General features: G+C 38.8%; 1 protein-coding gene across 1 annotated transcript; it reads left to right on the top strand.

Annotated features, from left to right (window-relative positions):
• The first annotated feature begins 12,496 nt into the window (after nt 1–12,496).
• Nucleotides 12,497–28,996, top strand: Nbdy (negative regulator of P-body association). The gene is made up of 3 exons (XM_034485436.2): nt 12,497–12,858; nt 14,699–14,840; nt 28,771–28,996. Exon 1 carries the CDS (start codon nt 12,621–12,623, stop codon nt 12,825–12,827), a length of 207 nt encoding a protein of 68 aa, XP_034341327.1. The 5' UTR covers nt 12,497–12,620; the 3' UTR covers nt 12,828–12,858; nt 14,699–14,840; nt 28,771–28,996.
• The last annotated feature ends 43,093 nt before the right edge of the window (nt 28,997–72,089 follow it).

Genomic DNA, 72,089 nt, shown 5'->3' with positions numbered 1-72,089 from the left:
TTTCCTGATTCCTGGAAGACACGTTTGCAGAGGAGAAAGGGAAAAGGCTACTTTCTCTTAGAACTTAAGCACAATTTGCTGCTCTTTTAGCATCTTCGTTTGAAGTATCTATAAGAGCTATGGAAAAGGAAACTGTCTCTGTGTCAACCACCTTCCTGGTACATGTTAACTGTGATGAACTCCTTTCTTCTAGTGAGAGGAGTGAACAAACTCCAATGTGAGAAGCTACTTTTCTCCTGTTTTCTAAATTTTTCTTGTCTATCTGACGTTTTACAGTACAAGACCACAAGAATGAGAATTTTCGTTTGTTTGTTTGTTTTCGAGACAGGGTTTCTCTGTATAGCCCTGGCTGTCCTGGAACTCACTCTGTAGACCAGGCTGGCCTCGAACTCAGAAATCCTCCTGCCTCTGCCTCCCAAGTGCTGGGATTAAAGGCGTGCGCCACCACTGCCCGGCTAAGAATGAGAAATTTTAAACTGGGCAAAGGAGTTTAAAGTTGGTCTTCCTCTAAAATGTGTAAATGGCCAATCAGCACTCAGCATCACTAATCATTAGGGAAATACAAATGATAACCGTGATGAGCTATTATACTTCATATCCATTGGGATTGGGATGGCTGCTTAAAGAAAAGACAAGAACGCAGTGAGGGGGCTCAGCTGTGTTGGCTGCCACCAAGTCTGAAGACCTGATTTGGATCACCAAAACCCACATGGTAGGAGGGAACTAACTTTCCAAAGCTGTCAAGTATACATAAGTACATGCATAATCAATCAAGTAATATAAGATAAAAAGCATATTAGGAAGAATAGGTGGAGGAGATACTGCCAGGATAGGGGAAAAAAGTAAAGTTAAAACAAATGTTACCAAAGGACTCAGGAATTCTGTTTTTGAATATGTATCTAAAAGATTTGAATGCAAAGTCTTGAAGTTTGTGTACTCGGGTTCACTGCATCATTATCCACAATGGCTAAAAGGTAGACTCAGTACAAGGGCTTTCTAGTGGATGAGTGGCTAAACGAATGTAATGTGTGTATAATATAATGTACACACAATATATTTAGTTTTAAATTTTTGTAATTATATTTATGTGTATGTAACAGAAGTGGGGGAAAGGGGAGGGGAGGAGAAGGAGAGGAAGAGGGAGAAGGATAGGGACAGGGACAGAGACAGGGACAGGGAGAGGGAGAACATGTGGTAGAATGTATGTGGAAGTCAGAGAACAGCTTGTGGGAACGGGTTCTCTCCATCCATCCTGTTGGTCCCTGGGATCCAACTCAGGCTACAGAGATTGGCATAGCAAGTACCTTGACTTGCAGAACCATTTAGTTTTTTAAAGGAAGGAAATTCTCAACAATGGACAGGCAGTGAGAACGTTAAATGGACAAAAATAATGAGTCATGAAAAGAAAGATACTCCTTCAATTTTACCAGTACCCACAGTAGCCAGATTTCTTAAGATTTTATTTCATCTTTGAAATGTGTATTTAGGATATGTAGCAGATGTGAGGCTTGGTCTTCATACAGGTCTCCCAACAACTGGAGCAGGGGCTTGCCCTGACTCTGTTATCTGTATGTGGATCCCTTTTCCCTAACTTGGGCTGCTTTGTCTGGTCTCAGTGGGAGACGAAGTGCCTAGCCTTGTAGAGACTTGATGTTCCAGGGTTGGGGAATACCCAAGGGGGCTTCTACCCTCTCAGAGGCAGGGAGGAGAGGCCATAGGAGGTGGGACTGGGAGAGGGGGCTGCGATTGGGTTGTAAAATGTATAAACAAAAGGAAAAATGCATATGTGAGAGCCTGTGTGAATGTATGGAACATATGTACAGCTGATAGAGGAAGACAGAAGAGGCTCTCCATCCTCTGGAGCCAGAGGGACAGGCAGTTGTGAGCCACCAGATCTGAGTGCTGGGAACTGAGCTTGGATTCTCTGGAAGAACAGCAAGCAAAGTTTGTAAATACAGCAAGTTGAATGGTGATTGCGAAAGCCTAGAGAGCTGGGGGTATTCACCAGAGAAGACTGCTCATATGTGGGGTTAAGCCCATAAAAAGTCTTTAGTAGTTGTCTGGTGACTACACAGGGTATTCTGGATCCCAGAGAAGCCCGCAGGTTTTCTCAGTGTGAGCTTTAAAGCACAAAAATCATGGTCTGGGTTGACATACTTCAGTTAACAAAAACAATTAGCCAGAAGCAGAACTCCAGAAGCCAAAAGCATGCCTAATATATTTAGAGACTTTCCCTGAACTATAGACTTTGATAGTTTAAGTCTTTGATTTTATTTTTGACAGGAGGTCCTCTTTATGTGCTGTGCTTTACAGCCTGAATCCATCGTGTGGAGCCAGTTGTGCTAAGGTCTGGGGTTCTGCTACATTCTCCATTGGTCTTAGTGAATGAGTGAACAAGACCATGGACTCATCCTGTTTTAGTTTAATATACAGAGCCCAGTTGTGAATCCAATCCGAATGAAAATCAAAAGTTCTGCCAGTGCTGATAGCAGAGTTGTTAATCAGGGGGACCAAGAGAACAGAGACTGCACCAAATATTTCACCAACTATGTAAAGCTTTTCTCTAATTACTCATGATCAATTACCAAAGAACAACAGATTTCTCCCAAAGCCATATATATTTTTTTTCAATCTCATGACAAGTAAGTCTAAGTGTCTATAATTTTGTAGGGTCATTTCTACAAGAATACTGACTGTTGTTTTAATACCTCTAGGTCATGAGGTCATGATCAATTTGTCTACTTAGTTTGGAAAGCATCAGAAGAGGTGCATTTAGTCAAACCATTGGTACATGCCATCCAAGTAGTCTTAGGAGCTCAGATTTACTGCTGTTATCTATACGAATTAACCTGTAAATCAGAATAGCCACCAGCATCAGAATGAGGGGAAGTGCCTAGGTTAAAGTTTTTGAATATTAGGCAAGTTTTAGCCCCTTATAAGTCCTCTAATTTTATTTTGTGTTGACCCCAGTCACAGTGAGTTAGGTTAGTCAATGGGCTGACAATCTGATTTTTTCCAATGTCTATGTAGTATGTGGGTCGGATGTCTAAGCACAACCAGGAATGTTGGCTGATTTCTGGCTTGGAATGATGAACTTTATCCCCAGGGTCCCTTCCTGTGGCACTGAGTCTGATTCCCCAGGTTTTTCCTGTTTTCCAAAGGCCAGAATTTTTAAAGGACTTTTTCAGGAAGGCTCAGTTTTACAACCTGAAGTTTTATAATGGAAACTCCATTGTTTCTGGCAACCAGGGGGCCCAACTGGAGGGCATGCATAGAATTGTAAACTCTTATCTCAAAAGATAAAGTCCCACATCTTTCCTTTTCTCCATATGACCTGACATTTATAGTGGGCATCCGTAAGTAAAATTCAATATGAAATATGGGTTGTTGGTCTGTAGTCACGCTAGCAAATACCTTCCCTGTATCTGTCTTCCTCAGTTTCCAGTCCAGGCCTGAGGGCAGTGGGAGTTTGGACTATGACCCTGTTTTTACCCATAGTGCAAAACACAAGTCTCAGAGAAGGTGATGTGGCTTTCAATTTAAACAAAAGAACTTTTCCCAGTTAGCTCTTTGTTGTTAAAAATCTTTGGGGCAGCGAATCGGCGGTGGCGCAGCCCGTAAGGCCTGCAGAAGCCCATAAGGTGGCAGTGGCGCAGGCCTGCAGAAGGCGCGGGTCCCTCTGCTCTCTCTCTCTTCTCTCTCTCTCTCTCTCTCTCTCTCTCTCTCTCTCTCTCTCTCTCTCTCTCTCTCTCTCTCTCTGTGTGTGTTCGAATCCCGCTCGCTCCCGCCCGCCTCCTCCCGCGTCTCATGGGAAAAAAAATCTTTGGGGCTACCTCTAGCAACTAGGACCTACTTATACTTTTAACCTTTATAACTTCTTTTAATACTTGGAGCCAACTGGGTGACAAAGAAAATCTGTTTAGTAGCTGTCTTTAGTTTCTTAAAAAGAACCTAGCAAAAGTTGTTGAATGTCTCCTTGGTCAGTGCTAGACAGAAGCTTCTTCCATTGTGAGACATCTGTGTTGTTTCCAGCTTCTGGCTATCACAAATAAGGCCTTCAAGAACATAGTGAAACATGTACCCCTGTGGCATGGTGGGGCATCTTTTGGGTATATGCCCAAGAGTGGTATAGCTAGGTCTTCAGGTAGATCTATTTCCAATTTTCTCATTTCCTTTTGGGGCGATGGTGTCAAACCTCTCTGAAGTGCTAGGCAGTGACTGATGAAAGGGAACCCTGGGGACCTGGAACATCTCAGATTGCATACTCCCTATGAGTCCCCATGATTAACACACTCAATTATTTTGAGGTCTGATCTCTGGGATATCGGTGGAACTTCCAGAAATGTTGTGGGATATTCACCATAGAAGACTGCTAGACACAGGTTTAAGCCAATAGACAGTTTTTATTAGCTGGCTGGTGACTACACTGGTGTTTGGGATCCCAGTGTAGACTGGAGCCTTTCTCAGGATGAGCTTTTAAGCACAAAAGCCATGTTCCGAGTTTAGATGCTTCAGTTAACAAGAACAGTTAGCCAGAAGCGGAACTACAGAATCTAAAAAGCAAGGTTAGTACATTTAGAGACTTTCCCAGAATTATGAGCTTTGATGCATTAGGTCTTTGTTTTAGTTTTGGCAAGTGCTGTTGTCTTTGTTCTGAGTTCTATGGCCTAAATGGTACTTCCATCATGGAGTCAGTTTTGCTAAGGTCTAAGGATCTACTAAGGTCTCAGGTCCTGTTACCAGAGAACATGGGTGGAGAGGATAGTGAGGAGTGTTATCATTTCAGTACAATATACAATACTGTGAGTATACATTAAAATTTCACTAGGATGAAGACAAGCAAGGTGGCTCAGTGGCAAAAGTACTTGTTGACTGGTCTGAAAACCTAAGCTTGAGCCCTAGAACCAGAGAGTCAAAAGAAAGAGCCAAATTGAGTCTTATTAGTTGCCCTGCGACAACCTGTACAATGACATGTGCTTATTCGTGCACACATGCATATACACACATACACAGAAAATCAAAGTAATAAAATTTTAGAAAACATGTTACGATGAGATAGGTGATCTTTATCAATCTTTTTGTCCTCTATTCTGATCCCTTCAGACTTACTCTCAGTGCTGCTACAGAATGTCCCCAGGAACTCCTCTTCTCAGCTACCTCCATCTCCTAGGGACTCAGCCTCTTGGCACAGACCTAAGTTCCCTGCAGTCCTTTCCCATTGCCCTTTACACCCCTATCTTACATATTGTGTCCATTCTATTATGGCTCCCACTCTTTAGTAGGGAGCCACAGGGGCCATGCTAGACCGAGACTCAAGGAAGTAGTGACCTTTATTGTCCTCCCTGTTCTTCATTCTGGTCTCTACACTTATGCTTAGTGGCTATTGCAGCCTGTCCATAGGAGCCCCTGCTCCCAGCCTGTCTCCATCCCTAGGGACTCAGCTTCTGGGTACATACCAAGAGTCTTTCCCGTTGCCCATTTTAGTCTTACCTTCTGTCCCATCCACATTCTTCTGTGACTACTGCCAACCCACATAATTACTCCTTATTAAGGACCCTACAGCCAAAATGCTTGGCTAGGAACCAGAGTGGGCAAGAGTAACCAAAGAACAGAGCACACAACCAACAAAGATGAGATGAGATAGCTATACTAAGAAATACTTCAAATGTCATGATTCCAGATGTCCAGATCCCGGAGCAAAAACCACACACATGAACAGCTAAGAACAGTATGACACCTCCAGAAGCCAGCAACTCGATTGCAGTATGCTCTGAGAAACACAATATAGTTGCTAAATCATGAGACAAGGACTTCAAAATAGCAACTATAAATATTTTCAATAACCTTAAAGATGATGCCTCGAAGAAGAACATGAAAATACTAAGAAGCAGTTGAATGAAATAATGAAAAGAATTCAGGACATGAAAGAAGAATTTAACAAATGGAGTCACCAAAGAAAAGCCAAACTGAAATTAAACTGGAAAGGAAAAACTCAGTAAGTTAAACAAAAAGCTCACAGATAAGCCTCACCTATAGACTGGACAACATGGAAGAGTCTTGAAGGCAAGGTAGAGCAGTTAAAGAAAATGTTAAACCTAAAAAAAAAAAAAAATCCAGGAAATCTGGAACACTATGAAAAGCCTAAACGTATAAAAATTAGGGATATACACAGAAGAAACTGATGTCAAAGACAGAGAAATATATATTTTTTATGTAAAATATATCATAAAATTTACCTAACATATATACAAGGCATACAGAACACCAAATAGACTGGACCAGAAAAGAAATTCACTTTAGCAGGTAATCAAAACACTAAATGTACATAGCAAAGAATGAATATTAAAAATTGCAAGGGCCAGGCAGTGGTGGTGGCACACGCCTTTAATCCCAGCACTTGGGAGGCAGAGGCAGGCGGATTTCTGAGTTCAAGGCCAGCCTGATCTACAGAGTGAGTTCCAGGACAGCTAGGCTTACACAGAGAAACCCTGTCTCGAAAAAAAAGTTGCAACGGAAAAAGATAAGTTGCATATAAAGGCAGACCCATTAGAATGACACCTGACTTCTCAATGGAGACTCTGAACAACAGAAGGTCCTGGCAGAGTTTTTATAAGTGCTAAGGAACCACAGATGCCAATTCACACTACTATTCCACTCCATGAGATGAAACCCATCCATACTTGAGACTGCTGAAGTGGCCGAGAACCTGAGACTAGCTAGGTGATGGGACTAGGGGGAAAACCTACTACTCTTCTTCTGCTAAAGAAACATAGTTATAAAACAGCTCCTAAAGACATAAAGCTATACCTATAAAGCAGTGTATCTCTCAACTCTCATCAGAGAGGCATCTTCTTTCAGTTGATGGTAATTAACACAGAGACCCACAACTGGACAATGTGCAGACAGTGAACAAATATGGAGCACTTAATCCTAAATGAGATGTCTTCTCCTATAAGAAAGAGTCAAAGGCAGTGGACAACTCCAAGGAAACAGAGTTTTCCAGACATAACAGGGATGATGCACATATGAACTTACAGAGACTATGTCAGGTTCAAACCAGATAAAGTTCCAGTGCTGAGAAGGGGAGGTGGACATACAGCCCCACTCTTAGCATTCTTAGCTAAGAAATGATTTACAATTGTGCCTGCTGGGAAATGAAAAATTTGTTTTCTCTGATGTACTGTCACTGGGTATATCCAGGGAAGACCAACACACCACACAATCTCTCTCTCTCTCTCTCTCTCTCTCTCTCTCTCTCTCTCTCTCTCTCTCTCTCTCTCTCTCTCTCTGTGTGTGACTTTTAGTTTTAGTTGTTTTTTAAATTTTTATTTTTATGTATTAGTGTTCTGTGTGCATATATGGTACTTGCCAGAAGAGGGCATCAAATCCCATTATTTATGGTTGTGAACCACGATGTTGGTGTCAAGAATTGAACTCAGGACCTCTGGAAAAATAGACAGTGCTCTTAACCACTGAGGAATCTCTCCAGTGCCCGTTTTTAGTTTTTTATGACTTTGGGGGAGGGTGTTTTTGTCTTCTTGGATTTTTTGTTTGTTTTGATTTTCATTTCTTTCTTTTTGAGAGAGAGAACCTGAAATTGGGTAGGTAGGGAAGTTGGGGAAGATCAGGGAAAAGTGGAGGGAGAGAAAAATATGATCAAAATTTATTGTACAAAAAGTCATGAATAAATGTTTTAAGCAAAAATATTAACATGTTTTCTCATGTGTAGTTTACCACAGTTAAAATAAAAATGAAGTACTACTATATATGATAATATCATGAAGTTTAACTATGTTTTGTGTAAAATAATAAAAAATCAGACCATATAGTGTAAGATATTATTATATGAAACGGACAGAATGCTTAAACCCATGCAAATAGAAAACACTAGTTTTACCAGAGTCTAGGTGTCATGGAGTATTATAAGTGACTGCTTACAAGTACATAATGTATTTTGAAATCATAAAAATATTTTTAGATTAACTAATGTTGTGGACATATACTTAGCTGAATATACTTTAAAAATCTCCATGTGTAATATAAAATGAATTGTTAGATTAATCTTCAATTTAAAAGCCTAGAAACAATTCACTTGTCCATAAATACCCTTTCATAAAAAATAGTTAAATCAAATATTATGGTAGGTCTACATACTGGGATTATATGTAGCCACTAAAGAACTATTAAACAGTGAGGAGACAGGATATGTCATGCAAAAAATGCTAAGGTATTTTATTGTTAAAAACACTTGCTATGTTTAGAGAGTAAAACACATACATATCCTGGTAGAAGATTTTCACATACAAGTATGTGTGTGTGTATATTCTCACTCACCAAAAGGGAAAAAAAAAGTCATCATAGTGACTAACTTTGGACTTTTCATCTCCTAAGCTTTTGGTATTGTGTGGTTTTTCTGTGCTGGAGAGATCAGCAGTTAACAGCACTTACCGCTCTTGCAATTAAGTCATTTCAGGGTCCAATAGGGTGGCTAAAAAAAAAAAAAAAAAAAAAAAAAAAAAAAAAATGCTCAGAACTCCAGTTCCTGGGGATCCAGTGCCCTCTTCTGGCCTCGGTAGGCAACGTACATGATGCACAGACATACATTTAGGCAAAATACACATGAATTCAGTTAAAGTTTTCCTGACCTTATAATATTTATATCATATTTATTTAGACTTACTTTGGAGTCAGAGGCAGGCAGGACTCTGTTTGAGGCCATACTGATCCACACAATGAGTTCTAGGCCAGCCTGGGCTACATAGTCAGCCCTGTTGCAAAAACAAGCAGCAAAAATAAAAGAAAACAAATGGTTTTAGAGGTAGTATATCAGGTTGTCAAGCTGATAAATACTTAACTTTCTGCTTTCTTCCTTATATCTTTTAGTTTTATAAAACATTCCTAGTCATATTTGTTTAACAAAATAAAGCAGAGAAAAAAAACTGTGTGGAGTCCCTCTAGATCAATTTTCGTTTCCATTTTATGAAAATGTTACATGAATTCTATATATTTTGTCCTTAAATACAATTAATAAAGACAGACATCCTTTATGTAAACAAGCAAATATCACTCAAAGGTTAGCTCACTTTCTCTGAGAACTGTTAAGTATGAAAGCAATTTGGGTCCATTTAAAAAAAAAAAAAACTGGCTTAACAGGCCATCAACCCAGCAAGTACCTGCTACTGGTTCTGTGGTTCATACTGTGCCGGATTTATGAGCTGGGGAAAAGATTAACTTGAAAAACAGTGGGTCAGGGGGATCATTTTGAAAGGTCTGAGGAAAAAGGATCCCGTTCCATAACAAAAACAAACAAAAACCAGAAAGATGGTTGTAAATATGATGGTAGTTGCTAGGGAAAGGCGAAGACGGGATGCGTGTTTAATGAGAATAAAATGTTGAGAGACTGGCTGTAGAATTAGGTGAACATACTTAACACTACTGGCCTGTATATGTAGAAATGACTAAGATAATGAAAAATATGAAATGTGTATTTTACCACAATCAGAAACAAACAAATGGACTGGGAGTGTAGTTCATTTGGTCCAGGGTTCCATTTCAAGCAACACATAAACCAGGAGTAGTGACAAATGCCTGTAATACCAGCACTTGAGAGGTGGAAGGAAGAAGCTAAGAATTCAAGGTAATTTTCCAAGCCTTACTGAAACCATATCTGTCTTAGTTAGGGTTTTACTGCTGTGAACAGACACCATGACCAAGGCAACTTTTATAAGGACAGCATTTAATTGGGGCTGGCTTACAGGTTCAGAGGTTCATTTCATAATCATCAAGGTGGGAACATGGTAGCATCCAGGCAAGCATGGTGCAGGAGGAGCTGAGAGTTCTACATCTTGTTACAAAGGGAAACAGGGGCTGGAGAGATGGCTCAGTGGTTAAGAGAACTGACTGCTCTTCCAGAGGTCCTGCGTTCAATCCCCAGCAACCACATGGTGGCTCACAAGCATCTGTAATGGGATCTGATGACCTCTTCTGGTGTGTCTGAAGACAGCGACAATGTACTCACATACATGAAATGAATAAATCTAAAAAACAAAAACAAAAACAGCCAGGCAGTGGTGGCACACACCTTTAATCCCAGCACTTGGGAGGTGGAGGCGGGCGATTTCTGAGTTTGAGGCCAGCCTGGTCTACAGAGTGAGTTCCAGGACAGCCAGGACTACACAGAGAAACCCTGTCTTGAAAATCCAAAACAAAAAACAAACAACAACAAACAAAGGCAAACAGGGGGAAACTGGCTTCCAGGTAGCTAGGATGAAGGTCTTAAAGTCCACTCCTACCTTTACATACTTTCTCCAACGAGGTCACACCTCCTACTAATGCCATTCTCTGGGCCAAGCATATTCAAACCACCACTGTCTCAAAAAAAAGGGCAAAACTCAAAACAAATCTAATTATATTATAAATAGTCCATAGCAGTCTAAGTTGAAACTGTGTCACATCAAGTCAAATTTATCATACATCAAACCTTCCTGATTTTGCTAGAAATTTTAATCCTTGTCATTTTTACCAAAGCTATCATTCATTTCTCTAAACTTGCTAAAACTACAGCAATGAAACAATTGAACCTCAATCTTTACTCTGGTATATGTGATCTTGCATATTTGTAATGGGAATATGCATAAAAATTATGACAATGCTGATTATTTTGAGAACTGATATAGTCTTTAACTTAAATAATATAATAGCTGAAGTGTACATCGGAGTGGAGGACTAACATTCCCTGAAATGCAAATGTAGAAGATAAGGCATAGATTAATTATTTTCATTGAGGATGGTCGGCTACCCAGAAGGCATTTGACAATGCCTTGTGGCATTTTTGGTTATCATAACTGAGGTGTAGAAAGTACTACTGGTATAATCATAACTTAGAATATTATTTAACATCCTACAGTGTACTGACAGGTACACTGTCAGACACACACCCACCCACAATCATCTACCCTTAAAGATCAACAGCAAAAGTTTCAGAAATCCTAAGCCACAGCCTTCTGATTTTTTTTTTGCTTTACTTTTTCCTTTAACTTTACCACAGCTTTTCTTCCATCTGTCATGACCTACCAGAATTCCATTTGTAGCCAATTCTAGTTCTGTCTCTATTTTTTTCTTGACATAGTACCCACACCCATAACTTCAACTATTATTTCTAGGATGTTGACTGCGATCATGTTTAAGTACAGGTGTTCTTCTGGTTCTAAAGCATTCTCTCTCTTACTATCCCTCAATTTTTTTTTCATTACGATTTTCTGGTTCTAGTATTAGCAGTTGATACCCTGCTCTATAAGGGCTTAACTGGGGGGACATATTGGAGGTAGAAAAGGCAAAAAAGGAAGTGATGTTATTAGATTTAATTTTTTTAATTAAAAAAATGTAGGGCCGTTGAATTTTACCAAATATCTATTGGTACCTTATTTATGTAAGAAACTGTGCTGGGTGCTGAGAGGAAGGTAGTCATTTTAGAGGTGTGAGATAGCTATGGCAGTAACTGGCTTAAATGGATTATCCATAATATGGCATCATTTTGTACATAAATTATCATAGGTGGAAACCCAAATCCCAATAATTTAATTAATAAAATACAACGGACCTTGTAAGCAGTGCATCTTATAAAAAGAGAGTTCTTGTGACATTATGGATTGAGATTTTTCCACTAGAAAACAATGAGGGCGGTAGTGGAAAGTATGGTTTCGTTTGTGAATAAGCAAAGTGGCATAGACGTTAAGGTTAAGGTATTGAGTGATGCCTGTCAAAGAAATTCAGAAGCCTTGTTGGTTTCCTTTTGGAAACCGTTTCTGGTCCCTTACCATATAACATAGAATATAACAAACCACAATAGTAAGATGAGTCATTGTTTTCCCGTAACCCTAAAAAAGAAATAAAATCTTGCCAATTAAACATGAAGTGCCACCAGTTGTCTGTTTTCAGAGAGATCTTGGCTGTTGGAATGAGAAAAAAATACAGTGAGTTTTTGAAGATGACAAAATTTTAAAAATATGAAGTAAACAGAGATCTTGGTTTGTATGACACATGATAAATTTATTGTGCATCCACTTTTCCACACTCGGCTTTCAATTTTAACACTGTAATCAATAAGTCAATAAACTTGTACACAGCTTCTTAGATGGTTGTACACCTTTCATGGCTCAGTGATATGCGTAAGCGACTGCAGTGTAAAACACGTAATTTCTTTGGTTACAGCACCCCCGCGACCATCCCACACAGCCATTCATTAACACGTGCCCAGTTGGCAAGTTACAGGCAAATTAGTATTTTTAAAATTAAACTGTATAAAACTCTCCATACAGCTAATTAAACTGTGGGAGAGACGTGCTGTGGAAAAACATTTTACTAAATACGCACTTTTTTTTTTTTTTTTTTTTTTTTTTTTTTTTTTTTTTGGCATTCCATTCTCGTGGAAAGGTTAAAACGGGCTGGGGAACGGAGCGCTGAGGAGGCGGAGAAGGGATATACGTCTCAGGATACAGGAAATACGGTAACAGCGAAACCAGGAGGAAGCCAGCCCTGTGCCTGGAGGGGATCCGCCATCTCAGATCTCGGCCTTGCCAGGGCCCACCGGAGAAAATTAACGCTCTGGTCCGGTCATACCTATGGGGGACCAACCTTGTGCCTCCGGGAGATCCACGCTCCCACCAGGAAATACGCGGGAACCGAAGCCTCCAAAAAAGCGCTGTGTCCTGGCTCCACGGTGGGATTATCCTGAGGGGACTCCCAGTGGTGGTAGTACCACTCTCCCCTCGGCGCCTCCTCCTGCATCTCCTGGACTCAAGTCGCACCCTCCTCCTCCGGAGAAGTAGTGAAATAGATTTTTTTCCCAGCCGAAACCAGGTCAGATTCTTTCTTTCTCATCTGGGACAACCAGGCTCTCTGAAACTTAATTATGCCTTTCTCAGCTCTTCCCCGTTTTTCTTGTTCTTTCAACAAATTCAAAAAGAAGAGAAACAACATACAGGTGTTGAAAGGCCTTCCTTTTTCTTTTTTTAAAAGTATGCTTGGATGAAATAGATATTTGACCGCATTGAGTAATTAAGATATTTTACATGAGTTAATTGTAATTTTTAAAAACTGCAGTGTTTTGATTTTCGTGGCAGGCCAAGGTGTAGGGAGATACTAACAGAATGTTCAGTGATTGAATGTTTAATTTAATTTAGTTGACAAATTAAAACTGGCTGGGGATTTACTATACTCTTCTCTCTATTTTTGTGTATATTGAAATTTTTTTCCATTTAAAAATGCTTAGCTCAAGACCAAGAGTAAGGATGTACTCAAGGCCTAATGCCTATTACCCAGAGGAGATTATAAAGTGAGCTTTGAGAACTAGGGGTTTTTTTCCTGTGTAAAATGAGATTTAGTAAGTAAAAGCAAGTTATAATATGATGATCAAACCCAAGTACCATACAACTGTGCTTGTTCAAGATATTCAGGAATCATGGATGGTGGAGATGGCTCTTGATAGAGGATGCCTGTTAGTCATCAAGAGCCATCAAAGAGGAAGGGGGAATTTTGGGATGGGTCTTAAAGGATGAATGACATCTACCATATGTGTTGGGATGGATTTTTTTTAAGCCTAGTGTTTGCAGAATGAAAGCCAGAGGCCAAGATTGTTCTGGGGCAGCGTGGCTGTAATTCTAAGTCTGTGAGAGAAGTGTGTGTGATACAGGGCTGTAGGCCTTGACTGTTTTGCGACTACGCAGTTTATTCTGGATGAATGAGTAGCATAGGAGATGTCCAAATAAATAAGTACTATTGTGTTTTGAGACTCTAATTCTTATTTTCATGAAACTAATAGCCTATTTGAATGAGGCTTATGTTAAAAACAAACAAGTTTGACTCAAAGCTCACAATCCCTTCTTCATCTCTTACCATAAATCTTTACAGGGTCCTTGCTGTGGTTAGGCCTTGTACAGGGAGGTGTGGGGGACAGATGACCAAAGCATAGCAGGAGTAAAATAGATATTTAAGCTAGTCACTGAATAACATTGACAAATGTGCACGTTCTGGGTATCAGGTTTGTTTCTAAAGCATAAAAAAAAAAAAATGGAGTCCCATTTCACCTAAAAGTGGATTGTCATTCCAATAGGCCCATCCTTCCCTCATTTTTACCTCTATTCAAAGGGAAAATGGTAATTTAACAGGCAATAGGGAAAGAAATGCTCACCTAGAAAACAAAGGGGGCTATTCAGGACAAGAAGCATTTAGGAGCTACGCAATTTCTCCCCAGTGATTTAAAGCATACACAATTGTAATGGCGGATACTTGTTGAATGTGTGTGTGTGTGCGTGCGTGCGTGTGCACAGGAACCATCTTTTTCTAAAGGATTCCGCATGCTTGCGTTTAATTACAACCCCACTAAAGGATGTTTGTATAGGCCTATAAGTTGCCACAAGTTATGAGACACTTAAGTGGCCATGTTGTGTTTTGATTAAAAAAGAAAATGCTTGGTTCCAGAATTGATGCTGTTAGCTGCTGTGCAGAACATACTCCCTAATTCTGCGTACCCAGTTATTTAATAGGAATGCAATCACTTCTCGGCCTTTTGGCTAAGATCAAGTGTAGGAATGCACCATTGAGTTGGGAGCTGAAAGGGACATAAGGAACTGAAAAGGCCAGGGGAAAATGAGGCAGACAAGTGACAGAAGAAAGGACTTTACCTTTTCCTGTTTTCCAGTTTGTGAGGGATTGCAGTATGGCTCTGTTTCCTTGGTGCGTTTGTAAAATAGTTCACCCATTGAAGACCATGAAGATTCTTTCCAATGCTATCCTGCTTTTGCTGGTGTCCCGCACCTCGAAGTTGTGATGCGATGCTAAAGGTAATCAGTTTTACTTTTTAATAAAAATGCCCGTAAAGGAGGAAAAAGGAGTTGATAATGGCATGTTCAAAATAATCAGACAAACCCCCGAAAGCTAGCAGTAATGATAAATTGAAACATTTTCTGAAGTATATGGAACCATATGCACTAAAAATAACCGTGCAAATCTATAAAACAGTTTAGTAAATGTACTGCCGACTGATTACATTATAGTATCTGTTCTTACTGAAAAGTGAGTCTTTTAAACCCCATTTTCTAATTGTTGCCAGTTAAAGGGAGAATGATGGGTACCTTTATACCAACTTTATAACAAGTATCCTTTCTGAATTATTTTTTTAGTAATAAGCTGTTTTTTTTTAATTATATTATAATGGCTCTGCCTTTTTTTTCTAACGTGTACTTTTTTAATTTGTCCAAGAAAATTAGTTGTTGTTTTTTTTTTCTTTTTCGAGACAGGGTTTCTCTATGTAGCCTTGGCTGTCCTAGGACTCACTCTGTAGACCAGGCTGGCCTCAAACTCAGACATCAACTGCCTCTGCTTCCTGAGTGCTGGGATTAAAGCCACTGCCTGGCTAGAAATTAGGTTGTATTCCTAGTTTGGTGAGAGGATTTATTGTGAATTGGTATGGAGGGGTTTTTTGTTTTGCTTTTGTTTTCACGAAATAATTTGTCTGTATCTACTTGCATAAGTATATTTTCCTCATTCCTATGACAATGTGATGACAAATTATAGTAATTTTAAACGAATTTCCTTATTTTGATTTTTAACAAGGCTTCCACATTCTTTAGGGGTGGGAGGACAGGGCAAATATTAGTCTTTAGGACACGTGTACTTTCTGTCTTTTGTTTCGTCGGGTTTTTGTTGTTGATGCTGTTTTGTTTTGAGACAAGAGGTGTTACTGACGCCTGATCAGCCAGCCCACGTGATCAACCTTCCCCAGCACTGGAGGCCATGTCCAGCTTTTATTTAGGTGCTACAGATAGAATTTAGGTCTATGGGTTGCATAGCAAGCAGTTTACTTTTTACTTACTGAGCCATCTCTCCAGCCCTGCTTTCTTCTCTCTTAGTCATTTTATCTGTATTTCTTTTTCATCTAGTTTCCTCTTGTTTGTTCTTTTTCTAATTTAGTGAATTGGGCTCTAGCTAATTATTTCTTTTCTAAAATGAAAAGTTAAAACTACAAATTATTCTCTACAGTTGGTAAGGATTTCACAGGTTTGTATATATTATTTTGTTATTATATTTCAATAATTATTACTGTTTTATAATATGTCTAATGATTTTTTTTAAAATTTGGGCATTTTATATGCATGGGTATTTTGTTTATATGTATGCATGTAAGTATGTAAGTATGTATGTATGTATGTACCATGTATATGCCTGGTACCTATGGATGTCAGAAGACAGCATCAGATTCCTTGGAACTGGAGTTACAGATGGCTGTGAGTTGCCATGTGGGTGCTGGGAACTGAGCCCCATCCTCTGCAAGAGCAACAAGCACTCTTAACCTCTGAATCATCTCTCTAGCCCCAGGCCATGACATTTTGTTTTTTTAAGTTTATAGTTATTTATGCATCTTTTAAACATGAAACCATTAGCCAAATTATAATTAAATTTATAATTATTTTTCTCTATTTTAAAGTATTTTTTAATCCTTTTTTTAATCATTATTTTATTTTGGTTTTTTGAGACAGTGTTTCATTTTGTAGCCCTGGTTGACCTAGAATTTGCTCTGTAGACTAGGCTAGCCTTGAACTCATAGAGATTGCCTACCTCTGCCTCCTGACTACTGGGAACAAGGCACCACAACTGCCCAGCTTTTTAATCCTTCTTGCAACAAAAAAGAAGTGTATATAGTTGCTGTGAATCTCAATAGAGTTTGGTAATATAAAACTTTCCTTGCCAGGGAGGGAGGTGCATACCTTTAATTCCAATATCCAGGAGGCCGAGACAGGTGTTACTCATAGGTCAAACTCCATGAGTTTGAGACAGTCTAGTTTACAAAATGAGTCAGGCCAGCCTGGACTACATAACGATAGCTTGTCTACAAACAAAACAAGACAAAAGCTTTTTTTCTTTCCTTAAATGAAAAAAATCATGGTTAGGATGTTTATTGATCAATTGAAGTCCTTGGTTAAACTATGAGGATAGTATAGTTACCCTTTATCCACATTTATTAACATGGCTTGCCACATATGTTCTACTATTTTCTTTCATTTTGCCACCTAGAAGGAATTTGTAGCTGTATTTCTGCTTTGCTTACTTCTTCACTGTGTTTACTTGGACTAAACACTTTCTCATACATTACCTGTTTTCTTGGTTGTTGCAATCCAGGATGACATATTGCACTTAGGTTTTGTTTGTGTCTTTCCAGTTCTTGATCAGGAAGTTTCTTCAATTTCTTTAATCTTCTTTGTCTTTGTTGACATTGACAATTTTTCAAAATAAAAGACAAATATTTTGTAGGGGCCTCCTCGATTTAGGTGTGTGTGTCATTTCCCCATTTTGACATTTTGATGATGTACATTGGCAGGAAGACCACAGAAGTCACGTTAAGTGTTTCTCTCAGAATCATATTCACAGCTTGCTCGTGATACAGGTGTCATGTCAACATTGATTTCTTAGCTAAGTTGTTGGGTTTCTGTTAGATTAACTCATTGTTTTCTCTTTGCAGTCAATCATTTTGCCATGAATACTTGGAGACTGTAACTTTACTGTTTCTCGTCACACTATCTTCTTGTATTTTTTTGCATCTGTTCATTATTCTTGGCTAAATGTTTTTACTGTGACTACAAAAGAATGTTTCAAGCCCCATCTTTTTTTTTTTTTTACTGAATTCACTAGTTTATATTCTACTTGAAGAGAAAGTTTTTCTCCACATCTTATATTTAGAGACCTAAGTTTTTGTGTTATTTCATTAATAGCCTTTTGCTGTCATAATTATTTGATTCAGTGTGTCTTCTCCATCCTTTAGCATGTGCACCATTCTCCGACAGATATTTAGACTTATGTTAACATTTCTTTTCTTCCTTACTTTCAGGCTCATCTTATATTTTCTACCCCATTGACCATTTCTCTATTTGACTGTGCCACTGGGAGACCGTATTTACAAACTGAGGTGTGGAACTATGGATTCTTTTAATCTTTTGTTATTTCACATTTAATTTCAGAGTACAAACATTGTTTCATATTTGTTGAAATTTGCCTTATGCCTTAGAGAACATAACCACTACTGTGTCTTGTGTGTTTGTAAAGGGTTTGTATATTCCAACTGTTCTATATAAGGGTCTATAAATATCTGTTAAATGTATTACCTTGTTTTATAAATCTTCTATATCCACAGTAAAGTATAGGATACATCTTTTATCGTTTGGGACCCCTTTCTTAAATATTTTATTAAAACCTATCTTATTTGCTGTTAATACAGGTACATGTCCACATTTGTGGAAATGAAATTTGTTTTTCAGTTCTTTAATTTAGTCACTTTTTTATTGAGACACAGTCTCTCTATGTAGCTCTGGGTAGCCTGGAACTCACTATGTAGACCAGGCTGGTGTGCTGAGAGTAAAGGTATACACCACCATTCCTGGCCCCATTCAATATTTTATGTGACATTTTACTTGTTTATTCTTTGTGTCCATGTTTTGTGGTAGGGGTGCATGCATATGTGTGTGGGCATGTGTGCTATTGTTTATTTGTAGTGACTTGTGCACAGTGTTAAGGAACATGTTTTCTATCTGGTGGGTCCTGGAAATCAAACTCACCTCTTTGTGAGGTTTGATGGTTAGAGCCTTTACCTCCTGAGCCATTTGCCCATCCTACCTACATTCTATTTTGTTTGTTGTAGTTTTAGAAAACATTCTGCCAAAAATGTGAATGCAGTGATTTGTTTCTGAATTTACCAATAAGATTTTTATTTAGTAGTAAGCATAAACTGTCTTCTTTTTTTCCTTTTTATATGTTTAAAATCTTTCACATACAATCTGTTGTTTGTAAAGTCTCTATTTACTGAATATATAATATATGCATATACATACATACACTCATACATACATGTACACTTTTGCTAAACCATTTAGAAGAACTTTCAGACCTAACCATATTTCATCCTTAAATATTTCTTCAAATATCTGAAGAACAAGGGCATAGGAATAACTGCAGTATTGTTATGTAAAATATTTTACACATCAAGCTTTCCTTTGTTGCTTTCATTTGTTTATATCATCATGTGTTACATTTACTCATCATAAATCTTTGGTCCTCTAAACTCTAAAATAACACTTGTTTGTATCCTGATTTTAGTTTTTCGTGCCATGTGCATTCTTGTGTCCAGGTACTTGTCCTGTGTATATCCACAATCTGGACTTGTCTGATTGGTTCATTCTACCATGAATAACTTAGGCAGTTTTAGTCAGAAGACTACATAGTTGATGCTCTATCTTTCCTATTACATTGCATGAGGACTTGCCAGATGGTAGTTTTATCACAAGGATCTTGATGCTTTTGGTAATTTCATGGATAGCTAGGCAGAAACTTTTTTCTTATTTTTCAATATGTAGGTTTAGCCTTTGGGACACACATAGAATTATAGCTTATAATTAATACCCTATACTTCCTCTTGGTTGCCTCTTTGCAGAAGCAGACAGTATTAAAAAGGAGTTCTCGTATTTATTCTGCCTTCATGTTTTCCTGCTTCAAATTGTATATTTAGTATATTTATATTAGCTGGATGTCAGGAGTTTTTTTTTTTTGTTTTTTGTTTTGTTTTGTTTTGGTTTTTTGTCTGTTTTTTAAGCAGCCCGTGCACCTTCTCTTTAACACATTTTTCACAGAGGTTGGTCTTTTTTTTTTCTTTTTTCTTTTGGTGGTAAACTTTTTTTTAAATTTTATATTGTGTGTATGGGTATTTGGCTTGCATATGTGTTGATGGACCAATTTTTTGCTACATAGCCTTGACTGGCTTGGAACTCCCCTTGTACACAAGGTTGATCTGAATGAAACTCATAGCTATCCACCTGCCTCTGCCTCATGAGTTCTGAGATTAAAGCCATGTGCCATTATGCCTTGCCCACTTCTTTTTTTTGCTATATATTATATTTTCTTGCATTTCTTAATTTATTATGAATTTAGGGCTCAAACAACTTTGTTATATTATATTGCTGTAGATCAGAAGTCTGGGGTAAGTTTCATGTGATTAATCAAAATGCTGTCCAGATGCATTCCTTTTCAGGGGCTCTAGAAGAGAAGTTGTTTTCTGCTTAGTTGTTGACACAATTCAGTTCCTTACAAAGATCCCCGTTTTCATGGTAGATATCTGCTATGGGTCTTCCCAGCACTTATAATCCTTTCATTCATAATCCTCTTTCAGTGTCTCCAAAGCCACTGCAGGTTGAATCCCTCTCACACTTAAACTTTCTCCATTTCCTATTCGCATCCATCCTCTCTCTGACTCAGAGAGGGAAAGGGCTTCTGTGTTTAAATATACATCCAGTCAGAGTATGCTAGCCAATGAATCCAGAGGAAATTCTTCTGTCTTGAAATTCATAACCAAATTACGTCTGCAGAGTTCTTTTACCTTGTAAATTGATAGTCACCAGTTCTGGGAATTATGATGTGAACTCCTCTATGTAGCTGTTGTTGTGCTTTCCAGACATGCCATTATAGCAGCTAACTATAACTCAGTGTGATCATCCATTCTTTCATTCAACCAACATAAGTAGTTTTAAAAACATATATTAAAGTGAACATGTGTTATATTACAGACATTGTATCAGGTGCTGATACTGCAAAAAATAAGATATTGAACTCACACACTAAAGCCATAAACTGGTTTGTTAAATTCTGTAGGATTGACACATAATGCTGTAAGAGAATGCAAGAGGCCTAGATGAGAAGTACCAGGACAGATTCTTTTGTGTGGATCAATGTCTGTGCTGGATCGTAACAAGTAGTTTTAATATTAAGGTGGAAAACGGTAAAAGGGTATATCAGTTTTCTGTTTCAGTGATAAAATACCATGACCAAGAGCAATGGAAGGAAGGGAGGAAGGATTTATTTTGGTTTAAGGTTCCAAAAGGATAGAGTCCATAATGGTGGGGAAGGTATGACAGCAGGCAGCTGGAGCAGGAGGCTGGCTGATGACATTTTATCCAGACATGTAAGAAGCAGAGAGAGCTAGACGGAAGTAGGGCAAGACTATTAATAATCCTCAATGTTCACTCCTAGTTAGTTGCTTTCTCCAGAAAGGCTCTACCTCATAAATTCTCTATAACATTTCCTGAAATTCAGAAGTCTGGCCCTGAACTCTCAAGCACCAGTCCAGCCCCAGCCCCCCAAATAGCTATGATTACAGGCATGTGCCACCATGCCCATAATATTTCCTAACCGTACCAAGCAACTGGGGACCAAGTATTCACATATAGAGTTCATTTCTCATTTGAACCATCACCCCCCTCCCCCAAAAATGGAGAATACTTTTAAGTAGTGAAACTGCTGTGGCCAGAAGTATAGAGCTCAAGATAGCCTGTTCTTTTAGAGGGTATGGATAATTAGAGCTAAAACTGCAAGTCGTGTAACTTCCTGGGATGTAGGAATGAACCTATTGAGTGATGTGAAACATGACTATGAAGACTTGTGTTCTTTAGTAAATAGTTTGCCGATAAATCAGTAAGAAATAGAAATTCATTAAAAACTTTTAGGCAAGTTTGGTGGCACACTCCTTTAATCCCAGCACTTGCAAGGTAGAGGCAGGCGGGCTGCTGTGAGTTCAAGACCAAACTGGTCTACATAGTGAGGTTCAGGCTAGCCAGGGACTATATAGTGAGATCCTGATCAAAAAACCACAAAAGCTAAAGTAAAGCAAAAGCAAAAAAACCCAAAACAAACAAACAAACAAAATCTACCATCACCAAAGCAAACTTTAAGAATAGTGCTATGTTCACATGTATACCCTAATTTCCCAACTTCTGCTGGAAGAAGCCAGTATTTGTTCCATCTTTGTAATTATCTTTATTTTGGATCCCAGTTTTTGTATTTGCTTGCACAGGTCAGGTATTAAATTAGTAGACACACTCTGAAATCTCAGTATCACTAAATTCCACCTGGTTGGTTGGGAAAACCAGTAGCATGAACAAAAACTTTGCTGTTTTTACCACCACCACCTCTTTATAGAAAAGAGATTCTTTTCTCATACAATATATTCTGATTATAGTCTCTCCTCTATCTGCCTCTCTCAGTTCCTCCCCTACTCTCAGGATCCACTCCCTTTCTGTTTCAGATTAGAAAAGAACAGGACTATCTTCTAAAATGTAACAACAAAACATAAAATACAGTAAGAGAAGACAAAAGCTATCATATTGAAGTTGGACAGGACAAACCAACAGAAGGAAAAGAGCGCAAGAGAAGGCAAAAAAGAATCAGAGATCCTACTAGCTCACACACTCAGAAACTCCATAAAAAACATTAAAAATAATTAAAGCCATAATGTATAAGCAGAGGACCGGGTGCAGACCTGTGCAGGCCCTGAACTTGCTGCTTCAGTGTCTGTGAGTGCGTATGAACTTTGCTCCTGTTGATTCAGAGAGCCAGTTCTCCTGGTGTCCTCTATCTCTTCTGGCTTGTGCACTCGCTCTGCCTCCTCCTCTGCAGTGTTCCCTGAACACTGGAGAGGAGGGATTTGATGGAGATATCCCTTTTAGAGCAGTATGTTTCAAGGTCTCTCACTCTCTTGTTTAATGTCTGGCTGTGAGTCTCTGTGTTTGTTCCCATCTGCTTCAGGTGGAAGCTTCTCTGATGATGGCTGAGCAAAAGCTGGTCTATGAGTGTAGGACAACATCCATAGGAGTCATTTTTATCACTTTTTTTAAAAGACCAGTAGGAAGGGTCCTGTGGAAATTCCTAAACAACCCATGTCATTGTCATGACAATAATAAGTTGTTCTCCATAAACTGACAGCAAGGCCCCATTCCTGGAGACAATCCCCATACAGTTCATTGAACATGGAGAGGTCTAGCTGGTGCCTACATAGAACCTTCAGCCCTGTGTTCTAGTATCTTTTGTATGGGAAGGTACTCTGCAGGCTACCAAAGGAGAAATGTATACAGCAACCCAGCTCCCAAACCTTTGATCTGCAGTCTATTTTGGCTTCAAGATAAAGTAGTGCAATCATGGCACGAAACTTGTAGGAGTAACCAGTTAATGTCTGGTTTGACTAATGAACCACTCCATGAGATGGAACCCTTACCCAGTACTGCTTAGGTGACCAGGAACCAGAGACTAGGTAGCTTAGGGACCTAGGGTAAAACCAGACAATATTGTTTTTCATTTGTTTAAGTATACTGAAATTGGAAGTTGGAATTGGGAACATAGCCATCTCTGGCCAATAAAGTGTGCTGATGATATAAGAAAGGCAGAATTCAGTCTCATTGTTTTTTGTCATCTTTAGGTATTTCAGGTCTAAGGCTGGATCAATGCCTTTGTACTTATTAAAGGGGTGTCACGTCAATGAGACCTTTTGGTATTATGACCCTTACCACGAAGGAGAGAGTTTGTATTGTCTTTTCACTACATACGTGAGTTACTGCCCATTAAAAAGGACTTGATCCAGGAAACATCCACTTAGCTGGAGTTATCAAGTCTCCCCCCTCTTCCATATCTCATCCTTTCCCTTCTGGCCCATACTTAGCCTCCTCTGCCTTTCCTACGATTCAGAACTCAGCTGCTCAGAGGGCAGTGCAGGACAGAGGAAATGCCCTAAAAAGAGATCATAGGCCTTTGAGGTATTTGGTGGCCTTTTCTGGTGCTCACTCATAGATGAGATACTACCTTCTTCTACCAACTAAATGCCTTTCCTGGCTGCTTGGCTCAGCCCAAGGTAGCCTCCAGCTGAATTTATAGGCCTATTAAAAAGTAGTCCTATAGCAAAACTATGGTCAATCTAGACCTGGGTCCAGCAGCTCATGCTGTAGACAGGAGGACTGTGACTTGGATCTTCCTATGTGATCGTGTGTGTGTGTGTGTGTGTGTGTGTGTGTGTGTGTGTGTGTGTGTGTGAGAGAGAGAGAGAGAGAGAGAGAGAGAGAGAGAGAGAGAGAGAGAGAGAACTGTGTGAACTGTGTGTGTATGTATTGTGCGTATGTTTTAACTTTAAATTTCTTGTTCTTGTAAAAGCCAAGGGAAATTGAGGGTCAGAGGGAGGGGAAAGTCAGCCGGCTGCCTCAACAGGATCCTGTAAGGCCTCTGGCCCTCTAGTCCCTAGTTTCTTAGCCCCTTGCTCAGTAAGTACTTTCTTGGCCATTTCTAGAGGTTTGAAAGGTTCCAGGGCCACATCAATAGGCAGACATGGAAAGAGTTTTTAGCTATGATTTGTGATCTATGTCTACCCAGAGGAAAATGTAGGTGGAGCCAGTCAAGCACAAGAGCTGAGGCAAATCCACCAGTGGAAAGCCAAGAGTAAGTGCCAGCATATGTCTCCTGGCTAGCACATGGCCTGTGCTTTTCACAAGAAAAGGGAAGGCACCTTGGTTCCACTGCTTGGGACTGTTAGAAAGAAGAGGAAGACTTGGTGGTAGCCTCCCACTGGCAGGAACTGCCAAGCACAATTGCCTCACCTGTGTTCCTGTGAGGAAAGGAACCACCTAGTCCAGCATGCCTGTAGCTCTCAGGATTAGATACATTGCAGATCTTCACAAAGGATACCAGTGTCAATGGCCTCAGTGCCTACGTCACTGGCCATTGGCTAAACCCCATTGCTTGGCCTGCATGCTGCTATCTATGTTGCTGTAAGGCTTCTAGAGTGCCTACTGGTCCTGTGGGCCATGCTGGTACGCAGGCTTCTTTCTGGGTGGTCCCTCTGACTCATGATGAGAGATCTGATTTGGCCTGAGTCTGCTCAGCCTAGCTGTCCTTGTTCACTATCAGGCCTAATGTCTGGCATTTGGCAGAAGGAAAATATCATTTACTACTCAGGCCTTTTAGACACTATTTTCTCTGGCGGACAAATGGCAGTCACTCCTTTCTCTATGCATACCAAGGGCATGCACCTCTGTCATGATCACTGAGGTGAGAGCTATAGGGCAGTGCCTTTGGAGGTGATGGGTTTCTCTATAACACTAAGTGTGTTAAGGGCAATGCTGGTGTTTTCTCCAATAGGCCCAACACTTGGTCTTCATTTGTACCTCCTTGGAAGTATAGGCCATACTGGGAATGCACAGAGCTTCAGGACAAATTTGAAAGTTGCCCTCCCAGTGCTTTCACACACTATTCTGTGGACTGTTTGGATTGAGAAAGAAGCATTCTGTTCATTCTTTACTGGGATGAGGGCAACAGTTCAATCTGATGAGACCAAAACCAAACACGCCGACAGAAGTCACACCTGTTTGTCACCGACTGTGTAATGTCTCCTAATCTCTGCTAGTTGTAAGGGCACAACATGAACTCTGAGAGGTAAGAAGACAGAAAGTAGTACAGGAATATGGACAAGCAAGTAGTGGAATGCCACCTTTCAATGCCACATGTCCCTTTGGAAAAAATCATTGAATGTGATCTTCGGATGCTTTTGTGGGTTTTGCCCTACTTTTGAAAGGCACACTAAAGTGTACCTCGTACCCTTTTCTATTTCTTTCACTCCAGATATTTTGTGTGTGTGTGTACATTGATACTTTTTGTACTTGAAGAATAAATTACTTTGTCTGTTTTGTCCATGTTGCCTGTGTAAGTTGACATTGATTTGGTATGCATGAAAGTTTTTTTACTAGTATATTGGCCACAATATGATTCTTAACCCTTTTTTTTTTCTTTGCTCGTTTTCTGCCTTGTTTCTCTGGGCATTATTGGTTTGCAAGTGTATAGACTTTTTGAAAAAAAAAAACAAAATAAAATATTAAAACATAGTGTATAAAATAGTGCCTTATAGGTTAAGCATATAGTTCACTGATAGAAAACATGCCTAGCTTGTGTGAATCTTTGGGTTGGCTTCGTAGTACCACAAAGCCTCCTAAAACATCAATACAAGACCCAGTGTGTCATATTACAAAATATTCTATTTGGGAAGAAAATTTAAATCTGTTCAGCAGGTTAGTGTAACTAGGCTTCCTATGGGATTTTAAGTCTAATTTCTTTTAAATAGCATCTTGCCGTGGAACCCAGGCATACCTGGAACTCACTACAGTATCCAGGTTGATTTCAGACTTTTGATCCTCCTACATTTAACTCCCAAGTGCTAGGATTCCAGTCATGTATCACTACACCCTGCTTATAATTTGTTTTTGAACATGAAATACTAGAATTTTAAAGAGCTCAAGGTAAATTATTTTAAATTTGTTTATATAACCTCATAATTGTGCTGATATATAACTATCAAATATGTTCATTGCATGTTTTATAAATTGAAAGTCTAAGCTACTAGTTCTGTTTGAGGTCTGTCTAAAACATGTAGACAATGAATTATCATACCTACTTTAAGAGAACACAGGTGGCCCTCTATTAAAGGCTCTGGGTATGTGGATTCAATTGGCCCCAATCCCGGATCCACAGTGTTCCTTTGTCACTGTGGTTGTCCTGTACTGTATTAATGAATCTGTGATCAGTTTGCATGTAGACTTTTCTTTTGTATGACAACTTAAACAATATAACAACTATTTACATATCATTCATATTGTTTCAGGCTTTATAAGTTATCTGATATTTATATATGAGAATGTAAGCATGTATGTCATTTATATGGAAATACAATGGCATTTTATGTAAGGGAAACTCATTTTAATAGCAAATGGAAAATCTTACACATTTGTTAATGTATCTTTTTATGGTGGTTATAAAAAATGTGGAGCATGTACTCTAGATTATATCTGTCAATCTACAGAGACTTGGAATGAGGCTTCTTAGAAAAAATTACTAAACTTTCTTCCTTTTGTTTTTAAAGACAAAGGGTCTCATTTAGCCCAGGCTAGCTTTGAACTCCTAATCATCCTGTCTCTACTTTCCAAATGATGAGATTACAGTCTTGCCTGCACCATCACACCCAGCTTCCAATATTGTCTTTATATATTTTATATTTTACCACTATACTTATGTTAAAATAATTTTTATAAAACTTTCAAACTTGTATATAAAGAAAGAAATTATAAACAAACTTGGAGAGAGTTAATATGTACTCTGGTTGCACTAATACAGGTACAAACATGTATTATGGCTAATTCATTAACTATTTCTAATAACATATCCAACAGTCTTCTCTTTTAGTAGAAAAAGATGAATTAAACAAGTAGTCAAAGAATAGGCAGGTCATAGAAGATAGATTGTATGTGGTCAACCACAAACAATGACTGTGCATTACTGGAAGTTAAACAGTGATTTTCCTAATTCGTACTAACCGTATCATACTCAATGCCATTCAGCAATGGAATCATTAAATAAATTAACATTGTCATATAAAGTAATATTTATGAGACCAATGAAATATTGTTATGCATCCATTTTTATAAAGAAAGCTTAAGTGAGCTAGGCATGGTGGTACACACCCACGATCCCAGCACTTGGGAAATCGAAATAGGAGGGAAATCCCAAGTTTGCAAATTCACTTAGTTCGTTCTGTTTGTAGTAGTCAAAATTCTTGGGAGATGGCTCAGTGGAAAAAGTGCTTGCTGCATGGGTGTGACACCCTGAGTTCGAATCCCCATAAACCAGGTAAAACTGGGTGTGAAACCACACATCTGTAATCCCAGCACTCCTCCGGCAAGATGGGAGGTGAAACGGGAGAATCCTTGGAAGCTTGCGGGCCAGCTAGCCTGGCATCTGCACCTGTGAACAACAAAAGACCCTGTGTCAGACAAGGTGGAAGGTGAGAAACCATCAGTCAGAGATTATCTTCTGACAGCCACATGTGCGCCATGAAGAATGTACATTCACATGAATGCATGTGCATATACACATACATGCACACACACATATACCCTATACACAAAATATTTGAAGCATTTTAACAGTATCAACATCTTTACATGTATGTATTCGGACCTGTGTTTCATTTGTGGAGTTTATGAAAATCCTACATAGGAATAAATTGACTTAATTGTTTGTTATGAGTAAAAGTTGTAATCTCACTTAATGCCATTCAATAGAGGAATCATTTAATAGATAATATTGTCATATAATATAGCATTATGAGACAACTGAAATAATGAGGCAAGCTGATTTTAATAGAGAAATCTCATTAAGAGAGCTGGGCATGATGGTACACACCCACCCATAATAATCTCTGCATTTGAGAAACAGAGGCAGGAGGGCATTTATGAGTTTGAGCCTAGCCTGGAGTTGTACAGTGATAGTGAGATGCCATCGCGGAAAGAGAGAAACATCTAGAACTTAAAAACTAGTAAAGAAGTACATAAATGGATGGCCTCATGTATATTTTAAGTTTCAAATGTAAAATATTTTTATTGTAACCACTATGTATGGATACATATATTTAAAGGCTTAGATAATGGCAAAGAAGTAATTGATACTGGCATTTTCATCTGGAGATGGAGGAAAGGAAAGATTGATGAATGGTAAAAGCATGGTGACAAGAGGATTGTTAGCTATGTTGTTTCAATGTAAGTTTTCTAAAGAATGCAAGAGTTAGGCAAGAGCAATGAAGCAGCTCTGGGCCCAGGTGGTGGATATAGAGAAAAGCAAGAGCCACTGATAGTCATCTCTGGGGGAGTTTTGTGTTTAGGCTGGCAGAAACATCTGATCTAGTTGATACAAAAAGACTTTTTTCTTGCATCAAAAAATGAAGCATTTTCAGACTATCGGTATCCTATGATGTGTTTCTCCCATCTCCTGCTTAGAAGGGAATTTCTAAATATTGTCTTCTGAACGCCTGTATTTGACCAGTATACTTGCATTTCTCATTGTAAATTAATATCCTTCTCTTTTTATATCTTTCAGTATTATGATGTAATGGCTGTGATTTTACCTCCAGAATTTGGATGACTCTAGGACATAGGCAAGATCAGATTGTAGACCTCTGGGACTGAAGGCCATGATGTGTGTGGATCATGGTAAACTCACCAAAGCTTGGAATGCCCTTGAGATAATTCTGCAGAAGCTTGTCATTGCTCTCTTTTGTTGACACCCAGTCTTTGCTGTATTACATTAAAGTTGCATAAATCCATTAATGTCCAAATAGATTTTGTCTTATGGCAGTGTTAGAGCTATATGATTATCATCTAACTCCATTTTGAAGTTTGAAATGTGAATGTTCCATAAAAATCCTAAGTGTAAAATATTACGAAAATCTGTCCCCAACTCTGACATTCTTCCTATAGATGGCCATCTAATCATCACTGTGCTGTGGCTATGGCAGGAATGGCATGGGTAGATAAAATATTCAAAGAGTTACGTTGCCAGTAAGCTGTCCCTTACCACCAATTTGCTTGTGCCACATAGAGCCTCATATTAATGCGCATCCTGGATACCACATCGTAACTATTCTCTTGGTCAAGATGGTTTGTGTGCCTGCTTTTCTAATTTGCTACTTCTAGAATGGCCAGAGTTAAACAATGAGTATCCTAATTATAAACATTTATAAATATTATGTGGCCAAGCACACATACTATGGGAAAACTTTATTGAGAGCATTCTTATATTTCACAGAGTGAACAAATTGTGTATTAATTATTCATGAATTAGGGATTTAAGGGTTAAGGATATAGCTGAATGGTAAAGCCCTTGCCTAAGATGCGCAAGCCCCTGGATTTAATCCTCCAAACTGCCAGGACCAAAACCAGAAATAATATTTGGGAGGAGTGATTAGAGATGCACGAGAAGATTGTGTATGCACTGCAACAACTGTCATCCATAAGTATAAGAAGGAGAATTCTATCTTCTGAGTATTAATAAAGGGAAAGTACATTGTTCTAAGTACATAGATCTGAAAGCAATGGATAAACATGCCTATAGAGTATATAAAACGGTCATAGAATTTGCTCAGCTAAGTAGTTGAAGCTGACATATATTTTTGAAAAAGTGTGAAAGGTGAGTATTTGATTCAAAACGCTGAAATTAGTCCCTGGCCTCAGAAACAAGAAATCTGAAAAACAAAATCCCAAATATAGTTATAATTACTTTTATTCCAGGGTTATACCATGCACAGTTAATTCATCCCAAGCAAGTACATTAAGGACACTGTCTTTCATAGCACTTCGGAGCTTTAACGCACAAACATTACAAACAGAAGTCATGGACTTTGGAACCAAATGCTAACTGGTGGTAGGCATATTATAGGTCCAACAGTTCAGTATTCTACAGATGATGTCAGTCTCTAAAATATCCAGTGTAACCTGTCTCCGAGTTCAAGTTGCCTTCTGAAGAAGTTCCACAGTGATCTGAAAAATCATAGGAAAGCAATGGAACTAGAACAGGCAAAACATTTGCAGAGTATTTTCTTTTTCCAGATTTCAAAAACTGCTACGGAAGTACAATGAGCAAAATGGTGTGGGATAGACATATTGACTACTGAGATATTAATCAGCAGCCTAGAAATAAAGCCTTGTATTTAAAGACAGCTTCTGAAAAGGTGCCAAGCAAGAGTAAAGAATGGTGTTTTTACCAAATGGTGCCATGACTAGTGGGAGTCCTTGTGCAAAAGGATGAAGCTAAGTCCCCACTTTACATAACATCCAAAACCTAACGTAAAATATATCAAAAGCATCAATGCAATGGTTACATATAAAAATCTTGGAAAGAAATGGGAGTATTTGCAAACATGAATTAGCTATTTTAGAACAAGTGACAATAAAAAAAGTGGGTAATTTTTATATAGTACAGCTCCATATGTTATTTTAGCCTAAAAAATTACAGTGTGATTTCAAAGAACACCCTCAGGGGAGGAAGTGGTGGGTTGGAGATGTCTAGTATTTCCTACATCTCTGCTATATTAAAGCAAAGGATTTGTCTTCAGGGAGAGGGGGTGGCATGGAAAGGTCCTGGGGTGTAACAATAGAAGTCTTGTGAAATCCAGAAACATTGGACATTAGGTTTGTAAGAGAAACAACCCTAAGGGCTGGGTGTGATGGTTCATGCTTTAAATTCCACCACACAGGAGGCAGAGGTGGATTTCTGCAAGTTCTATAACAGCCAGGACTACATATAGAGACCTTGTCTCAAAAAAGGGGCAGGAGGTATGGGGAGAAAAAAAACCTGCATTGGCATTTGATGACACCCTAGGCAAGGCAAAAATGCCCTTCAGTGGGATTGTAAACAAATGTGGCCCAGGGAACTCTATAGTCCTGACATTCTGTAAATTAGAAAGAAATGGGACACCTGGGACCTACAACGAACTCAAACACTGAAGGTGTTTGCTGGACTTACAGCTTGCTCACTGGTACAGTGGCACAGAATCACAAAGAGAGGTCTTACCATCAAACCTAGGGGTCAGAGGTGCTTTCAATTATGAGCCTCCCAAGTTCCAACAACTCTTCAGTGGCCCGTAGTAAACTGAGTCACTTGTGACTTAGATGAAAGTTTACATACACAAGGGCAAAGCCGACATTTGTTTTGGAACATCCAAGAAGCTTTTGGAAGAGGAACGAACTCAACTGAGTAGGTGCTACGATGCAAACAAGCAAAGTGTGGGCAGAGATCCTTCAGAGTCCTCATATACTGTGTCCCCCTGCCCCAGTACAGATTTCTTCAGTTTGTTGGTTTCTGTAGTCTCAAATCTTTGAAGACTTTTTGGAAACAGCCATTTCTTGGGAGTTTACATTGCCTAGAGCACACTGACAGTGATTCTGTACAAGTGGCTCAGCCTGCACAAGTGGCTCAAGGGTGGCTCTAGCAGTCTCTCCTAGAGAAATCACAGACCAGATTCGTTGGACGCAGATTCGTTCTAACTGCAGTCGTTCTTAGATGACAGGCCTGCCAGCAGGGTGGAATGTGGCTCAGCCTAAATACAGCCCTCTGCTTTCAGCTCTGTAACTGAGAAAGAAAACAGTTCGCTGCCCTGCACCTACTGCTTATTTTAAAAGAAAAAGGCTTAGGGTGGGAAGTGAAGGAGCTTCATCTTACATCTTGGCAAAGAGGGACTAGTGATTTAAATTATAACACACACACACACACACACACACACACACACACACACACACACGTTATCATTAATTTTCCTCAATTTATGTTTTTCATTATTTATTTGCTTTACATCCTGATCACAGCCCCCCTCCTCCTCCCAGGTAGCCCCCCTCACAGAGCTTTTCCTTCCATTTTCTTCTCCCCCTTCTCCTCTGAGGGCCCCCTGGTATCAACCCACCCTGGCACACCAAGTCACTGCAGAACTAGGTGCATCCTCTCCCACTGAGGCCAGACAAGACATTCAAGTTAGGGGAATAGGATCCACAGGCAGGCAACAGAGTCAGGGTAAGCCCCTTCCATCCCATACATTTTCCCTATTGTGTCTATTTTTTTCTCTTTTACTTCCTGCATTTTCCATTTATGACTTTGTTACTAATACTTTAAAAATAATTTTGTGTTTTTAAAATGGAATAGAATGTTATCACTTTCCCCCTCTCCTCCAGCCTTTCCTAGCTACCTTCCCCAAACCCCTCCTATTTTGTTGCTCCACCCTCAAGTCAATACCATCTTTTTGTTTATTACTGATACACACACACACACACAAGTGTACACAAATATATATAAATACAACCTGCTGTGTCTGTTTTGCTGTTTATAAATGGTATCAGGACTGACTGCTTTGTATTGGACAACCAGTAAGGGGCTCAACAAGTTAATAGTTGTCCTTCCAGAAGTTTTTAGTTGCCTCTAGTTCTTCGTCTAGGGATAAGGTCCTGTGAAACTTTCCCTTTTTCACATTAACATGTCCCTTGATGTTGCCATTGTTCCAGTCTTGTTTATGCTTCAGATTCTCAGATGTGAGTATACAACATGGAGTAACCACAGCAACCAGCAAACCATAAAGGGAACATAGACAGGGAGGGGTCTGCTTGAGTTGGGAATAGCAAGATAATAGGAGGCGGGAAATGGGATAATAAGGAGGGGGTCTAACTGGGGAGGAGAGAGAGAAGTCAATAGAGAAAGAGAAAGGGGGATGAGGCACAAACAACAGTGAAGTTGTCTTATAAATCTGTAAGGGATCATATTATTAAAATTTCCCTACAATTATACTGGCAAGGCTCTCCACAAGAACCACAGACTAATAAAAATCCCAGTGCTAGGTACAAGAAACCCCATTAGTGCTGTTACTCTTACTACACTTCAACTTCCTAGTTTACCCTACATTATCCTTGCTCTTTCTTTTCTATCCTTGGGGGTGTTGTTGTTTTTTCCAACTTGCATTTTAGTCTTTTCAGTAGTTGCTTTGCTTTGCTGTGTTGTTACTGTACTGTGCTTTCTTCCTCAGTGAGTGACATTGGGGCTTGAATGCTACTCATTAAGACGCCCCTTGCAGAAAGCCTTAAGAGGTATCCATGTTAACAGAAGCACATACAGCAGCATGGGACTGTAGGAAATACAAACCTCAAGCTATGGGGCTGGAGAGATGAATCAGAGGTTAAGAGCACGTGCTGCTCTTGCAGAAGACTGGGATGAGGTTCTAGGAAGTTACTACGTGGCAACTAACACCTACCTGTAAATCCAATTCCAGAGGATCTGATGGCCTCTTCTAGCCTCTGCAGGCACTACTCCATGAGTGAGGTCCACAGACATACATACAGACAAAAACACCTATACATAAAAGAAAAACCAGTCTTAAAAAGTGCAAAGACAACTCCAAGAAGTTCAAAGCCACCAAAATAAAGCAATAACCTAGTAGCCTTCTGAGGAATTCAGAATAGCCACCTCAAAGAAGCTCAGTGAACTTTAGGAAAATACAGAGAAATAATTTAATGAAGTCAGTAGAACAATATATGACCAATAACAGGCATCAAAATCATGAAAACAGAAAAGTTTTAAAGGGAAGAATTAGTCGGAAAAAAAATCTACTTGTATCAGACCTGATTAAGTGAACAACAGGATCCATGATTTAGAGAACAGGTAATTTAATTATTTCTGGCTAATTTAAAACAGGGTCTCGTGTATTCCAGAATGGCTTCAGATTTGATGTGTAGCTGAGGCTGCCCTTAAATCCTTAGTCTCCTGCCTTCACCTCCCAAGTGCTGGGATTACAGGTATATGCTGCCATGCTTAATTTAAAGATTCATCAGCTTAGTTTCAGGAAGAAAAAAAATAATGCAAAGGAATGAATTAAACTTACAAGAGATATACAAGGCAATCATCTCAAGTGCATATATTTGCATTGGAAGGTTTTAAAAATAAGATTTATTTTATTGATATGAGGTACACTGTTGCTGTCTTCAGGCACACCAGAAGATGGCATCAGATCCCATTACAGATGGTTGAGAGCCACCATGTGGTTGCTGGGAATTGAACTCAGGACCTCTGGAAGAGCAGTCAGTGCTCTTAACTACTGAGCCATCTCTCTAGCATTGTAAGTTTTAATGAGATTTGAAAAACAAAAAGGTCAACTGGTAGAAAGCTCTCGCAGAAACCATAGGCTTCCAAATAAAAAGCCCAGTTCCAGGTATAGCATACTTCCCTTTGAGTTGTTGCTCAGGGCTTCTCCCCAAACAATAAGGTTATTACTATTTCATTTGCTTGCCCACCAGAACTTGAGGGGTAAGACATTATTAAGACAGCATACATTTGGTCACAGGAATTGAAAAGCTCAAGATAGTACTGAATTGGAAGCCTCTTCCCTGGTGGCCAGCTTTCATAGTACTTCAAGCTGCAAGGCAGGCTGCCAGGAAAGAAAGGGTAGTAATATCCTCACTCAGCTCTGAACACCTTTAAATACAATGTGACTCACCTGGCAAGATATGAACATTCATGTAACGGTGGCATTAACATGTTGAGGGGTAGTTAACAGCTGTCTCATTGGATTTAAGGCATGCTCAGTAGGAGGGAATTCATACCTAATACTGAAAACTTGGCCAAGAACTTGTGGCATGACATGTTATAGACTCTAGAAGAAAAGGTACTAGCATCCTTTACTAGATTGATATAGTATCTAACTGCCATCTATATAATTATCCTTTATACCCATAGATTAGTTCAGGTCATAGTTCTCATCAGAGAAACTATTTTTTTTAAATCCTGTTTGTTTATTTACTATCTTCCAAATTTGGGTAAAGATACATATATCCAGATTTATTTATATCTAATCTCATAGTCCTCATCAGAGAAACTTATTTTAAAAATTCTATTTATTTATTTATATTTATCTAATGTTTAAGTGCTCTGCTGCACATACACCTGCCTGCCAGAAGAGGGCACCAAATCCCCTTCTAGATAGTCGAGAGCCACCACATAGGTGTAGGTGTAGGTGTAGGTGTAGGTGTAGGTGTAGGTGTAGGTGTAGGTGTAGGTGTAGGTGTAGGTGTAGGTGTAGGTGTAGGTATAGGTGCTGAGGCTTAAATTCAGGACCTCTGGAAAAGCAGCCAGTGCTCTTATCCTCTATGCCATCTCTCCAAGCCCCAAGAGAAGCTTCTTTTTGCAGTGAACATTGGTTAACACAGAGAACCACAAATCATCAATGCGCAAAGAATAAATGACTGTGAAGTGCCCACCCCGGAATGGGCCAACTTCATCATACCCACTTCCCACAAGGCTCAAGAAACTTTGCAGAAGAGTTGGGAGATCGTAAGAGCCAGAAGTCAGGGAGGAGAACTGCAAAACAGTGTTTTCTGGACATGAGAGGTGGGTGCACATGAGGCACTTGTGAACTATCAACTGGCATGGCTGCTACAGAATATGTGCAGATCAGTCTAGTCAATAATCCTCCGTGGATAGGGGAGAGCTCACAGGCTCCATTCCTGGTTGAGGAGCGACCGGTAGCCAGTATCTCCTAGAGGGGTTAAAGTCTGTTTTTGTCAGAGCAGAGGCACAAAAAACACTGATTGAACTCAGTAGGTTTTATACATAAATATATAAGTAATTTAAAAAACCTTGGAGATAAGGGAGGACACCTAGGAGAAATTGGAGTAGGATAGTGATGGAGCTGATTTGATAAAGAAAAAGTAAAATGTGTTCATGTGTGAAAAGGAAGAAAGAAATAACATCAGAAAATCTTCCAAATTTGGGTAAAGATACACATATCCAGATACAGGAAAATGAAAAGTCTTCTCATTCAACTCCTAAACGACATTCAGATACATAATCAAATGGTCAAAAGTCGAGGACAAAGTATGCCGAGAGCAAGAAGAAAAAGAAATGAGTAACATGGAAGGGGTCCAAATTAACCTGGCAGCAGACTGCTCAGAAGATGAAATATGTCCCTGTGGGGTGCTGTCTTTTAATGGAACATCTGTATACACTACTTTCTCCTAAGGCTTAGGGAATGGTGTGGGAGAGGTGGGTGGGGAAAAAACCTACAGCAAAAGAAAGAAGTGGAGTATGGGAGGAGGAAGGCACAAGGAATGAATGATGTAATCAAATTGATGAAGTGAAAAATTCTATGGAACAAGAGTGTTGAACTCGGTGGTACAGTTTGAATGTGAAACATCTCCTAGAAGTGTATGTATTGAAGGGACAATCCTTAGTCAGTGGCACTATTTTTAAATGTGAAGGCTTTAGAAGATTGGGCCTACCTATCCAGTGTGCTTTTGAAGTTTTGTACCTTGTACCTGGTCCTTTTCCTCCACACCTTTCAGACTTGGTGCTCTGCCATGTCTCAGGCTTAAAAGCAATGGAGCCAGTTAGCTGTGCACTAAAAACTCTGAAACCATAAAACAAAATAAATAATAAATAAATAAATAATCTTTTCTTCCTTGTTGTTTTAAAATTTATTAGCCAAGAGATTGAAAACCCTAGCACATACCTAGAAGTGGTCCTGTAGAGAGGAAAAAGGGAAGTCATTCACAGCATCTTCTGGTACAATTCTCCTGTGAATCCATCAGGGCTCATAACCTTTCATAGCTGGAAGGATTTTTAGTTCTAGTTCAATCTCCTCTTATGTTATGAGTCTGCTTAGGTTGTTGACTTTTTACTTTTGGTGGTTTACCTGAACCTAGAAATTTGCCCATTTCTTTAGGGTTTCCAATTTAATGAAGTATAAGTTTTTAAAGTATCCTTATATAACATTCTGAATGCTTGGGGGGGTGTCTGCTGTAATATTTTTCTATTTATTTATGATTATTTCTTTTTTCTTTCTTTTCTCTTCTTTTTTTTTTTTTTTGGTTTTTTTTTTTTTTTTTTTTTTTTTTTTTTTTTTTTTTTTTTTTTTTGGTTTTTTTGAGACAGGGTTTCTTTGTGTAGCCCTGGCTGTCCTGGAACTCACTCTGTAGACCAGGCTGGCCTCGAACTCAGAAATCCGCCTGCCTCTGCCTCCCAAGTGCTGGGATTAAAGGTGTGTGTCACCACTGCCCAGCTATTTGTGATTCTTTTACTTTGGATCCTCTCTTTCTTTTGGTTAGTAGGGCCGTCTGTCAACCTTGTTTATCGTCTCATTCATTGGTTCTTTTTATTGTTTTCTTTGTTTCTATTTTGTTGGTTTTTGCTCTAATTTTTGTTATTTCTTGCTGTCAACTGGGCTTGGATCGGTTTTTGGTTTGATTTGTTATTGTTTTTCTAAGTTTTGGGGTTGCATAAGCAAGTCATTTATTTGTGCTCCTTCTGAATTAAAAAAAAATTTGAGTGCTCTGCTCCATGTACACCTGCATGACAGAGGAGGGCAACAAATGCCCTGTAAATAACTGTGAGCCTCCATGTGCTTTCTAGAACTTGAACTCAGGACCTCTTGAAGACAAGCCAGTGCTCTTAACTACTGAGCCACCTCACTAGCCCCTCTTTGTGACATTAAAAAAAAAATTATTACAGCATTCTGTCTACATGTATCCCTGCAGGCCAGAAGAGGGCATCAGATCCCATTACAGATGGTTTGTGAGTCACCATGTGGTTACTGGGAATTGAACTCAGGACATCTGGAAGAGAAGCCAGTGCTCTTAGCCTCTTAACCATCTCTAGTCTCCTCCTTCTGAGTTTTTAATGTAGGCACTTAGAGCTATAGATTTTCCTCATAAGATTGCTTTAAATTTGTTCCAGAGGTTTTGTTGTTATTGTTGCTATTGCTATTGTTGGTGGTGGTGTTGGTGTGTATGTTTTCATTTAGTTCTAGGAATATTTCTATTTCTTGATTTTTTCTTTGACCCAATCATCATTCAGTAATGAGGTTTGTGTGCTCTCAATTTTTAAAGTTCTATTGTATTATGGATATATATTAAGTTATTTTAATCTTTCTGATTTCTTGTAAAGGTGTTATTTTTCATTAATTAATTTATTCACTTTGCATCCCAATCACAATTTCCTTCCACAACCCCTCCCCCTGCCCTTCCCCTTCTCCTCTCAGAAGGAGGAGACACCCCTAGTACCTACCCTCAGTCATCAAGTCACTGCAGGACTAGGTACACCCTAGTCCACAGAGGCCAGACAAAGCAGCCCAGTTAAGGGAACAGGATCTACAGGCAGGCAACATACCATCCCCCTCCAGTTGTTAGAGGACCTACAAGAAGACCAAGCTGCTTATCAGCTACATGTGTGGGGACAGAGGACCTAGGTGTAGCCCATGTATGCTTCTAAGATATGTTTTATGTGGTCTGTTTTTAGAAAAGCTTCCATGTGCTGCTGAGTAGAATATGTATTGGTGTTTGATAAAATATTCTGTAGATATCTGTTGAATCCATTTGATGTATGATGTCATTTAATTCTGATGTTTCTCTGTTTAATATTTTTGTCCAGATGATTTGTCTGTTGGAGAAAGTAGGGTATTGAAATTATGGACTGTTGATGGATTGATGTTAACCTGTGACTTTTAATCCACTGTGGTATATTTTCCGAAATTTGATACATCAGAATTGGCACATATATATTTAAGACAGTAATATATTTTTGGTTTACTGTTCACTGGACTGAAGTGTTTTTTATGTCTTCTGATTAATTTTATTTTAAAGTGTTCAGAATTCTGTCTGTAGCAATAGACAGGGGGGATTAAAGGGATACAAATAGGAAAAGAGAAAGTCAAACTATCTCTATATGTGATGATATGATACTATATACAAGATTTCCCTCCCAAAAAATTATGCTAGAAAACTTCCAGAAACAATAAACAAATGCAGCAGCATGTCAGGATACAGTATCAACTTTCACAGTCAATAACTTTTCTACACATCATCAGCAAACATACAGAGGAAGAGACAATGAACACACTCCCATTTACAATAGCCTCAGAGCAAAAAAAAAATCTAGAAATAATAGAGAAAAAGGGAGAAATAATCTTTCACAGGGAAGAACACACCCATTGTTTTTTAAGAATTTTTTTCATTATTCTTATTATCATTATTATTTTTATATTTATATATTTTAAAAACATTTTATTACTCATTCCATTCATTTACATCTCAAATGATATCCCACTTCCTCGTTTCCCTCTCCACCAATCCCCCATCCCATAATATCCCACTTCGGCTACCCCTCTGCTACCCCTCATCCCACATCTGCTCTCCCCCTCCCTTTTGCTTGTATGAGAGTGTACCCCCACCCACACTCTCCAACCACACCATTCCAGCAACCCCTTACGTTGGGGCATCAAACCTTCCCCCCACCCCTACCCCCATCCCCACCCCCACCCCCACCAAGTGTCTCCCCTCTCGTTGTGTTGCTGTCAGGCAAGGCCATCCTGCACTACATATGTGTCTGGAGCCAAAGATCATTTTAGTTATACTCCTTGGTTGGTGGTCTAGTCTCTGGGAGAACTGGCACACCCATTGTTTATCCAATACCAAATGGTCAGTCCTATGAGCATATACACAAAAATTACATCACATAGTCTGAGCAGGTTGTATTTATGTATTTAGAAATACATAGTCCTATGTGTGTATGAACACACACACACACACACTTAACAACAATTAAAGAAGAAGAGCCTATGATGAGTTTTAAAGAGAGCAATGTACTTGTGAAAGTTTGGAATGAGGAAAGGGAAGAAGAAAATGATGTAATTAAATCTCAATTTTTAAAAAAGTTTTTAAAAATAAGTGATAAATGGAGTACTTCAAGTTGTAGTAAAAAGTTCCTAATTAGTAACATAAAAACATATAAAATATAAATACAGTAATCCCTTTCCAAGAGTGGGTTCATTTGTTCCTTAATATTTAATCTTCTAAATATTAAACACCATGTTGTAAAATATTTTTGAAAAACTCAAAGGTCACGCCTGCTATGGAAGCAGGTAGGCTGACTGACTGCACATCTTCAGCTCTCCTTCTGGTCCTCCAGATCCCAACCCCCCACCTCCCCATCCCCAGCTCTGTAGCAGAACATCTGCTGTGGACTCCATTTCCTCTCTGACCACATCATCACCAACAGGTCACAAATATCTTCTTCCCCAGCCTTCCTTCCCCTAACTCACTTCATTATCCCAGCCTCCAACAGCAGCAGGAGACATTCCCTGGGAACACACCAGCTGAGCCCGCCAGGGAATCAGGTGTACTGAGAACTGTCACCAGTCCCTCCTCTTCTCCTCCAAATGCAATCCCCAGTCTCATCCCTGGCCCTGCAACAGAAGAAACCTTCCTTCCACCCCCCCCACCCCCCACACACATCTCCTTACCTCTCTCCCTCCACTCTTTGCTTTACCACAGCCCCCAACACCAGCAGGCATTCCCTACTACACAGGCCACTTCTGCCAGGGTAGGAGGTAGGCTGACCATACATCTTCCCTTCTCCTTCTGTTTCTCCAGATCTAATCCCCCAGTCTCATCCCCAGCTCTGCAACAGAACAAGTGGTACAGCCTCCCCTTTACTCACTGACCACATCACCTGCAGATCATACAGGTCTTTCACTCCTAATCTCCTTAATCCCACTCCATGCTTTTTCCCAGCCCTCAACTCCAGTACCCCCTGCTAACTCAAGATCAATGAATACAGGCTGACTGCAGCAGATCCAGTACCCTAGTCTCTTCACCAGCGATATAGCAGACTTTCTGGGGTGACCTCTCTGCAGTGTTTACCCCCATTCCAAGGAGAATAAATAACCAGATTCTGGTAGAGCACTCTGCTTTCTCCCTCCCGTGAACTCCCCCAGAGCCCTGCTCTATCCTCCTTCTTAAGTGTCAACTCCCAATACTCAGAAACATTTTACCTGAACCTCCAGTGGCTGCACCTATCAGGTCTACAGACCTGATTTCCTACCAGGTAACACACAGCCACCACACTATTAAAATCCAGAGAGGGAACATAAACCGAGGAACTAAACACCCATTCAATGAAGACAAAATCAGCTATCAGCAACTAGATCTGTAATTATTACAAGCCCAGATGCCTATAAGCCAGCATTAAAAAGCAAGCAATCACATCCAGGACACTACGTCTTCACTGGAGCTAAGCAACCCTCCCACAGCAGGCCCTCAATATCTAAACATAACTGAAGGCCAAGAAAAAGATCTGAAAACCAAATATAAGAGGATGGTAGAGGTCCTTAAAGAGGAAATGATTAAATCCCTTAAAGGAACCCAGGAAAACATAAACAAACAATTGAAAGAAATGAAATGTGTTCAAGACCTAAAACAGAAAGAAAATCAATAAAGAAAACCCAAACAGAGGGAATTTTGACACTGAAAAATTTAGGAATTCAAATAGGAGCTACAGAGGCAGACTCCACTAACAGAATGGAAGAGACAAAAGAACAGAATGTCAGGAATTGAAAGTACAATAGAAGAAATGGATTCATCAGTCAAAGAAAATGTTAAATCTAAAGACTCCTGGTATGAAACATCCAGGAAACCTGGGACACTATGAAAAGACCAAATCGAAGAATGATAGGAATAAATGAAGGAGAAAAAGCTCAAATCAAAGGCCCAGAAAATATTTTCAACCAAATCATAGGAGAAAGACTTCCCTAACTTAAAGAAGGAGATGACTATCAAGGTACACGAAGCTTACCAAATATCAATCAGACTGGACCATCACAGAATGTTACCTTGGTCCAAAAGAATCAAAACATTAAATGTACAGAACAAAGAAAGAATATTAAAAGCTGCATGGGGGGGAAAGATCAAGTAACATGTAAAGGCAGACCTGTTAAAATTATACTTGAGGGGAGGGACTCTGTGAGGGGGGAGAAAGGAAGCAGCTGGAGATACTAAATGCCAGAAGGGCTTGGACAGATGTGCTGCAGACCCTAAGAAACCACAGATGTCAGCCCAGACTACTATACCCAGTAAGATTTTTCAATCGCCATAGATGGGGGAAATAAGATATTTCATGAGAAAGCCAAATTTAAACAATATTTGTCTATAAATCCAACCCAACAAAGGGTGCTAGAAGAAAAATTCTAACCTAAAGCAGCAGCTGACTATATTCAAGAAAACACAGAAAATAAAAAGAAGAGAAACACACACACATACCACCACCACCAGCAACAGCAGCAGCAGCAGCAGCATCACCACCACCACCAACAACAACAACAAAATCAATGAAATAACTAGAACTAACAATCATTGGTCACTGATAGCTCTCAATATCAATGGCCTCAATTCCCCAATAAAAAGACACAGACTAACAGAGTGGATGTGAAAACAGGACCAATCTTGCTGCATCCAAGAAACACACATAAACTCCAAGGATAGACATTATTTCAGGGTAAAGGACTGGTAAAAGATATTCCAAGAAAATGAACCTAAGAAGCAAGCTGGTGCAGTAATTTTAATATCTGAGAGAATAGATTTCAAACCAAAACTGATCAGAAGAGATAGTAAAAGACACTACAGACTCATCAAAGCAAAAACCCACCAAGATGACATCTCAGTTCTTCACAACTATACCCCAAACCCAAAGGCAATTAAGTTTGTAAAAGAAACACTACTACAGCATAAATCACACATTGACCAATAGTGGGGACATTCAGTACCCTACTCTCACCAATACATAGATTATCTAGATAAAAAATAAACAGAAAAATCCTAGAACTAACAGGAAAATAAAATGGAACTTGCAGAAACTTACAGAATATTTCATCAAAACACAAATGAATGTATGTACCTTCTTCTCAGGACCTTGTTAAACTTTCTTCAAGACTGACCACCGATTCAGACACAAAGCAAGACTCGACAGAGAGAAGAAAATTGAAATAGCACTCTGCATCCTATCTGAGCACCAAGGATGAAAGCTGGATTTCAGCAACAACAGAAACAACAGAAAGCTTACAAACTCATGGAAACTGAACAACTCTCTAATCAAGGAAATATGGGTCAAGACAGAAATAAAGAAATTGAAGACTTTCTAGAATTGAAAGAAAATGAATACAGAATATACTTAAACTTATGGGACACAAAGAAGCAGCTCTAAGAGACACGTTCATAGTACTGAGAGCCTATTTTAAAAAGAAAACTGGAAAGATCTCATACTAGCAACTTAATAGCACATGTAAAATCTTGAGGACAAAAAGAAGAGCCTACAGTCAAAAGGATACATGGCAAAAATATAATCAAAATCATTGCTTAAATCAATAAGATAGAAACAAAGAGAACAATACAAAGACTCAATGCAACAAAGAGTTGGTTGTTTGAGAAAATCAATAAGATTGACAATCTCTTTTCCAAATTAACAAAAAGGCAGACAGAAAATATTTGAATTAATAAGATCAGAAATGAAAAGGGGTTATAACATCAGACACTGAGGAAATCCAGAGAATCATTTGAGTATGCTTTCAAAACTTGTACTATATAAAATTTGAAAATCTAAAAGAAATGGCTAGTTTTCTGAATAAGCACCACTTACCAAAGTTAAATCAAGAGCAGATAAACAATGTACACAGACCTATATCCCCATCTAGTGAAACAGATGCAGTCATTAAAATTCTTTCAAATAAAAAAAGCCCATGGCTAGATAAAATGGTTTTAGCACATTATTCTACCAGGCTTTAGAAGAAGAGTTAAAGCTGACACTCCTCATACTATTTCACAAAAGAGAAACAGAAACATTTCCCTCTTCGTTTTACGAGACCTCCATTACCCTGATAACCAAACACATAAAGACTCAACAAAGAATGAGAATTTTCCTTACAAACATAGATGTGAAAATACTTGATAAAATACTTGCAAACGGAATCCTAGAACACATTGAAATGATCATCCACTGTGATCAAGTATGCTTCATCTCAGAGACACAGGAGTAGTTTAACATATGCAAATCAATAAATGTCTGCCATATATACAAATGGAATGACAAAAACCACATGATCATCTCATTAGATGCAGAGAAGGCCTTTGACAAAATCCAATGCTCATTCATGATAAAAGTTCTGGAGAGATCAGGAACACACGGGATGCATCTCAACATAATAAAGGCAGTTTACATCAAGACCATAGCCAACAACTTAAAGGGGGGGAAACTCAAAAAAAAATTCACGAAAATCAGGAACAAGACAAGGTTATCCACACTCTCTCTGTGTCTATTCAATATAGTACTTGAAGTCTTAGCTAGAGCAACAAGACAACTGAAGGAGATAAAGGTGATACAAATTGGAAAGGAAGAAGTAAAGGTATCTCTATTTGCAGATGATATAATAGTATACATAGGTGACCCCCCCCCCCAAATTTTACCAGAAAACTCCTACAGCTGATAAACAACTTCAGCAAAGGGGCTGGATATAAAATTAACTCAAAGAAATCAGTAGCTCTCTATATAAATGATAAACGAACCAAGAAAGAAATTAGGAAAACAACACACTATTAAACCCTTCCACTCAGAGCTCAGAGAACCCACAGAATAGGAGGTGGAAAGAGAATAAGAAGCAGAGTAAATGGAGCAGAACAAGGCCCTCTGAATCAACTGAACAAGGCTCATGGGAACTCACAAAGACTGATCCAGCAAGCACGGGGTCCATGCAGGTCTATACCAGGTCCTCTGTGTGTATATCATATCTTACTGTTTAGTGTTTTTATGGGACCCATGACTGTGAAAATCAGTGGATCTCTGATTCTTTTTGCTTTCTCTTGGGGTTCTTTTCCTTCTGTTGGTTTGCCTTGCCCAACTTTGATGTGATGGTTTTTGTTCTATCTTACTATATTTTCTTTTGTTATAAAAATTCATATGAAGTTAACACATTTTATTTTGCAGAGTAAAAAGAATAAGAGAAGAAAGAAAACAAAGATATTATTATTGTTAATCATTCCATTCATTTACATCTCAAATGATATCCCATTTTCCAGTTATCCCCTCCACCAACCCCCAACCCATGATACCCACTTCCAGGTTACCCCAGCTCCACCCCCCCATCTCACATCTGCCCTCCCCCCAAAGATATTTACATTGTATATGTATACTTGTTATATCACATGATATAATACTCATAATTTAAATGTCTCTCTTAACTCCTCATGACGTTGCAGATAATGTTAGTAACCACCTTCTACTATTTATGCTCTTTGCCTGGATCAAGCCCCATAGCCCGGCATAATTCTTAAATAGTAGGTTGACCAAAAATATCATGTCTAAATATCTGAGGCATTAAAGTCATGCTTGTATTTTGTACTTTTACATTGATTTCTATTACAAGACACTTTCCTTAAGGAATTTCCAGTATTACATACAAATTTTTCTCTACCCAAATTATGGCCTAGCAATCCAGTCCCTGGGCATCATTGACTTTAGCCAGGATAATTACTTCATTCCATCCCTGCTAGTTCAGAAACATGAGAAACCAAGATTGAATAATTATAGTTTCTCTTTGTAGAAAGCATCCCATTCCTTTTGCTAGAAACAAAAATCTCTAGGCCAGTAGAATGTGAAAATCACAGAAATAGGAATAAAAATTTTATTAGTGCATACCTACAGTAAATGGTGCCACTATCATTTCCAGCCCTCTGGACCTGCAAATCCTGACTCAGAGAAATAACACTATATGATTGCCACTGATTCTGAGCATATATGGTCTTCTGGAGGACCTCATTCTAGTCCTGCATGTTACTGCTACATAAATGGCCCTGTAACTGACTCTCCAAAAGGTATTTCATTGTCCTATTAACCATCTGCTACATGATATTTAACCTCATAGTCAGTCATAAAGCTGGTCGGTGTCTGTATCACAGTGTCTGTTTCTATGTCAATTAACTATCAGGCATGCTCCATAAAGCAATAGACTCGTTCTGAGAGAGAAAATATAGTGTAGTAGGTCTAGGAACCATGAATATTTGAGGGACTCCCTCATTGTCTTAGTGAGGTTTTACTGCTGTGAACAGACATCATGACTAAAGCAACTCTTACAAGGACAACATTTAATTGGGGTTCACTTACAGGTTCAGAAGCTCAGTCCACTATCATCAAGGCAGGAGCATGGCAGCATCCAGGCAGGCATCGTGCAGGAGGAGCTAAGAGTTCTACATTGTCATCTGAAGGCTGCTAGCAGAATACTCACTTCCAGGGAGCTAGGACTGGGGTATTAAAGACCACACCCACAGTGACACACCTACTCCAACAAGACTACACTTTCTAATAGTGTCACTCCCTGGGCCACGCATGTGCAAACCATCACACTCGTGTTATATGCCTACGTCTTTTAAATCTTCATGAACCTCATTATGTATATGCTTACTCCCACTTGATTATAGACTTGTTACGTGCACATGAATATTATACTCATTTAATGACAAGAAACTCATCACATCACAATTTGGTGGTCCATATTCATACCTTGTTTCTATTAAGTCTTAGTAGGAGGTCAAGTACTATATCTTAAAAGATGAGCAGTTATCTTGTTTCAAAGGGTCACTACTATGGAGATTTCAAACGTCATCCTTTTCATTCATAGAGAATTTCATCAAGTACCATTTCTTATAATGAATATGATTCACATAGCAGAACAACTTGCAAAGCAGTCTATGTCTGTTTCAAAGCCTTTCTTCTCATAGGACCCACATAAATCTAGCAACTCCTTAGGTTATATTTACTAAGTGGAGAGGCTTGGATACATTTGGATAAAGAACATTTTACTTTCAATAGCCAAATGAGAACATGAAGCATTGTGCTTCATTTTTTGGTTCTTAGAGTAACCAGATAAAATTTTACTCATCCCTGTAAAGGTTTCTTGACATTCTTCACAAACTCATCTGTTGATACATGTTTTAGCCAATTAACTATTCAGTTTTTTTTTAACCTAACTCGACACCTTTTTTCACCTACACCTTTATACCTTATGCTCCTAATAGCCATTCTTCACATGTTATCTGAGTAGTTCTGCTTGCAGAAATTACCAAGTTCAAGTAGTTATTTTGTGCTGTATCGTACTCCATCACTAATTACACTTTGACTATCACCTCATTTTTCCAGCCCTCCTAGGATTTGATTGTGGACAACTATCTAGAAACAAAGCTGGATGATAGGACTAGGTCCTGAGGAAAACCAGCATTATCTTCTTGACAAGTGACTCAAGAGGGACTATTACCATTTTCTCAAAGAACAGAGTCAATACCCTTAGAAAGAGGTGGAAAGGCCAATACTATTATGGGTTATGAAGCCATTTTAATTGGAAAGGACTCCTTAGAATTTAAGAGCCCAATCTCTAGTTTTATCTTTAAACTTTTAAGAGTTTATCTTTAGTTTCATTAAAGTCCTCCCACACATACATAGTTATATTTACAGGATCTATTTCTTTCCCCAGTCTTTACTTCCACGTTAGACATCCTGTGAGGCTGAAAGTACAATTTTTCTTCAAAGTCACCCAGTTACGAGATGAAGGGGTGTAGTTCAGCATTTTTAGTCCTAAGGCTTTAGGAAGTACCTCCCTTGAGACACAGATGACCTATGAAGTACTAAAACCAGGATTTTTAATCTCTTAGATAATCGTTTATTATATCATTTTTTAGTGACATTAGTATCAACAAATGTCATTATATCCCTCAGTTTTCCAAGAATGTTCAAACATGTCTTATAAGGAGTCACAGACTTTTTAATAGGCCAGGAAATAAATTATCTTTCCTATCTGTACTATTCCACAAATTGAGTTCTTAACATTTAAAATCTAATTAGGTTAGAAAGTGAATTATAGAAACCAATTTAAGAGACTAATCATTTTATGAACATAATTGTACTTTAAATAATAATTTAAACTTGTTATTTTAAAACTTCATATGCATATACAATATGTTTTGATCATATATACTTATCACTCCCTACTCTAACTACTCTCACCATATTCTTCTCCCAAATTCATCTTTTATATAATATTTCTATTAATTTTTAAAGAATGCAATGTATCATAATTATAATCACCCCACTACTCTCTTCAACTATCCCAACATCTTCTCCCTTTCCTGTCCTCTTTTCCTTCTCTTTCTTTCTTTCTTTCTTTCTTTCTTTCTTTCTTTCTTTCTTTCTTTCTTTCTTTCTTTCTTTCTTTCTTTCTTTTTCTGTCTCTGTCTCTCTGTGTGTCTCTGTGTCTCTGTGTCTCTCTCTGTCTGTCTCTGTCTCTCTCTCTCTGTCTCTCTCTGTCTCTCTCTCTCTCTCTCTCTCTCTCTCTCTCTCTCTCTCTTAGAATATACTATCCATCAACAGCCATTTTAGTTCCCTGGCTTTTACAATCTTTGACCCCCTCTTCTTCAATGTTGCCTAAGTTTAGGGGAGAGGGTTGGAAATGTATTAAGTGGAAGCAGGCCATCCATGGTCGATTGATCTCTGCTCTATTTTGACCAGTTGCAGCCTTCTAGTGCAAAAAGAAGCTTCTTTAATGAGGGGTGAAATCTACATATATTAGTATATATAAAGATAAGGATAAGGATAATATTTTCTGGGAAAGGAATTGTCTCCATTATTAGGTAAGTCCATTGAAACATGCACACACACACACACACACACGGGGGAGAGAGAGAGAGAGAGAGAGAGAGAGAGAGAGAGAGAGAGAGAGAGAGAGAGAGAATGAATTCAGGATTATATTAAATTTATTCCATGCATCAAGAAGGAAAGACAAAGACAACAAGATGCAAGATTGAAGGCACCTTGACAACTCGATTTTGGCTTTTTGGAAACCACATAGAAAGAGAGAGAACTGGTTCCTGTAAAGTTGTCCTTTGTGTATCATGGTATGTTTACCCCACATAGAAAATAAGTGTGTTTTAAAAAAAAGAAGGGTCAATCTTTCTTAAATTCCATATTAGTTGCTTTAAAAGTATCACTGTTGACTCTAATTTCATTGTGAATGTGTCACTCTCCACTCCGCTGAACACTCTGGTTATGTTTTCATTATTATGAGTCATGAGCAGGGCTCATTATTTTGATTGACAACTTTATCAAAGTTATACTTAATGAGGGACAGAACATTCCTAAAAGAAAGGGACACTGGGCATGTTAGAAAGTAACATATGTAGCAGTGGTGTTAGCAGAACGGCAGAACACATCTTCCAATAGCATCCCCCCAACAGCACTAAGAATTTGGTAAGTATCCAAAAATGAAAGTGTATTTCTGGCTTGTAGATCCAGGTAAAAGGCTGATGAGCTATTATGTAGTCAACAACCGAGGGCGGCTGACTTGAGAAGGCAGCTTTCACACAGGTGGCAGGGAGTCTAATCATAGTGTTAGTCATAGAAACAAAAATAGCTTGAACCCTGAGTCGACTTGATCATGGTCATTTGGCCACAGCGTTATAAAAAATACCTCTGCTGCAACCTTGAGGAAGGTATACTTATCTGTATACCTTGTATGATAGGGCTGCCAATGTGATTTTAGCTGTGAAACCGTTAATGTCCGTGTAACTTATTTCTATATCCTCTCACCTGTAATCTTTAATCAGTCTTAATCAAGATACTGATGTATGTCAGGCTTGCCTTTGTCCCAGAGAAGCAGACTTGTAGACCCATACATGCAGACGATCCTGAAATAGTCAGATAACTTGGCTTCAAGCCTTCTCAAAGTTGTTTGAGAGCAGTTTTTTTCTGCCAAAAAATCTACCAGTATATGTGACTATGATGATTTGTGTGCTTGTCCCAGGGAGTGGTACTATTAGAAGGTATGGCCCTGTTGGAATAGGTGTGTCATTGTGGGGATGGGATTAAATACCCCCAACCTAGCTGCCTAGAAGCAAGTATTCTGCTAGCAGCCTTCAGATGAAGATGTAGGACTCTCAGCTCCTCCTGTACCACGCCTGTCTAGATGCTGCCATGCCCACACCGTGGTGTGGACTGAACCTCTGAACCTGTAAGCCAGCCCAATTAAATGTTGTCCTTATAAGAGTTGCCTTGGTCATGGTGTCTGTTCACAGCAGTAAATCCCTAACTAAGACTGACTGTTCCCATTCCCAGAGGAAGTTCACAGATCTTATTGCCATTTAACATATCCCAAATCTATTATTTCCAACCAAAAGCAGCAAACAAATCTGTAAGTTTTCTTGGAGATATGTCCAAAGATTTCAATCAAAGTGAAGATCATGAAAGAGCCTTGGGTCCTTGGTTCAGGTCAATCTATGTCTCATGTATGTCTGAGATCTAGTCATGCACACACAGAAACCTAAGCAGTGACTGTGCAGGAAGCCTCAAAGAAGACAGACAATGGGTACTATGGGAATACATGAAAATGGTAACAGATTTTACTGTTGACCCTGCAGCAGCCAAATGATGTTGTATCCATACCACCCAAGTGCTATTCTGAAAGGAATCATTTTTCCCAGAGAAAGCTCTACTTGAAAACGTATTCATAAGAAATGGAATAAGTGTTTATAATTTTTAATGTACAGTTACCAAAGCAAGACTACAGAACTATAGAAAATAAAAACAATAATACCACCAATAGAAAGTCCATTAATGAATATCTGTAAACTGTCTATTAAAGGTTTTAAAATAATAATCTTACTTAACTTTTTACTGTCCAGATTGTATTTCTTTCTCTTGTCTTATTACTCCAGCTAAGACTTAAAACATCATGTGACATAGTCTAATATTAGAGAAAATTATTTTAGTTTTTCTCTACTCAGCATAATGTTAACTATAGGATTTGTCATGCATAGCATTTACTACATTGAATTATTATTATTCTGTTCCTGCTATCTTCAGGGATTTTATCATGAAGGGATGCTAAATTTTATTAAAGGCCCTTTTCTGTAACTATTGAGATGATCTTGTGATATTTGTCTTTGGTTCCATTTGTGTATTCTATCATGTTTACTGATTTAAGTATGTTAAAACATCTTGGCATTCCTTGAATGAAAACAACTTGATCACGTATATTCTTTACTGTTGTTGTCAAATTCAATTTCCAAGTGTTTTTTGGAGGAATATATATATATATATATATATATATATATATTCCTCCAAAAAACATATTATATGATGTACCTATATGTATATACCTTATATGCATGTTATATATATATGCATGTATGTGTACATATACATGTCTTTATATATACACATACATACCTTATATGTGTATTATATATGTACACATATTATACATATATTCAATTCAATTCATTGTCATGATAAAGAAGAGGTTCATGTTGTATCAATATAGAAAAATTACTTATCAAGTTGAAGAAAGACCAGAAACAGTAGTACATATTTCTTACCTACTGGCTATTCAGGCTAAGAAAGACTTTTTTGTTATGTTAAAAAATAATTATGGATGATTAGCCTTCACATGCATACACATTTATAAGAAGTCATAGTTTGTTCTAATACTTCAAAAAGATAGCATAATTCTCATTATGTAAGTTCAGAAGTGAGGCAACCAGTGCCAGTACTGAAATTTACAAAGCATTTCTGAAAGGTTTTTTTATTTTACCAGAAATCGTTACCTGCGTTTTACAAGGGAAGAGGTTATTCTCTGACCCGCCAACTGACTCAGAATAGCACTCAGAACTGCAAACAGATGTTATCAACCTATATCCACATGTTGCCTCCAACAGTCATGGGTCTTGTTTAAGAATGCTTTCATTTTGGTTCGTTTCATTAAGGTTCATTTCATTGGCTGCATTAAGCAAATGTTACTATAACACATATATACCTTTTTTTTCTGGGCCAAGTGAATGGAAAAGTATAGAAGTTAAGATTGATTTAACTTAGGTTTTATAAGCTGATGGTATGGGAAAATCAAGGCATACTAAGGTTTGCTACATTTTTTTAAGGCAAGTTAAATTTAAACAAGTGAGTACACAATAGGGCATCTGGATAAGTACATAGTCTCAGATGATTCCAAGTCATATTATTAACTTGGTTTCAAAGTTTGGAAAAAGAACGCTCTCTTTAAAGGCAAAATAAACTTTCAGAAAACATGTTAACACACATTTAAATCTAGATTCTACACTTATTTTTATGAATATCACTTTTTCCACTTTCATAATGATTTCTACTTCCATCTATTTTCATGCAAGTAGCAAAAAAAAGTAGCACTTTTAACTGGTAAATAAAATTTTATTGTGTACTATATTTTTTATTCATTTATCTATTGATGGACATTTAGGCTGGTTCCATTTCCTACCTACTATGAATAGTACAGAAATAAACATGGACATGGCATGTTGACTTACATTCCTTCACATACATACCCAGGAGTGTTATTACTGTGTCATGTGTTAGCTATGCTCATGGGTTCGTTATTGTTGTTTTGGGGGTTGGGTTGCTTGTTTATGTTTTTAAAGAACTCCCAAAGTAGATGAACCAATTTACATTCCTATCAACAATGTGTATGGATTCCTTTTTTCCCACATGCTTGGTAACAGCTGTCTGTTATCTTTTGTTTTCTTGATGATAGCCATTCTGATGAGGGTAAAGTAGAATATTAACATATTTTAAACTGCATTTTTCTGAATACTAAGGATAACTGAAAGGACTGTGACCAGCTTGAGTATGGAGCACATGACTCTCCCATTCCCTCTGCCTTGCTAAAAACTTAGATTACATTCCTAAAGCTAGCACCAAGGTTTTCCCTTATTTGGCCACTTGCTCCTCCAAGGTCCAGCTATCAAAGTATTGAAGTCCAGGAATTAAAAGCCCCCCTTGGCTCACATAATTAGCATGCCCAATTAAAATGAAACACCTCATCCTAACACAGGATTTCCCATTTTACCTTTATAAACCACCATTTGCCTATGTGCTACGTCTGTCTCCTCTCTATCCAGAGGCAGTCCATTGTCCTACTCTGGGATAAATACCCCTTACCCTCTCCCTTGCCCTGTTTCTTCTCTCTCCCTCCTCCTCTATCTCCTGTCTTTGTCTCTTAATCCTTGAGCAAAATAAATCTACTTTGTGCTGAGAACTTGGTCTTGAGGATCCTGAGTCTTCTGCTTTCAATGATGAAGACTCTTATAAAAATATTAGCCATTTATATTTCTTACTGAGATATTTAGTCTATGGCTCAATCGTTAATTGAATGATTTTTAATATTAAATGCAGATTTATTGGGAAGCTGCTCTTGGGCAAGTTCACTGGCCCCAAGGACCGAGCCCAGAGAAGTCTCCATGGGAACAGAAATGGGGAGAGAGAAGAGAGGGGGGGGATGGGGTAGGAAAGGGAGAGAGAGAGAGAGAGACCTTATTGAATGATTTTTTTGATATTCAAACTTTGCATTTTTTATTTATTCTGGATGTTAATCCCCTGTTTGAGATGTAGTGAACAAAGATAGGGGTTTCTTTTCATTCTGATGATCATTTCCTTTTATGCATAAAAGTCTTTTAACTTCATGGAGTCCTTGGGATTATCTAATCATTTTGCCCTCTAATATTAACATTACCTGAAATAACAGGGAATCCTATTTTGAGATCAAGAATTTATTATGGCCACAAAATAATCAGAGTACATTATTGGAAACTCTTACTTCTCCCAATGGCAAGATATCTGAATCTAATAGCACCTTTTACTGGCATTTCCATTCTTTTGATTTTTCTTTATTTTATTATTGTGATAGTATGTGCACATGATGTTTGTTGGGGGGTCACATGTATGGAGGTCAGAGAACAACTTTTAACAAGTCTGTTTTCACCTTTCATGTTAACATGAGTCTGAGTATCGAACAGTTCACTCAGTGTGTAGGGCAAGCTCCTTTACCTGTTGAGCCATCTTCTTTGATCATATCCTCTCCAAAATTTGCTGTCCTGGTTTGTGATGATAGCCATTCTTATTGAGTTGTGATGATCTCTCAAAGTAGTCTTAATTTGCACTTCCTTGATGACTATGGATATTGAACAGAGTTTTTAAAAAGTACTAATCATTAGTGTTTTTATCTTTGGGGAACTGTTTCATTAGCCAAATTGATGACTGACAGTTTTGTTGCCTTGGTGTTTAATTTTTGCAGGTCTTTTAAAGTTCTGGATATTAGTCTCCTGTCCAAAGTGTAGCTGGTTGCAATTTTCTTCCATTCCATGTGCTGTCTGTGTGCTCTGAGGATAGTTTCACTGGGCAGAAACTGTAATTTCATTTAGTCCTAACTGCTGATTCTTGGGGCTAGTTCCTATGCTATTGGAGTTCTGTTCAAGTTCTTGCCTACTCAAATATCTCGAAGAATTGTCTCTATGTTTATTCTATCAATTTCAGAATTTCAATTTTTAAATCAATGTCTCTGGTCTACTGTCAGCTGATTTTTGTACAGGATGAAAAGATGTGTATCTAATTTTATTCTTCTACAGGAAGTGTATCATTTCCACAGCATCATTTGTTCTACTGCATTTGTTTTACTAGCCTTTTCAGATGTTAGGCAGCTACAGATTTGTGAGAACATTTGATAACTCTCTCCTTTGTTCCATTGGTCTGTTTGTTTTTATGCCAGTATCAAGCTGTCTTTGTCACTATATGTCTGTAATAATTCGAGGTCAGTATCTTTGTTCACATTCCTTAGAATTTATCTGCTTTTTCATAGCCTCTTGTGGTTCCATATGGCTCTGTAAAATTTTCTATATCTCTCAAGAGATTGTTTTTTTCTATATCTCTCAAGTATGATATCAGAATTTAAGATGAGTATGAGGAATCTGTAAGTTACTTTTGTTAGTATAGCCATCTTCATTATATTAAATCTGTTAATTCAGAAGCATGGTAGCTTTTCTATTATACAGTGTTTTCTTTGATAGCAAAAGAATGCCAGGGTGGTGAGGTGGGAGTAAGAGGGTGGGAAAGGGAGCACCCTCATAGAAGCAGGAGGTAGGGATATGGAAGAGGGGAATTCCAGAGGGAAAACCAGGAATTGGGGATAACATTTGAAATGTAAACACATAAAATATCCAATGAAAATATATATAAAGAATTCAAATGATACTTATTTGCAAATGACATAATTATATTCTTAAAATGTTACTTAGACTCTGCTATAAAACTGAGATCCTATAAATTCAGTAAAGTGACAAGACACAAAGTTAGTATAAAAAGTAGCCTTTATATATACCAACAATGAACTCACACAGAGGGAAAATAGGAAAACTGTCTCATTCAAAATAGTTCACAAAAACCAAACCAAACCAAACCAAACCAAACCAAACCAAACCAAACCAAACCAAACCAAACCAGTTCCTAGGAATAAATTTAACCAAAGAAATAAAAGACCTCTACAATGAAAAGCTCAAGAGTTGGGCACGGTGGCTTACACCTTTGATCCCAGCACTTGATGGCAGAGACAGCAGGGTCTCTGAGCTTGAGGCCAGCCTAGTCTACAGAGAGAAACCCTGTCTTAGGAAAAAAACCAAAAACCTTTAAAGGGGGCTGGAGAGATGTCTCAGGGTTAAGAGCACTGGTTGCTCTTCCAGAGAACCTAGGTTTATTTCCTGGTACCCACAGGGTACCTCACAACTGTCTTTAACTCCAGTTCCAGGGGATCCAACAACCCTACATAGATGTACATGTGTGCAAACACCAATGTACATTAGTATTTTTTAAAGTTCAAGACACTGAAAAACAAATTCCTTTCTTGAGCGTAGATTTTTTTTCTTTACTTTCACTGATTAATGGGAATTTGCTTATAATATTGAAAGTGATAAAGTTGATTGAGATGGATAAACAGTCAAAATTATGGGAAAATGTGTTAAGATGAAATGTTGTCTACCAGATCACAAATAGTGATGAATCTCATTTGCGTTTCACTAAAATGACTTGTCTTTGTTTTCTATGCTTATTTAGCAATAACCATATCAGGGTCTCAGGTCAAAGTATTTATGCTTAATCACACTAGGATACATGAGGCTAATGCTCCAGCCCGACTCTATCCATTCACCACCACATTATTCACCAACGTGAAATGGCTTCTTGGTGGATTCCCTTCCAGTATTTCTTCTGGCTTGTGCTTTAGTATTTCAAGAGTTTCAGACTAGTGAAAAGAGAGAGAGCTTCTGTAATAATGTAGGTATTGTTATGGTACACATAGCTGTCTAAACAAACTCATATATACTCCTATAAACAAACATAATGCAATTTATTGGGTTATAAAAAAAAAAAAGGCATACTAGCGTAAACGGGGCCAGTTGTGGCCAAGGTGCAGAGAATAAGAAACTGCAGAATATTTAGCCCTAAATGTGTATGTGTATTGAGCCACACCTCCAAAGTCTCAGGGATCACAGCGGAGGAGGTGGCAGAAAGAGTGTAAGAGCCAGAGATGGTTGATACAACAAGGAAACAGTATGTTTTCTACAGCAGGGAAGCTACACGAATGAACACACAGTGGCTGTGACAGCATGCACAAGACCGGTGCAAGCCCAAGTCAAACCAAATCCAAGCATGGACAGAGCAGTTAGGCACAAAGTTCTGTCTGTAGTCATGGGGCTATGCATAGCTGCTTGGAGAGGAAGAGTCAAGTCTTTTCTACAAGTAGGTCCCCTGGTGAGTTGACCATGCTCCAGTGGAAGGTCACATGCAAGAGCATTTGAGAAGCACAAAGAGCACTGTGCGATAAAGACAGTACACAATGTTGGATGAGGAGAGAAGGGGGTGTTGGAGAAGGGTGAATACATGATCAAAACACATGGCACAACATACTTAACTAACAGAAAACAAAACTTTAAAAAGAAGTGAGGCTAGTTGGGATTAAGAAAGGAATGGATGGAAATGAGACATGAACAAGAGAAGAAAACATGGGTGAACATGATCGAAATGCATTATGTACATCATGGAAAACATAACAAAACCCATTATTATGGATATTCAATATATGCTAATGAAGCATAGAAGTAAAAATAGTGTCGGGTTGGGGACTATTTAGGTATAGAGGCACAAGCCTATAATCCCAGTACTTGGGAAGTATTGGGAAGATCATGGGGGAGTTCAAGGTCATCCATGGCTACTTATTGAATGTGAGGCCAGCCTGGGTAACATGAGATCCTGTTTCAAAGAAAATGAAACAAATAACAAAGCCAGAAAGAGCACAGATTGAAGGTTCTGGGATGGATGTCCACTTTTCTCAATACCATTTGTTGAAGAAGAAATTTTTTGTAATATAGAATACTGACATTTTCTTTGTTTCTTTTCCCAATGCTGTGATAAAAAAAAACTCTGACAAAGAAACTTCATCAGAAAACAGTTCATTCTGACTCATAGTTAAAGCCGGTCATGACTAAGACTCATCATGTCAGGAGCATGAATCAGCTAGTTATAATTGCATCAACAATATCCCAAGATTGGTCTGACAGGTGATCCTAAATTCTACCAAGTTGATAATCAACATTAACATTAATCATAGGCATCTTTGTCAAAACTTAGGTGGCTATAGCTGTGTGAGTTTATTCCTGGCTCCACTATTCTAATGTCCTTATACATTACCATTTTTGTGCCAGTACCATGTCTTGCCTTGTCCTCTCTAGTCCCCACCAACCTCCATTTCTGACTCTGTTTTATATAGATTTGTTAATGGGTATTATAACACTGCTAGCATTGCTCCTCCTGATTAAGATTGCTTTGGCTATTCAGGGTCATTTGTATTTTTATATACATTTTATAATTGGTTTTTCCCTGTAGCTTTAAATAATGTCATTGGAATTATAATGGAGCTCTCATTGAATCTGCACATAGCTTTTGGCAACACAGACATTTTCTATAGTAATCTATGAGGGTGAGATCTCTTTCCATTAATTACTGCACTCTTTGTTTCTTCAGTATCTTGAAATTTTTGCTGCAAAGGTCTTTCATGTCCTTGGTCAGGCTCATTATTGAGTGTTATATTAATGTATGGTGAATGGCATTTCCTCCTGACCCCTTTTTCAGCAAGTTTGCTTTTGGAATTTAGAAAACCTACATAGAGATATTCATATTCTGCTGCATTTCTGAAATTATTTGTCACATCTAAAAGCTTTCTCGTGAAGTCCCTATGGTCTTTTAATCTATAGGAGCATGTCATCTGCAAATAGAAATACTTCTCATTCATTCTTTCCTAGTTCTTTCCCTTTCGTGTCTTTTTTGTATAATGTTGCTCTAGCTAAGACTGTACCCTGTATTGAAAACCAGGTAGGGACAAATGCCATCCTTGTCTTCTTTCTAATTGTTGGAGGAATTGCTTTCTGTTTTTCTTCATTTGGTATAATACTTTTATAGATTTCTCACATGTTGCGGCCCGAGCTGCCCCATGCTTGGGGGCCAGAAATGTTGAGAACTGCACTACCCCACGTTTGGGGGCCAAAATGTCTTGGACCGTTCTGTCAATGTTGGAACTCGCACTGCCAAAAGCCTTGGGGGCTAAATTGTTAGAGCCTGCCCCAAGCAGCTCCAGTCCGCGGGTCGGGTTTCAGCAAGAGAGAGAGTGAGGATGGACTCGAAGAATGGAGACCAGACTGTGATTCAATCCCGTTTATTCTTCAGTCTCTCTTTCTAGTCCAAGTCCCAAGTCTTGAGTTCCTAGTCCCTAGTTCCTAGTTCCTAATCCCTAGTGCCTCCAAGTTCCAAGTTCTTTCTCCAAGCGCTAAGTGCCTACTACCTAATGCCTAATAACTAACTGCAAGTTGTACTGAACTCTTCTGTCTGTCTCTTGACTTTTATATGTCTCACTTCTAAGCCACGCCCTTGAGTCACACCCTTAGGTCTCATCTCTAAATCTGATCTCTAAGTCACGCCCTTAAGTCTCAGCTCTAAATCACAGCTTTAAGTCTCACACACCCAAGGGAAGATCCTGGGTATCTAAAATAAGATGTTATCAGAGTGTGCTCAGCTGTTGCAGGCAGCAACAAATCTCTTGTCAGGGTATATGGCTCAAGATGGCTGCAAGGATAATAGCCACCTTCTGTCGGCTCCCCACACTCACATTTTGTTATTTTAAGATATATTCATTATTATCTTATTTTCTTTAGGACTCATATCCTAAGAGAATATTGAACATAACTGAAAGCCTTTTTGTGTCTACTGAGAGTAACATATGATTTGTGTCCCAATGTACACTTATTGTGTTGTATACAATTATTGATTTGTACAAATGGAACCACCCTTTTATCCCTGTGATAAGTACAAATCAGCCATTGTGTATAATCTTCTTAATATGTTTATACATTCAGGCCGTAAGTAATTTACTGAAAATGTTTCTGTCTACATGTATCAGGGAAATTGGTCTGTGGTTTTTCTTTTCCTACATTACTTTAGATTTGGTGTCTGGATTATACTAATTTTATTGAATGAATTCTGTAATTTTCCTTCCTTTTATGTTTTGTGGAGCAATTTGAGAAATAAAGCTTTGATAGAATTTGGCCATGCATCTATCTTGGTTTTTGTTCACAGGGAAGCGTTATTATTACTTATGTCTCATTTCTTGTAACAGATCTGTTTAAATTCCTTATATCTTTTTATTTTGCTATATCACATACATCTAGCAATCTATTTCCTGTACATTGTTCCAGTTTTAAAGCAATTTTAAAATATTCATTAATAAGACTCATGGTTTCATTGGAATCCCTCATCTAGTTTTTTGTTACATTGAGCCCCCCCCCCACCCTTAATTCTCTTAGGGATTTGTCAATCTTGTAAGGTTTTTGGGGAAACAACTTTGTTTGATTAATTCAGTGTTGGGTTCCCGCCCTCATTTCATTAATTTCTGCCCCTTGTTTTTAATATTCCCTGCTGCCTTCTGCTTTGGGGTTTAGTTTATCTGAGACGTTGTTTATCTAAGACCTTGAGGTATACAATTAGGTCATTTTTTGAAACTTTTCTAATTTTTTTGTTTGGTTGTTTGTTTGTTTTTTTTCCCCTCTGAGACAGGGTTTCTCTGTGTAGCCCTGGTTGTCCTGGAACTCACTCTGTAGACCAGGCTGGCCTCGAACTCGGAAGTCCGCCTGCCTCTGTCTCCCAAGTGCTGGAATTAAAGGCATTTGTTGCCACCACTGGCTTTCTCTGGTTTTGTAAGTATTCATAGCTATAAACTTTAGTTCCAGGAATACCACTGAATCATAGTGGACTTGATCATTTATGTTCCTTTTTATTTGAATCTTGGAACTTTTAAATTTCTAGTCTGATTTTGTCAGTGACTCACTATTCAAAAGAATATTGTTTATAGCCAAATATCTGTGTTTTCTTTTGCTGTTAAATTCTAATTTTCCTCGCCTGGGTCTCAATTGGATCAAGAAACTTCTTGATTCTTCTGTATCTGTCAAGACTTGTTTTGTGACTTACTTTTGATAATGTTGAATAAGCCACTCAGATGACATTTTCCCATGTTGAATGGCATGTGTGTGTGTGTGTGTGTGTGTGCGTGCAGTTTAGCGCTGAGGTTTCTTTGTTGGTTTGTATTTTGGATGGCCTCTGTAAAGGTGAGAATAGAATATTGAAGTCATGCACTAATTATATGAGGGCATAGCTGACCTCATGCTAGTTATTGTTTGCATCCTATCAGGAGACTTAGCATTACAATTATTTTCTTGATGGATTGCATCTTGTGTTAATATGCAGAGGTCTTATTTATGCATTTTAATTATTTTGGTTTGAAGTCTACTTTATTAGACATCAGAATAGCTATGCCAACTTATTTTCAGCATGATAGCTCCACATACTTCCATCATCTCTCCATCTGTGAGAGTCTTGGCCATTGATATGTGTTTATTGGTGACAAATGGTGGTTGGCTTTTGGCTTTAAAACTTATTATTATTTATTGTTGCGGTGGGTGTGTGTTCGTGTGTGTGTATGTGTATGGGAGAGAGAGAAAGACAGACAGAGAGAGAGAGAGAGAGAGAGAGAGAGAGAGAGAGAGAGAGAGAGAGAGAATGTGTATGACATAATATATATGGAGATCAGAAAACTAATGTCAGAAGTTGGTTCTCTCAGCTTCGATATGCAGTGGGCAGCAGTCAATGAAAAAAAAATACATTCTTGGCCCAAACGCCAAGAATAAGAGGGTAAAACTTACATGGGACATCTTTCTCAACCTTTCCTCCAACCAAGGCTCAGAGTACATCATGGAAGAAGAGGCTGAAGTAATATAAGAGCCAGAAGATACAGAACAGTGAGTGCTGTGAAATGCTGTCTTTGGGATGTGACATGGTGTCTTTGTGAGATTTCCATTGCTGTGATTAACACCATAAGCAAAAGGAACTTAGAGATTTATTCTACCTCACAGTTTATACCTTTACACTCCATCATACTGAGAAGTCAGGGCAGGAACTTGAGGTGGGAACCTAGAGGCAACAACTGAAGAATGCTGCTTACTGGCTTGCTCAGACTGTTTACTTATACAACCCAAGCCTACCTACCCAGAGATGGCACTACCCACAGTGGGCTAATTCCTTCCATATCAATCATTAATTAAGAAAAGTCCCCAGACTTGCTGCCTACAGACAGATTTGATGGAGAAGTTTTCTCTATTGCAGTTCCCTCTACCCAGATGATCCTAATTTGTATCAAGTTGACAAAAATGGAACCAGTTCACATGACTGTCACAGTCAGTAACTTCCAGCAGCTACGGCTACTGGTTCAAGATTTGCCCAAGATCAAGCCAGCCAAAATCCTAGCATGGGGTGGGAGGTGCTCTCTAGGCTTTACCCTTTAGTGAGAAGCTATTCTCTGTTGACAGTTGCTTGAAGATGGAAATTGTTTTGTTAGTTTTTGTTTTTTTGTTTTTTTTTTTTTTTAAGAAAGGTGCCAGCAGTATACCTCCCATGATTCAGTGGATGGCCCCGTGCCCATATAGAAAGCACATATTAGACTTAATTGGTTTTCAAATGCAAAAGAGAGAAAGGAAGAGAGAAAGAGAGAGAAAAAGAAAGAGAAGGAGAGAGAGAGATTAAGTTGTGAAGGAGATTTGTTATAGGTATATTGAAAGAGTTGATGGGTATAACTATATTTCATTGTATACACATATGTAACTCTCAATAATAAAGAACAATTATAAAAAGTAGTAGTTTGTTTTCTCCTTTCATATTTGGGGGCAGGCTTTCTCTAGTTCTTTCTGCCATACAATATATTCCATCGCAGCTGGTTCATGAGCTGGGTGATTCTTCTGTCTTGACCTTCCATCTTGTCATAGAAGTGATATAATTATAAAGGTATGGCATTACATCTGGCTTTTTCATGCGGATGCTGATGATTGAACTCAAAAGGCCAGGCTTGCATGGTTAGCACATTTACACTCTGATCCATCTTGTTGGCCCTGGTTCTAGGTTTAATCTAATCTGCTGCATCTTTTAATTGGTGAATTGAGACTAAGGTTATTTTTTTTTGTTCCCCTCCCTTCTCTGTCTTGCTCACAACCCCTGCTTGCTCCGGGCTGAGACCAAGGTTATTTTTAAGAGGGTGCATGAATTGAAGGGTGAGTGTGGAGAGGTGGACGTGGGAGGGGTTGGAGGGAGAAAAGGTAAAGAAGGAAATGATGTCATTTTATATTTTAGTGGTTTTTTAAAAGGGGGTTTGCCTATCTCTTTAGTTTTGATGATTATTTATCTGATAGGTTACAGTTCTCCTCCATTATTAATAGTTTGTGTGGCTTATCGTGTTGAGTAGTACGGATCTCTTCCATCTCTCATTTATCGATCCATAACTCTCCTGAAGAATATTTTCCCAATGCTCTCATGATGGAGACTATCCTTTTTTCTTCTTTCCCGTAATATGTCTTTGAGTATTTTAGTTTTGAGTACTGAATTCATTGTCATGAGCTGCCTTCAGTTGTGCTTTGGGTATTGTTTGTCTTAGAGTGATGTCAGTGTTTTGTTGCTGTGAACAGACACTATGACCAAGGCAACTCATAAAAAACACCACTTAGTTGAGGATGGCTCACAGGTTCAGAACCTCAGTCCATTATCATCAAGGCAGGAGCACGGAAGCATCTAGGCAGGCATGGTGCAGGCAGAGCTGAGAGTTCTGCTTCTTCATCTGAAGGCTGCTAGTGGAAGACTGACTTCCAGGCAGCTAGGATGAGGGTCTTATAGCCCACGCCCACAGTGACACACCTACTCCAACAGACCCATACCTACTAATAGTGCCACTTCCTGGGTCAAGCATATATAAACCATAACAATTGGTGCTTCTCTAGTTGTACTTTATATGTCACTTTCTTCTGGGTCATCATTTCTTTTTGTAGATTTGGTGAATTTTATGATAAAAATGAGATTACCCATAAAATACGGATACCATGTTTGTGGTAGTTTGAATATGCTTGGCCCTCTTGAAGTAGGTGTGGCCCTGTTGGAGTAGGTGTGTTACTGTGGGTATGTTCTATAAGACCCTCATCCTAGCTGCCTGGAAGTCAGTCTTCCACTAGCAGCCTTCAGATGAAGAAGCAGAACTCTCACCTCTGCCTGCACCATGCCTGCCCAGATGCTTCCATGCTCCTGCCTTGATGATAATGGACTGAACCTCTGAACCTGTAAGCCAGCCCCAATTAAATGTTGTCCTTATAAGACTTGCCTTGGTCATGGTGTCTGTTCACAGCAGTAAAACCCTAGCTAAGACAATGTCACACTCCACAGACTCAACAAAGCTAAATAAGAAGATAGGGCCCAAGTGAGGAAGCTTGAATCTCAATTAGAAGGGGGGGGGGGGAATAAAATAGTTATACGAGGCAGAGAGAGGAAGGGAACTGGGAAGGAGTGGAGATGGGTAGGGGAATGAGGGGTTGGGACCAGGTGTGGAGAGGACAGGAGAGATGGCCAGATGACCATGAACATGAATAGAAATCTGCAACTGCTGCTGCTGTGTGTATGAGAAGGTGGGGGGCATCTCCAGGATGAATCAGAGACCTGGTATAAGGGAGCGGCGGAGAATCAACAGGGGTGACCTTATCTGGGACTCACAGCACTGGGGATACAAAACCTGAAGAGGCCTCCTTCTATACCCAGGCAGGAACCCTAGTAGAGTGACAGAAACATCAAACACACCCACAAAACTTTCAACCCAAAATTTATCCTGTCAATAAGTAATGTAGGCATGGAGGATGAAGTAGAGACTGAGGGAATGGCCAACCAATAACCAGCCCAGCTTGAGACCCATCCCATGGGCAAGCACCAATCCCTGACATTATTAATGATACTCTGTTATGTTTGCAGACAGGAGCATGTTGTCCTCTGAGAGGCTCCACCCAGCTGCAGACACCCACAACCAAATAGTGGATGGAGCTTAGGGACTCTTATGGAACAATAGGAGGAAGGATTGTGGGGGGTGCTGAAGGGGATGGGAACTCCACAGGAAGACCAACAGAGACAACTATCCTGACACTTGGGGCTCTCACAGTCTGAACCAATAACCAAAGAACACACACAGGCTGGACCTAGACCTCCCCACTCACATGTAGCAGATGTGTAGCTTGGCTTTCATGTGGGTCCTAAACAACTAGAGTGGGGGCTATCCCAAAAGCTGTTGTATGTACTTGGGGCATGTTCTACTATCTGAGTTGCCTTGTCTGGCCTCAGAGGAAGAAAGTGCCTAGCCTTGCAGATACATGAAGTGCCAGGGGTATGTTGGTGGGGGGCTACCCAGGGCTTCCCCCTACCCACTCTCAGAATGGGATGGGGGAAGGATTGAGGGTGGGGGTGATTAGGAAGGGACAGTGAGTGAGTGGGGATATGAAGTGAATAAGTAAAAACAAACAAACAAACTGCTGCAAACTGTAGAGTGAAAAATTATAAAGGTCATTTTATGAAATATGTGTAGATTTTTCGCCTTACAGAACTCGGAACTGAAAATAAGATTTCAGGCCTTCACATTCCAGGTGAAGGACACTTGCTGGATTACATTCCCCAAGCCTCGCCCAAGGCAGGAAGGCATTCCTGATGACAGATAAAGATGCTACCACCTAGGTGGGGCTTTAACCCTATAGCCGGAAAAAGTAAAGATAGTAATCTGAAATGGCAGGATAGGACACAATAGCATGGTGAAAACCACATTTTTGAGAAGAATGAGTGTGTAGAGTGATCTCACATGACTCTAGATCATTTGGGCTAGATTCTCTGAAATGTTCCACTGTTCTTGGTTACCCCTCCCTTGGTCTTCCCAGTGCTATGTTCAAAATTTGTAAAACAACAAATCATGTGTAAGCGCGCGAAAATGCAACCATTCATGTGTAAGCGCGCAAAAATGCCTTCCTCCCCCCACCCCATGCTATAAAAGACCCTTTAACCCACCACTCGGGGCCAAAACCCTGCTCTTGGAGCTAAAGAGCTTGTCGTTTTGACCGCCAGCTCCTCCCCTAATAAACCTCTGTTGATTGCATCCAGGTATGGTTTCTTGTGATTTTTGGGTGGCCGCAATGTCCTAAGACTTGAGGAAGGGTCTCCGGAGTTTGGAGCTCTTCAAAACAAAGCAAAACAAAACCAAATCAGGTGTTTAAATGAGATAAAACTGCTTTTTGATTAAGAGTTGAATTGCACTTTTTAAATGTAAAAAATTATATTAAATAGATTGTTTATGCCTTTGATTTTTATCAGAGCTCCCTTCCACTCCATGTATCCTGTGACTAGCAATTAGAATACATGTGAAGTTCTTAGAGGTTTTAGACAAGCAACTTTATTACTTTGTTTCTTTATATAAGGCACAAGGTATTGCTCAACAGTATTTCTTTTTTTAATGAATATTTTCTTTTTTTTCACTTCTTTTTTAATTCAATATTTTATTTATTTACATTTCAGATGTTATCCCCTTTCCCCACCCCCATTAATCTCCTATCCCATCCCTCCTCCTCCTCCTGTTTTCCATAAAACTGTTTAAATTACATGCAAGTATTAAGGTCAGTTCTAGGTTGAGGAACTAGCAATACAATGGATGCAAATAGTCAAGGAACAAGCAAGACAATAAACCCAGATAGTCAAAGAACACGCAATAAACAGACAATAAACAGAGTCCTGTGATCACTATTTCTAAGGGCTTATCAGGATGACCAAAATACCTGAGCCTACTTCCCTGTCCTAACCCAAAGTCATTTTCATGCTTAAAGCCTACATCTTTGTTCTAGCTTAAGATTTAGATTTCTGCCTGTAATTACTTCTTTGTTCTAGCCTAAGATTTAGATTCCTGCCTGAAATTACTTCTTTGTTCTAGCCTAATGTCAGATTCCTGCCTGCAGTCCATTTCCTTGTCCTTGGCCAATGTCAGATTCCTGCTAGGCAGCCCCAAAAGTATATTTCTAACATTCCTCTGCTTGGTCTTGTCTGTTGATGGTGCTTTCCACAGTGTTTTGTTTGGTTGTTTTGCCAGTGTATTTGTTTTGTTTTTTTAACTTTTTATTGATTCTTTGTGAATTTCACATCATGCACTCCAATCCAGTTTATCTCCTAATCATCATGATCACCCTTCACCGTTGCAACCTTCCCCCCCAAAACACACAGACATACAGACACACAAGCACACACAAGCGCGTGCGCACACACACACACACACACACAAACACACACACGATAAAATTAACCAAAGCATGGAAAATATCTTATCATAGAAGCTATAGTATGTCACCTTGTGTCCCACAATATACCTCTCTGTCCACATATCTGCACTTGCAAAGTTCATTTGAATGAGTCATTGGTCTGTCCATCCCTGGCTTTGTGATACCATCAATACTGGAACCTCACCAGGCCTCCTTCCAGTTATCTTGTTGCACAGCAGGACTGGCTCTTTCATACATCTCAACAGTTCAGAGATGGTAGAGATTTGGGGGTGGACCACATCAGGGTCCTTGTTCTGGGCCTGGGGGGCAGCACACCTGCTCTCCCTTATCACCCTTCCTTATCCAGGCCACCAGGCTTTCTTTTTTAATTTGATTGTTTAACTCTTTAATTTCCAGACTTTCTTTTTGGTCTTATTTTAGAGTCTCCATTTCCTTGCTGAATTTATCTTCCATGTTTTAAATTTGTTCTCCCACATTGCCAACCTTCATCATACACGTTGCTTACACTCTAGATGCTAAATTAATATCTTTACATCATTGACATGGTTTACTAGTCTCCCATGGATTCATTGCTCCTTTTTACAAAACAAGATCCCAGGGGACTGAAGAGATGCCTCAGCAGATAAGAGTACTTGTTGCTTTTACAGGGGACCTGAGTACCCACATGGTGGCACACAACCATCTGTAATTCCAGTTACAGGGCATTTGCTTCTCTCTTCTGATCTCAATGGACAGCAGGCATGCATGTGGTATACATATACACATGCAGACAAAACAATCATACACATAATATAAAACAAATGACTTTTAAAAAAAGAGTGAAAAATAAGATCCTGAAGTTTCTTCTTGTATTTAACTATGTCATCTTTAGTTTCTGACACCGAGGAACTGTGACCTTGTGGGGTCCTCAGAGTGGGTACTTTTTCCATTTGCTGTATGGGTTTGTTGTGTCTCACAAAAAAAAAAAAGCTGGGACAGATATGTCCTCTGGTTCTTATCCCCTCTTCTCATTCTTTTAATTTGTTTGTCTTACTTTATGTGTCTTCTTATGTTATCATTGTTTGAGTTTATAGTCTTCACTCCTATTTACGGGGGAACTTGACTCTAAGAACGGATTCATTAGTTTGACAGCAACCTTGACATTAATGTGCAGAAAATGATGCCTGTGAATGCCACTTATTTCAGCAGTGAAGTTCACAGACAGAGGCACTAAAGTACTTTGGGAGAGATGTAGTTTATAGGGTTTTTCTTTTTTGAAAACTAATGATACGAATATTGAAGAAGTAAAAAGAAAAGAGAATAGGGAAAGTTGAAAAGATGGAGGAAAGGATGAGTGGGACTGAAAGCAAGTGGGGTAAGGGTGTGAGAAACAAATGGTATAGAACAAGTGCAGGAAGAGGAAGCCGAATTACAATATGATGGCCTGGAAAGAGAAAGTTAAAACATGATAGACAATTGAAATATAAAAGTTGCTGGGCGGGGGTGGCACACGCCTTTAATCTCAGCACTTGGGAGGCAGAGGCAGGCAGATTTCTGAGTTCGAGGCCAGCCTGGTCTACAGAGTGAGTTCCAGGACAACCAGGGCTACACAGAGAAACCCTGTCTCGAAAAACAACAACTACAAAAGACACAAAACTTGGGCTGGAGAGATGGCTCAGCCTTTAAAGGCTAGGCTCATAACCAAAAATATTAAAAAGTTATAAATAAAAAATAAGCTGAAAAAGTACAGGCTGTAGATATGGATCAGGAGATAAAATGCTTGACATCCAAGTTTGCATCCCCAACACCAATGGAAAATGTCAGGCAGATGTGGTAGACTTCCTGTGATCCCAGCTCTTGACAGGCACAACAGGCTAGATGCAACAGACTAGCAAGCTGGCTAATGAAATCGGCAGAAGTTATCAAGCTTAGTGTTGAGCTATGATGCACTTGCCATGTGCATACACAAGACACCGACACCAACACACACAAACACACAAACACATGGACATACATGATTTTATACCATAAAACTATATAGCATGAGAAATCAGCTAAGCCTTGATAGAGTAATATTGGTTGACTTCAACACCCTGCCCTCTTCATCCAAACTAAAATTCAACAAGGACTTTGCAAAGTTAAAGTACAATATAGAACTAATGGGCTTAACAGATCCAGAATATTCCAGATAGTAAATACATACTCATCTAAGTAGGCCATGAATTCTCTAAAATAGAAAAGGAATGTTAAACTTCTTAGAATTAATGGCTTTACACTACTCCTGCAAGAACCATAGACTATCTAAAAAGATCTTTAGTGCCAGGCATGGGAAAGCCCTTTCCCTTTTGTGTTGTTGATTAGAGAAGTCAAGAAACTACCCCCTCCCCCAATGATAGGATATTGTTGTTGCCTTTAGTTGCCTCAGTGAACTTAAACTGTATTTCTGAAGACACTATACATGGACTTTTAAATGCTATGTAATCAGTACACAAATGAAAGATGAAATGGTTGTTAATATCATACAAGTGGACTTCATAGCAAACTATTAAATACATGGATATGTTTTTTTAATTAAAATTCTCAGTATTTATTTCTTAGCTGTACAAATTAATCAGTTGCCTCTGGAATTTCCACATATGCATCTACCATGCTTTATCTACTCTCTCTTCTCCTACCCTGTCCTGGCCTGGTTCCACTTCCTCCTAGTTTCATCCCCGGGCTCTAATAGTCCCTCTTCTACCATCAGGTCATCAATTTTAACAATCTATCAATTTTAACAATCATCACAAATATGACAGAACGCCCCTGATGCTAAGGTTTATTTTTATGGCTTTATTTCATTCAACTTGTCTTCCAATTCTGCTCATTTTCCTGAAAAGAATAAATTTCTTTTTTAAAATGGTCAAATAACTGTGTTTGTTTTATTATTACAGTCTAAATGTAATATTTTGGCAATCTTTCTTTAGACTCTGAAATTCTTTCTTTTACTTAGTCAAGACTATGGTTGAGGCATTCAACTGTCTTTTAAATCTGACTTATTGATTTCTTTATTTCCAGGATTTCCATTTTGTTAAGTTTTAGACTTTCTATGTCTTTTCTGAATTCCTCATTTGGGTCATGAATTATCTTCTTTAACTCACTCTATTGTTTATTTGTTTGTTTTATTTCTTGGATTTATTTAAAAACTGTTATTTTTCAAATTATTTGGTAGAATTTTATTGATGCCAATATTTGTGGTATCTGTTATTAGGTAATTATGAATCATGAGAGAACACATTATCCTTTTTTATATTTATTTTATTTCTGTGTTGTGAGCTGCACAATTGTTTTTGGTAAGGTTGTCTTTTGCAATACTGTATATTTAATCCTGTGTCTGATGCATGCTAGGCCACTGCTCCACTACTGGCCTCTATCCATGTGATTCGTACCTTCATTAGCATGACTATCTCATCCACTTCTTGGTGACAGCTTTCAGGTGAGGTATTCTACCAACATATCTTCACAGATCAACTTGTTGTGTAATACTTGCATTCTTCCAACTTCTACATTGTAATTTCCCAGTACAATCCTTAGTGTGATTTGTGTGTTTGGGCATAGAATATACCATCAACAACATCAGAGAGACCTACTATCCAGGTACATTTTATAATACTGGATTATTGAGAGGCTAGAGAGATGGCTCAGCGATTGAGTACTTCCTGCTCTTCCAAAGGACCCACGTTTAATCCTCAGTAGTACCTATGTCAGCCTGCTCATAACTGCCTATAAGTTCAGTTCCAGGGAATCCGACACTGTCTTCTGTGGGCATGACACACATACACATACAAGTACATTAATAATTCTTTGAAAAGGACTGGGATATTCTTCTCTGGTACCTTAGGGACATGCAATATAGGCAACAGTGTGTATAAAATGAATCCTCTGTGTCTAGGGGATTTCCACTGTCACTGCAACAGTAGGTCTGGCTATTAAAAGTGATACTGGTGGTAGTTACTTCATGCACATTGAAGGGTATGATGTGCTTGCCCTGTAATTGAAGACTGGCTCAGATCTGGGTGCTTTATAGGGAAATGTGAAGGATGGAATTGGTAGGACTCAGATATAGTCATATCAGTTCTATGAGACTTCATTAGGTAAGACTACAGGCAAGGTAGAAAGTCCACCTAGATGCAGTATCAGCATCCTTTTTCCTCCTTCCTGTATCTACTGTGGGGATATTTGTTCCGGGGTAGAACTGCTAATTGAGCCTCACTGGAAATGGGAACACAACAGGAAGCCTATTTTCTCCTATTTCTTTAGGTAGAAATATGTGCCCGGGTTCAAGTAGGACTGGGTTTTGAACAGAATTAGGTTTTATTTCTCTGAGCTAAACCAAAAGGTGAGTGTTGAACAGATGCAGCACAAGACACCTTGTGTTCAAACCTCAGTACTAGAAAAAAATGAAATAAAATCAGATGAGAAGAAAGAAAATAAATCTTAATGAAAAATGGAGAAAGAACAAAAATTGGATTTTTACAAGAAAAAGGTATATTAAAAATAAAAGCTAGAACAAGAAGTGGGGAGCAGTTAAACCTTCCTCCCTGTTAAGGTACTGACATTCCATGGAAGAGGGATCCTGCTATAGTGTGATTAGTCTCCTGGGGTTCTAAGGTTGAACTCTACCAGATATGGGGAGGGGGTGAGTTGCTCAAGGCTTCACTCCTTAAAATTCCTTTTCGTTCTCCTTGAACTGAGGGATGGAATGCAGGTTAGGCCAGGTATTTTTCATCAAACAAACAAGTTAAAGAAGAATGCTTATAGCCCACGAGATTGCTTTTGCAATCTGTAGAGCAGAGGTAAAGGGAGACCTTTGGTCACAAGATTTAGAAAGAATGTGAGTTGCTCTAGGTATTTATTTTGGAAGTTTTTCTTTCTTTCTAGGTAATCAGGGCATACCAACTGCCTAAGCACTTGGGAGACAGAGGGGGAAAATGAACCACTTTCTGTCCTTGGAGGAAAGAAATCTTATAGAAACCTAGTAATCTGCTGCTTTCTATCTGGAACCTTTAGACCTGGCTTGTGCATGCAAACCTACAAGTGACTGCTATCAAACCAAGGTAGAGGAGAGGGTGGGTTTGATGATCCACACCGTCTGGAAAGCACTTTCCTTCCAGAACAGTCAGCACTCCCATGACACAAAGCCCTCTGCAGCTCTGTGTCAAGTATACTATTCCACTTACTGTGCTGCTAGTTTTATGTCAACTTCATTCACGCTAGAGTCAGAGGGAATCCCAATTGAGAAAACGTCCTCACAAGGCTTGGCATGTGGTGAATTTTCTTTATGATTGATGTGGGAGGGCCCAGATCACTGTAGATAGTTCCAGCCCTAATCTGGAGGTCCTGGATGCTATAAGAAATCAGGCTAAGGGAACACTGCAGAAGAGGAGGTGGAAAGAATATAAGAGGTAGAGGGGATGAAGGACACCAAGAAAACATGATGGCACCCTTCTCTTC

The sequence above is a fragment of the Arvicanthis niloticus genome, chromosome X (genome assembly GCF_011762505.2).
Source record: "Arvicanthis niloticus isolate mArvNil1 chromosome X, mArvNil1.pat.X, whole genome shotgun sequence".
Classification (NCBI taxonomy): domain Eukaryota; kingdom Metazoa; phylum Chordata; class Mammalia; order Rodentia; family Muridae; genus Arvicanthis; species Arvicanthis niloticus.
The sequence above is the reverse complement of the archived record's forward strand: the minus strand, read 5'-3'. Positions and strand labels throughout refer to the sequence as shown.

What these genes read in the sequence shown, in the direction of transcription:
- Nbdy (XM_034485436.2), top strand. Translation starts at nt 12,621, where the DNA reads ATGGGGGACCAACCTTGTGCCTCCGGGAGATCCACGCTCCCACCAGGA.